The 72,089-nt window shown below is 38.9% G+C and overlaps 1 long non-coding RNA gene across 1 annotated transcript; it reads right to left on the reverse strand.

The window, feature by feature from the left end:
* Positions 1-12,180: 12,180 nt before the first annotated feature.
* Positions 12,181-37,755, reverse strand: LOC310908110. The gene is made up of 3 exons (XR_014589781.1): positions 37,686-37,755; positions 13,126-13,226; positions 12,181-12,615 (listed from the first exon to the last, which is right to left on the reverse strand). It is a non-coding gene; the product is annotated as an uncharacterized lncRNA (long non-coding RNA).
* Between the last annotated feature and the right edge of the window lie 34,334 nt (positions 37,756-72,089).

Raw genomic sequence — 72,089 nt, forward strand, 5'->3', positions numbered from 1 at the left:
GTGATGAGTTATGTCTAGATCTCATCCACACCCTTCCCATGACGCACTCACCAAAGAAGCCCAGAAACTCAGCTGATGAAGGTGTTGGTGATACATTAAGGGCTACACAACAAAGAAAACAAAGTGACTTAGTAGAAGAAGATCTAAGCCCAGAAATCGGCCTTCATCATGTAGGTTTGTCTAAATGGGACAGGTCAGTGAGGAAAAAACTTGCCAGATCAGTTCCCACCATTTCTAGCAGTGAGATTGCTGTCACAGAAATCATCAGTAGGGGCCTGTCCTTGTTTAGTCTCTACAGGGAAATGTAATAGCAGCAGTGGAAGTTTTTAGTGCAGGAAAAAAAAACAACTTGGGTTTATGTCTAGACAAATTGAAATACCTTAGAATTTTTGTTTATATTTTTTTCTGAATTGTGGAGGATTAAGAAGAACAGTTTTCATGTTATTTTGGAAACAGCAAATCTTGTCAGATCTTATCTAGGCCTGCTGACTAAATCTATAGTGCTTGCTGTGCTTAATGTGTAACTTAAGAACTTAAAAAAGGGTTTCTTGGAAAGTGCTTGAAAACTAATGCTAATCTAATACTAAAGTAAAATTGAGTTAACATTGAACAATTTTCAAGTCTCACTAACATCTCGGTCCTTAAAATGTCTTTCAACTAAAAGAACTTTAACTGCACTATGAAACAAAATGCACAGGAATTTGCTTCTACAATCAGAAAAGTAATTTTTAACTTTTAAGAGAAAATACTGAGACCTAGAAATGATACAGCAAAGAAATTATGCTATCTCTAACAGGAAGAGCAATCCAAGCAAAGACCCTCAGTACAGTTTATAACCATGAATAAAATAAGCACAAGAAATGTAACATGAGAGACATAATAGTTCTTTTTCCTGCTACACATCCTGCTCTGACACAAAACTGACATGACAGACTTAGGTACAATTCACAAGAACTTATTCCCAACTGCTGAAGAGTTGCTATCTTTACAGCAACTAATATTTATTTTTCACCTGTTTACCATGAACCATGGCCTTAGCTCTTTCATTACAAACTCTTACATATTCCCTCTCTGTACTAGTGACAATCATCACTCTTCCCATGAAAAATGGATCCTGTCTTCTTACAATCATGCAACAGATATAAGGATAGGTAGCAGTCAAAACACAAAGCAAAACCCCATATTCTTTGCCCCAGACTCAAATACACAATGCAGGGTTGTGTATTTTTTGATTCATTGTGATTTATACTGCTCAGATAGCTCATCAATTGAAAACCAAAGAAATAAACCCAAGAAAGTAGCTACAATAGGCCAAAACCAGGACTCCAAGAACTAATTCCTCCAGATTATTCAGATTCCAGTCCCTGAATCATAAACCAGATTCATGGGTTTGGCCCTGGCCCCTATGCAAACAATGTGGAGGCCCCTCTTCCAGTGAGCTTTTGCCAAAATCTTTAAGGAACAGTATGTCACTTTCTTGAGGCTGAGATGAGTGACGAAACTTCCACAAAGGAGCAGCTGACCCACGTTGCTCAAGAGGAGCACTGTCCCTGGAGAAGATGAGCAAAGGAAGGACACTGCATTTTGGTTGAGAAATTTCATCAAGAAATTTGTCAAGTTCTTTGACTCACACAAATCAGAATCTGTCCCTGGCCCTGACCTGGTCACCAAACCCACATTCTGACATATGTTTAATGCAGTGCTACCCACTGATCCTACCTTTATACAACACTTTTATTGTTGCTGGTTAAGCTATGGGAGCACAACTGTGCTGTTTCTTTCCCTCATACACAAGGTAACAAAAAAGGAGGATGGCAAAAAGAGTCAGAAATATGTTCTGGCTATAAATAGACTCCTTAATTGCCTAGCACGCTTCAATTATTTCATTGCACAATTACAGTTGTCAGTTCTTCACTCCAAAGAATCCTTCTTAACTGTTAATCCAAAACTATGATTTAAACAACGCAGCATTAGGAATTTCTGTGTGCAGCAAAACACAACCAATTATAATCAACACTAGCAAATTCTAATTTGACATTAGACATAATTAACTCCATGAGAAATTACCCTTATAATAATATTCAACAGGAAGCAAAGGCATCTTCAGTAACTCATGCTCACTATTAGGTGTAGTCACAAAGTTCCTGTTGGTTTCTTGATTAACTACCTGACACAGAGGCCCAGGATTTTTGTGTAGTCCAGGTACCTGTGGTACTAAATTCTTTCAGGTAAAAGATTTTTCTATCATCTCCTATTGCTGAAGAGCCCAAGAGGATCCAGAAGATTCCTAGAACCCTAGAGGAAGGGTGAAGAGAGCCTACTGCACAAAACAGACCTTTCATTTTGGACTCCTAAATCCTTGACGTGAAAGAGAAAAGTTAATTCAAGTATCCTCTTGGAGTTCTGGCAACCTTTGAGCTTAACATCAGGAACTGAATGTTCCCTTCAGTTTTGAAAATTCTTCTCCAATTTTAAGGCCTTGCTTTAAATCTGACAGAATGGTTTAATCTTGGCTCTCTCTGCCTGAGGATATGGTCACTCAGAGGCATCTTGTCAGAGCAGCTTAACAAATGGCAGCTTCTCAGCCTAGGTTGCTAAATGTGAAGATTGATTTTGTGGAGAAAATAGCCTCTCTTGTATCCAGGTCTTCTCTCTGTTGTAATATTAGCTATCCTTGCAACATTGGGTTAGAGGTCTTATTTTAGGTGAAAAACGTAGCATGAAATGGGAACTGTTCAATTGGCTGGTTCTGTTCAGTTCAACAATTGAACTGTTCAGCTGTTCATTCAGCTCTGAAAAGTCAGGTAACCCAAATCAAAGCCAGTGGATATTGTTGTGCTTTGTGGGTTTTCCCAGGCAAAACCAGAATAAGATGGAGAATTACATTAGACGAGGCAACAAAGAGGGAAGGAGAAGAGATGCAAGAGGCAGTGCTGAAACCTGATATGCCAGATTTCACAATTGTCCTTGCTTCAAAAACTTTACTATGACAGAGAAAATCACTCCCATGTGGCAAGTCTGGTGGCAGTGACTCTCAGTGACAAAGAGAAATATTTCTGGATTTTATTAAATACACTGTAGTTCTTGGCGTCCTCCACTTTTTTATACCACGGATAATAGTATTTCTTCACACTTACATTCTATAGCTTGAAAAATATTATCAGAAACCTTCAGGATAAAATCCTGGGCCCAATGAGGTTAATCAGAGTTTAGCCATTTGGTTTAGGAGAGCCATAGTTCATATTTATAATCTTCTCATTTTCTGTTATCGTGCATTCTTTTTCAAACTTTCCTTTTTCCATTTACAAAGTGCTCCTAGGATAACAAAGCAAACATCCCATGGACACAGAAACCTGACAAGGAATGAGCCTCTTATGCTAAAAGCAATCCAGACCACTAAATTTTTCATTAATTAGTATTTCTCAGAAAGTTTCTGATTAGCCTCCCAGCTGTTTCCAACACTTCTGTCTGAAACAGCCCAATAAATACAAAAACATGTTTTCACATTTTTAAAAGCTAATGGCTCACAGCTTCTAGCTTTTGCATAGGCCAAGATGACCAGAAATAAACTGGACAAAAAAAAAAAATGAGCAAGGAAAGCAAAGGCAAGTTCCATGAGGAACCACTTCAGAAACCACAAATGAGAAAAAACAAGATAAAAATTAAAGCACTGTAAAACCGTGCCCATCATCCTTCATAATGAAGGACTGTTTTTTACTGGCAATACTAATTTTTCTAAGGTTAAAATACTGTTAGTACCATATATATAAATGTCCATATAATATCTTCAGTCTGGCTACTAAAGGTAAAAGATAATCTACGATCCAAAAAGCATTTTGGGCTCAGATAATTCACTGGTAAGCAGACAGGCCTTTCTGTAAGAAAAAACGTAGAAAAACAAAACACTGATAGAAGCTGTAAAAAAAGGCATGTGACATCATATTGCCCCTACAAAATGAGGTCTCTATGTTAATTTTACAATATTGTTATTTATAATCAGGGCTGAGGGGAAAATGCATCACAAACACATTCATTTTTCGGTCCAAGAGTAAGACCCATTCCCTGACCTTGCTTTAATAAATATACAACAACATTCGTATTTAAAATAACAAATTAACAGGACACTTCAGTGCACACACTTCCATCCCTGGGGAGAAGAAGAGAGTACAAACAACATGTGACAGATGTTAATCACATAACTTAATGCACTATTGAAAGTGGGTCAGCAATAGCAACGAAGAGCAACCCATTGGAACCATAAAAGGATGGAATAGAAACTAGAATAAATTACAAAGACTTATAATACAATTGAAATGTGAATAATGAATTTGGTTTGTTTCTGATACATGAGAAAGTTTTTTTTGAACACGTGTTTGCAATGGAGAGTAACCTCTCTTATCTGGACAGCCAGTGTCAGAATCAATATTTAACTTTGGAGATGGCAATTAACTAGACATATCTCACACGGAGATGTGGTTAAAATCAATCAGAGAGGGAAAGCAAATAGGAAATTAATTGATTTTTTAAATTGCATTTTTTCAAACAAATGCCCTTTGTATGGTCGTTTTCCTAAAGTCATGGACCAACACCAGGCAGTACTTTCTCACAGGGTAAGGAAGACCTTAACAAACAAACATCTAACTTTTTGTTATAATTAGTTACTTGTAGTCTGCTTGTCACTGATTCAGCATTCAAGAGACAGGAGACCATAGTTACTACTAAAATCCTCAAAAGCAACATTTTTATTAAGATATTAACAACTGAGTATGGTAGGGAGGATTAGAAGAATGATGTTTTCATGTCAAGTAATTTTGGTCAAAGAAGGATTCTAGGCAGCACAGTTTATACTTAGTAATCTCATCTCCACGATTGCAGCTACGTTGAGATAACTTTGACTTTTGCTCCACTGATTCACTAGAATTTCAACTTCAGGTATCAATCTTGTTTCAGGAATGCTTCTTGTGCTGCCTTTTTGCAGTGAAGATAAAATTCAATCTGTCTGTAAAAGATTGGACAAAATATTTTCTTCTCTTTTATCTATTTGCTTTGCCTCCTAAATATAAGTTTGCTGAGCAAGAACTGTTTCTATGTATTAAACTAATGCCTAGAATAACATGACTAAGATTTTGACTGGGGCCTCAGACAACTGCAACAGAAATAAGAAACAACCATAATAAGTTCTTTGGAAGAGCCTTTCCTCTTGCAGTCTAAAGGGAAGGATTGTGCAATTAGAACGACATTTTATCCTTCATTTCTGTAGAAAGGAAAAAAAAAAAGAATATTGACAGAAGCACTGGCCTCCTAAACTAATTTTGATCTGACTGCAATTACTCAGAGTCTGTACAGCACTATTATTACAAGACAGACATAAGTGAATTCCTGTGAAATTTGACCAAAAAAAATTACAATTGTTCCAACGTTCTTCATACAAATAGGAAAAAAAAAAGGCAATAAACAGGTCTAATTGCAAGAGGACTAAGAAGGAGCAATCTAAACATATCAATTCAATAATGAAATACAAAACAACAAGTGCATAACTTAGGAAATTAGGAATTCATTCTAGAATTTTTTTTTTCATTTGGAGAATCAATCAACCAGAGACTTAATAAACCAATGTTTCTTTCCTCACACAGTGTCCCTTTAATTAATATGTATACAAACTTCTTGCTGGAGCTCAAGAAAAAGAATGTAGATGACAGTACATCTTATTATATTGCCCATTCCTGCTTTTGTGGAAAGTACAACCCTTTGCAATCATATGCCTAAACCCTTTTTCTCACAATAATTCCTGCAGGAGCTCCCCTGAGGGGATCAATGCACCATGGAATGATTTAAGGCCAAGAGACCTATGGAGGTCATCTGGTCCAATATTCTGTTTAAAGCACAATTGATGGCACAGTTTAAACTGCTCCAGTTTTAAACTGCTCCAGTTTATCTCTTTTACAAAGATGGGCTCTAAGCAGGACATGGTGCCTCAGATGGAGCTGCACAAGAGCCAAGCTGAGGGTTGTAAGTACCTCCTAAAATAATTTCCAAGCAAATTTCCTAAGACTTTAAATATGAAGGCCTTTAAACAAGGGGTTGATTTTGCAAAAGGCTAAAATGCATTGAAGCAGGGTTGTTCACAGGTGCCCATTCAGTCTTGCCTTGGATGCACTTTAATAATCTGTCCATCAGGTCTTCTGGGCACAGCTCTCTGTCTTCCCACAGGAGAAGGTCTCTGAAGGGATACAACAACCGAGGGATTTTATCCCAGAATTGTTTGCACAATCAACATTTTTAGTCTAAGTGGTGCAATGCTACAAAAGTGTGTGCAAGTCTCAGACCTTGTGGAAGGCAAACCTGGTGCTCATGGACCGGAGAGATGGAGATCCAAAAATCAGAGATCTTCCCACAGCCACTTCAGGGTGGTGCTTCCCCCTCCCAAATTTGAAGCCCTCCAAAGGCAGGGAATGTGGTAAGTCATGAACAGGAAGCAGCACTGCTTGGGTTGGCTACACAGAAGTGAAGTCTGTGTTTTGCTGGAATGGTCTGGAAGATTAAGCAACAAAAGAAGTCTGGAGGAGGGAGATGCTGGTGGGAGTGGAAGGGAAAAAATATTGGTTCATCTTGTAGAACTACGAGTTGTTTGAGACAGCTTTTCACCACCAGGGCAGCTGATGGTCTTCCCCAGAGCAAACATGATGAGACTGGTTTCAGCCTTAATCCTGAACAGAGCTGAATGTGGTGGGATCTCCCACATGGGCTGCCACGTGGAGAAGAGAGGAGCTGTGCCACAGCAGCACTTGTTCTGCTAGAAGAGTTCTTATAGGAGAGTAGCCCATCAAAAAAATCTCAAGTTTGTTTGTTATATTGTCTAAGTATCAAAATAAAGCATTTAAAGATTCCTTCTACATTCAGTATTTTATGCTTCATGGTCTAGAATCATAAATACTTTGACTAAAAGCAATGTAACAGGTAGTGAAGATGAAGGCAACTTCATTTTGCAACTGAGTCCCCAAGCTCTCCTGCTATGACATGGTTAAGTATTCACTACATAGCTGTTTATATCATTTAAATCTTTGGTGTATTTTGTTTTGTAGATTGTTTATTTTGTAGATTGAAACTACTCATATTCATCTTGGTAACTATTGAGAAAAATGTCAAAACAAAATGTGCTGGAATTCAAGAGGGATTATAAATACACAGAGGGATAAGATAGGAACTAGTTAAGCCTTAACCACCATATGTCAAAAGTTATTTTCTAGCAGGTTTGAAATATGCTATTTTTTTTTTTCTTAGTCCAGTATTGACAGAAGTGTCAGAGTGTAGGAACAGCTCAGGTTGTTTAGTGGTTCTATACAAGATTCATAAAGGAAGAGTTGATGCATTTATCAACTAATTCAGCTCATGAAACAGGCAGTTTTCTAAAAAGCCTGAACCCAAAACCTCAGATGATAACAGGCTGGATTCTGAAGAGCATTTGTATCCAAGCATAGCACTAACACTGTGAATCTTTCCTCAAAGGGAAGGATTTTTAATGTATTGTGTGCCAAATCCTTCATCTACCAGTATCAGTCGATGCAAGCTGCCAAACACCAAGCTTACAAGTTATTAAATGACTATAGTTCAAAACTTAAAATATGGTCTCTCTTGAGATTGTGTGAGAAAGTGCTTAGAGAAGTGAGAAGTGTTTGGGGTGATGCATGTTTTTTCTGCTTGTATTCACCTGCATGACTCCTAGATGAAACCCAGCTCCCATGCAAACTTCCCTGAGTAAAAAATCCCTGAAAATATCCTCTCTGCTTCCAACACTTGGGGTTATGTTATGAAAGAGGCTGGATCTCTTGAAATAACACACAATAAAGTCTTGCAATAAAGCAAATTTTCATGCCCTTAGCAGGGTAATCTCATAAATTGCTTTCTTTGAAACAACATCGAAGAGAAAATCCCTGTGGGAGACTAATTGTGGTTCTAGATGAGTAATTTGGGAGAAGGGGGTCTTAATGGTGAGCAAAACATTCTAAGAGATGATAATAGCCTCAATTGCCCCCCTAAATTAATTGCAAGAAAAGACTCACCCAAGAAGAAATAACTTCTATTGTTATTTCACTCTATGCTAAAGGAGCAATTTAGGATGAAATTATGTGGTTCTAAAAGACAATCAACATTTTTACTGATCCAGATTTTTCACTTGCAAAAGATACTATCCCTCTTTTTCTTACTCTGGCATTCTTATGAATGGTGTTGGTAGAGTCTTCAGTAAGTGATTTTCTGTCAACAATCACAAGCACTTCAAGAAAAAATGCTCAGAGAAGAAATAATGTTAGCACTTGGAGAGAGAAATATGAATGTGAGACTTCAATGTGGAAATAAGTGAGAAAAGAACCTCACAACAATATGTCTGAGGTGACAGCAGGGGATTTATTCAAAGGTCTTGACTCTCTGCATCAAGAAATCATGGTGGGAGGGATTGATAAAGTAAGGGGCAAACTGAGCTGGGAATCATGGACTTGGTTGTAAAAACATGTTGTGGGGTATGCTTGAGCACATTCAAATTTCCTCTGTTCTTGAAACAGCAAAAAATTTGTGGAAACAGTGAAAATATGTTTTTACTGAACGTTCCAATTAATAACAACCCATGTGAACCACAGTTTCTCATTTTACATATTAACAGGCAATATTTCTACCATATCTTAAGCATTTTCTTTTTGCCTCAAATATCATGTAGATTTACTGACCACCTAATAACAAATACAAATATTATATATGAAAATATTTGTTCTTAAGGATTTTTTTCCAATTCTCCCTCAAAAAAGAAAAGATCCAGAGAATTGTCTGCAGCTCAGCTAAATAAATTGCTATAACTTCAAAAAATTAGCTCCAGTACGGTAATAATAAATACTTGGCAGAAAAGAATCATCAATAGTGTCTGCACATTATTGCTTACCCAAAGCTTTCAAATGGAGGACCCATTAAATAAAAATAATGTACTTTGCACGTATGCCTTCAAGTTAAAAGGAAGAAGAAATAATCAAAATACATGGCTGTTCTATGACAACAATGAATTCAATACAAAAATCTAGATAGCCTAGATGAGAGCACTAGTCCAGGTTTATGGAAGCATCTGAATTGGAAATCTAATGCATCAGAAGGCAACAGGATTTTGAAAATAAAGATATAAACATGGGACTTCTCCACCATTCTTGCATGACATAAAAGAAACAAGAGATTAGCTGTATACTGAGGCTGTCTAGTTCCCATTCTCATGAAATGAAGTTTCTAAAAGTTTTCTTCATAGATCAAAACACCATAAAAACACAGAGCAGCATTTAGGAAAAACTGACAATTGGATCCCATCAGATCTATGATCACTACCAACCCCACCAAACTGCTTGCTTTATCTTGATCTTGTTTTCTCCAAAAAGGTCAAGTATTTTTGGTCTTTCCTCCACTATATGCTCTGAGGACAGAAGCTCCTCTACTGAGTCCAAAACACATCACAATATATCACTTAAGAGCTGTAAAATCTGATTAGGAGTCCAAATTCTCCTGATCTCACTTATGTGACAAATCCCAGTGGTTTCTGTAGGTCTGCCAATGTAACTGCAAATTCAATATGATTTGAAGTCACACCATAATCTTAGTTCTACATAAGATTATTTCTTGACCAGTTTCCTGTATCTGTAGGTACTCTTTATTTGCTCATGCTGTGTTTATACTCATCCAAAGCCCTTGAATCAAGTCACTGAGTCAAATCCTGCAGAAGAAATTAAAGGCTACCAGCCTTAGTCTGCAAAGATTCACAGTATACTCTGTCCTGAAAAGGAGACCTCAAATTTGTATGGCTTTTGTTCCATTCAAATCAAATTTGTCCTGAATTCTGACCTGCAGAGCCCTTGTTCAGTTTCCATCTCTGAGTCCAGCTTTTGCTTATCTGGAAGCTAGCCCCATTTTGCTGTTTTCTGGCAGATATTGAATCCCAACTCCTTGGAATGCAGGAGAGTTATTAGTGAAACATATACAAGGCTTATCAATTAAAATAATGCATAATTTGGCTTTACCTTTTTAATGAACTCAATAATGAAACATTATACAATATCAGTGTCAAATGTACTGTTTGGCCAACTCTGCTGCTGACCTTTTATCTTTTCTTCAGCAGGGAGACTTTACTGACCATCTCCATGGAGAAACTGAATGACAGAGATAAGAATCACATAACCGAAAGGCAAATGTCTAGACTTTGCCCCCAATTTGTTTTATTTTAATACAGTTATTGCATAATTGCTTGCAAATATCTTTTCAGTTCTCACAGCTCTAAGATTTATATCACCCTGGTTAGCTGGCATTCACGAGATACACAGTGCGCATAAAAACTGATAACAATATGAATAAAAAAAAATGCTGGGGGGAAAGAAGATTTGCAGCCACTATCTGAAACTATTGAATAATATCTCTGTATTGATACTTTAATTTCAAGAAATATGCAAATTTTACACAGCCAGGAAACGGCAGGTTTCTTTTTAAAACAACAATAGTTTCTGTAAGGGGATTCAAAGCTCTTCTCTCTCTCCTTTACATTAATCCCATGTGGGGAGTAGTACAGTCTAGTGATGCTGAACAAAGTGTACTTTCTCTCCTTTCCAGATACAAGATATTTGCTGCCCTTCATTCCTTCTACCTGCTGCTTTGAAAAGCACTAGCTGCTTCTCACTTCATGCAGGAGTTCTTACTCTTCCTTTGGAGTGTGTGCACCTTGGACTCTCCCAGAAGAACTGGATGCCTGAGGCTTTTTGAGCAAATCCGTCTGTGGGCTTGTGTTTGAATGTGCACCAAACTGTTCTGAAGATAAGACTACAAATAAACAGCTTGGATCTTTTGTCATCAGCAATGGCAAAGTGTGCTTAAAGTGCCCTTTTTGAAGGCAAGACAGTTTGGGCTTGTTTGGGCTCCATGATGGGCTTTTGATCAAATTCTGTAACCATTATGTGCAAAGTAAAACCATTAAAATTGTTGTTTTAGACTAACGCTAGAAGATTCCAGCTTTCACCTACATCCATTTATGATGTAATTTATCGAGGTGAAAGCCATCAAGGTGAAATTAATTTTAGAAAAAGTCTAATAAAGTTACCACCACATGTTTAACCGAGCTCAGACAGCCTGATGGCAATAAAATAAAATAAAAATGTGCCATGATTGAAAAGCTCTGCTATAATTTTAACAGCTCCAGAGTGGGGAAATCTGAGCTGCATCTCCCACAGCTGCAGGACCTCATCTCTGTTACACACATGACAAAGGAGCACAACTCCCACTGAATTTAACTGGGCTACAATTTCCATCTCTGTCTGTGGCAGGTCAGATTCCCAACTGGTGTAAATCAACCCATTCCATTAAAGTCCAGACATGCTGGACTGATTTACACCAGCGGAATTCTCAGTCTGACCTCTTGCCTGTCCTGCAGCATAAGTTGTATGACCAGCTCATATTGGCTCTTGGAAACCAGCTGCCTTTGTGCCTTTCAGCTTCTAGGCAATTGTGGGATCCCTCTGCCCATGGAGGCAGTGGAGCAACAGGTCTTGGAAGGGGAATAGAGAAGATTTGTGGCCCAGCTCTCTACTCAGACCCAAGAGAAGGCCCTGTTCTCCTATGGAGAGTGTAGGAGGTCCTCATCAAAGAGAAAAGACACTGCAAGACTAAACAAACAAACATATGACACCCTCCACTCTCTCTACAACTCTATTTTCTGGTATTCAGATAAACAAATGGCTGCAAGAAAAGTGAAGCCATCTTTGCCATTTACAGTTTGCAGCTCCATAAATACAGTGCAAGCCATTTGTAATGCATAAGCTGTTTTGGGTAATGAATCATTAATTGACAAAGTAAACACAGCATTATTATAAGTATGCTGGAAATGTTTTTGCTCATGTTCAGCGTCCTTTGGGAACTTCTTGTACTTTGCTCAAGATTGCATCTCAGGAGGATTTTTTCCCCCTTAAAAAATTTGGAAAAAACCAGTCATTTATTTTGAAAGCTGCACTTTATTGTGTAGCTGCTAGAAAGGAGAATGCTGTCCCTTTTCCTTCTTTCCTTTTTCTTTCATGTAAAGAGCAAACAGCAGCATTAGCATTAGAAATGCAACCACAATTAATTCCATCTCTCTGAGCATGAGTCACGGCCGTCGGCAACATTTGATGGGAGCTCACATCCCTTGACTTTCCACGGGGATGAAGGGGATGCTGAGAGGGCTGCACAGCCAATGTGAACACCCAAAGCCTGATATGTGACACTGGCTCCACTTTCAAGGCAGTCTTTTCTTGTTACTTGAAGGAGTTTTACACCTGAAAGACAGGTGTGTTCATCCCCAGCCACCTTTCGTGCTCTGTTACTGCAAAAGGAAGTTTACATGTGCAACAAATCAATTGTAAGAAAAAATATTCATGATGTGACCAATGTCTACATGGCCATACCCTACAGAGGGGGCCTTTTATTGGCCATGCTCATCCTGCTCATCCTGCTCTTCCTCCCACTGTCCCCAGTGTTTCTTTGGCTGTTACCCAAGGTGTGTGCTTGCAGACATATTGTGACACACTGAAGCATATCACGAGCTGCCTCTGCTCTTGACACAGCTTCTCTTTCCTGCCAAAAAAAAAGAAAAAAATCATCTTCTGAGCTACGACATTAAAGGTTATATAGGGAGGCAAGGAAAAACAGAAAGGAAATTAAGCCCAGCAGTCTTCCTCAGAGTGTGTCACACAATTTTAAGTGCTATTTTTTATCACAGGGGGTTGTTTAAGTGGAGGGCTGGAAGAAGAGAGAGGGGAGAGAAGGGAAGTAGGGTTTTGTTTTTTGTGAAAGTTGCCTAATCAATCTCTCTCTTTCAGCTTGCAGGACAACATTCCTCACAACAGTACTGCAGCATCCGGCTCGAAATGCAGGGGGAGTTCCCTTAAAACAAGAAGTCCTATAATTAGGTTTTAAAAATATAACACTTAGTAATATCTAAGTGCTAAAGAGGATTAGGGCTGAATTTTTTTTATGCAATGAAATAAAAAATATTTTCTGTAAAACAGATTTCCAATTTTATTCTGTTCGCTAGGATCTATCACTGCCATGAGGCCATGATATCAAAGTATCTCATCAACTTACCTTTAACAGGTATTTTCCTTGAGATTGTTGAATGGGGAATTATTTATTTCCCTTCAAAGTCAACACAAGCCAAGAAAGAGTTACTAGAATGCATTCTTTGCCTGCAAGAAAAAGAATTTATTTGAGATTACTTTTAGCACAGAATCGGTTGCAGTGGTTTGACTCCAAAAATAGGAGGTAGCTGCAGCTGACCTGCTTCTTCCCTCAGTTTGTCTCTGGACTAGAAAACCTGTAACCAGGAGCAGTAATACTTCATTCAATCCTTTTGAAGAGGTGCTGAGCACAGCACAGCTGTGCTGTGCTAAGGACTCACCCAAAAATGGCCTGAAAAGCACAGAGTGAAGGATGCACAAGCTCCATCATTCATATCCACCTGCTCAGAAGCACCTGCAGCCCTGCAGATGTTTGAGCAGAGCAGAAGTGATGGGCAAGAGGAATTCTGTGGATGTTCAGAAGCTTCTCTAAATCAGATGAAGTTGTGAAGACTGAATCTTTCTCATCCTGACTTTTAAAACAAGCCTGGGCTAAGATGCTCTACCCCTGCCTTATCACAGGAAAACTTTTAGACCTCAATCTGCAGAGTTTCTTAGAAGTTATAACATTTTATGATAGAAAGCACTCCTAGTGCACTGACCAAGGTGTACAGCAACTCACTAAAACAGAGAAGACATTATTGTGCTCCTTGTATGAAAACTGGGAGAGCCTGGAAGAGAGATGTGCAGACTCTGTTGCTTGGTCAGCTCAGAAAATAGAATTTCTACCCTGGAATCAGCATTCAGCACTTACAGGAACATAACAATGCACAACAATGACAAAGACACAAAGACATTCAAATTATTGTACAACAGTAAAAATAATTGTGGAAAGTACAAGACTGGTTAACATTTGGCAACAGTAAATTAATGTTACTGTTTTAATTATTTTCCTTTTCCGTTCATGAGTTTACTTCATAAAGCTGTTACTCTATTTTGATAGACAAAAATGTTCACAAATGCTCACGTTTGGCTAAAGCGACAGAACATTAAAAGTCTTTTCTCTTAAAAAAAGATGGGTTTATTCATCTAGCTATAAACCAGTATATTAGTTTAAAAATAACCTAGGAAACTATGTCTTTCTGAATTGTGATTTTGCCAACACAAAGAAATAGCTCATATATTTATCTATCATTACAGCCTGGTTATGGGAACTAGAAAAAGGAATGCAATGATAGGAACATTAACCTTTAATAATGGTTGAGCTATAAGCCATTCTTGTTCCAAGAGTCCAGTTGCACAATGGGCCTTTTTATGATAGTTTAAAATGTCTTTTCTGATAGCAGTGTTTATAGAATTAGCTTGAGATGACATCTTCTTTTCTATTTCTCAGGGCCCTAGCAAAGCAGGGAAAAGAATGCCTCTGCATAGGGAAAACTAGACAGAAGCAAGCTCCATGACTATCAGGGAAATGAGTTGCCCAGACATTTTGTCAAGATTTCCATTGAGCAAGTCAGAATTCCCTGTCACCTCCTGTCTAAACACAAACACTCATTGCAGAGTTTCCCCACTCCTTGGGGCAGAAAGGGGCTTATATATTTTTCTATCCCACTTCCCACTGCACTTTCTCCATTTGGTTCTTCATGAACCTTGCCCTTTACACCTTTTTTCTCACTTCCTTTCCTCACCCACTAAGAATTACATAGAAAGCTCTGATTAGCCAGCTTCATACCACATACACACTCTCTACATACTTTATACATGTTTTCACACGTGGCAATGTGAAGAACTCATTGTTGAAGTAACACTTCTTCATTTCCAAAAGGCTGAGTTGTAACCGCTTCAGGAGAAATAAAAAAACAACTTCTACTTATAGCAAAGGGAAATAAAGTAACTTGCACAAAGTTAAATAAAAAGAAAAGGTATCAGTTATGCCAATTAAAATAATCCTTTGCGTGTATGGTCATTTGCATTCAGGAAAGTAAAACAAACGAATTTGAAGACATGTAAATTTTTCACATTTAGGCAGGTTTCATGACTGTATTAACATATGAAGGCACATTTGAGATTAATTGGAAAAGTTTTCTTTTCCTTTTTTAATGTTTTTTGGTCATAGGATTTAGCTGGGAAAACCTGATGCGTTCAGAGTTAGACAGGACTCATCTATCTAGCAAATGAGTCAATACAATTAAATGATGGTTTTCAAATTAGCTATGCAATATTGCCTGCAAAAAAAAATCTTATTTTTAGTCCTGAGGACAGAGCTTCTTGAAGGTATGGATACCTACATTTGTGTTGGTTCAGAGCTGTGCTGCAGTTTTGAGTTAAATTCCCCAGTCATGGCCACTTGCTGGGTATTTGTTGGATTCACAAAGTTATTTCACCACACATGGGCTAAATTCCTTAGGAGGAAACTGAACATGGTTGCAGATGTGCACCAAATGTCCACACCAAGGATACAGGCCCTGGAGGAGGTTGGTCCTGTGAACAGCTTCAAATGGAGCTGAGTTGCTTCCTGCATAAAATTTTAAGATTTTTTTTCTTACAAATCAAAATTTTTATACAAAACAACACCAACATGCTGGAGAGTTTTTTTCCTCAGGATCAAGTCTCTAACAAAAGGGGGTTAATCATCTTGATTACAGTCATTGAGCTCTGTGGACTCGTGTTAATGACAATCATAAACTCCTACCTTACAAAATGGTGCTATACAAAATAAATTTGTTTTATATATAATACAGTAGCTAATATTCTAGGAACAATTTACTGTACTCAGGGTTGCTAATTTGGAGCATAGATAGCTGTTTGGGATAGATGTTTACAAAGCCAGAAAAAAAAACCCCACTATAACTTGGATTTTGTCATTAATTCTGTGACTTTTGTACTAGATATGTTAGCCAAGAAATGTCAAGCAGAAACGCAAATTCCTTTTAAATGTTACTGTGCTTTCACTGGTAATATCTCAAATAAATTGCATTTAGAAAAATAAATTATAAAATCATGTTCTACGTCAACACACCCCAAGGTCTCTTGTCCTCTTATTGGATTCAGCTGGCATGGCTTAGAATTTCTCACAGGAAGCCAGCTTTTGAAATAAACCACATCTCAAGTATTTTTTGATTTTTTGGCATCAAACATCATCTCTTTTGGGACTGTATCAAATTTTACCAGGGGACATTTGACTACCTACTAGTATTTTACCTAATTTGTCTACTAAGGTTCATTTGATCTGGATTGAACGTGTGTCCACACTCTTAACATGACTCTAAAAAAAATTCACATAGTTGCAAGTTTATAACCTGTCGAACAATTCACCAGAAAATCTGCCCAGCTGCCAAGAGGATTTCTGCCTGTCAACATTTTAAATTCATCCTAAGGTAAAAATACACTAAAATTATTAAGGATAGTAGCAATACACATTAACAGACAATGAAACATTACTATGATTCGAGTTTTTCCTTACTATGATTCGAGTTTTTCCTCCATGCAAATTTGTTTCAACAAATTTGAAAAAGAAAAACCTATCCACTTTAATATCATTCATGTTTCTTCTTGGGGGACACACTGATACAGAGCAGTCACCTAAGACTGTTTATATTTTGGTTTACGTTCGTTGCATTAAGAAAGCATCAAACTACACAAAATAAGCAAACTATACATCAGAATCTTTCTGCTGGTGGGTTGTTTTTGGCCACAGCTATGCTTAAATTATTCTGAAAGAGAAGAAAATCTGCTGTGTTTTTCAGCTGGGGGTTATTTGCTGTGGCAGCAATACTTTTTGAGCATAGCCATGATCTATTTTGTGTGATTTATATTTGTATTTCTCAGTGGTTTCATAACTCATTAATGGAACAATATGGGATCTCTCTAGAGTACAAAATTATAGCTATAATTCATATGTGTAGACATTAAATCCAAATGATTAGCTATTTGAAGTGTTTAAGAAAATGGTAGGTCTCAGGATCAAGGTCTTTGGGTTTATTATTGTATTTAACCTTAACAAACTCAGTCCTTCCAGGATGCTTCATGGTCCTGACCAGAACAGTTGTGGTGGTCATCAGCACCATGAAGTCTTAGACAAGCTGAAGATCTTGCATCATTTATTCCCCCCTATCTGTACCATTCCAGTCCATATTTTCAAGTATAAATTTTGGCCCCTGCTGACTCAACTCACAAGGAATAATACATCTCTTAAGTACAAAATGAGACATTAAATAGCTCAAGAACCCTCTTTTTGTTGGCTCCTATATTCATCTTTTTGTGATGGCAGGACTTTTTCAGTGGAATATGTCCTGCTGTGGAATATATTACCTAATGATCTTTTTCTCCCTGCGTTCATCATAGGGTGCAGAGATTGATGACATTCATAATCATGTTGAGGTCTGTTAGTAGTAGCAAATCTGGAAATTAATTTGGAGGTATGTGATTCTTTTCTAACTAGATGAGACAAAAAAAATTCAGCTGCTGGAAATCTGCATTTAAATATTTCAGACAAAGTACAGTGTTGATTTTAAGGGTTGAAAGAACAGTTGCAATCAGCAAAAAATGTTCATAATAGGTCACAAGGTATGTTTTGCTAAACCATAATATGGGTTTGACAAAGTGTTTAACAGTGTCTTGTATTTAATCACACTTTTTATCATTATGCAGAACAGTTGTATTCAAAGACATTGGAAATCACACTGCAACTTGAATGCTAGATCAAGTTATCATTTAAGGTATTCTGACTGTGAAATCAGACTTGCTCTTAGCTTTGAGAACATTTAATTGGACTAATTTTGAAATACATCAGTCTCTTTTCACTGCTATGGCAAGGAAAAGCTGTGCTGAGAGAAAGTAACCCACTCCCAAGCACAAATAAACAACCAAACTGAGCTCCTCCTCACATGGATGTAAATAAATGATGTTATGGTATTACAAGGTGCTCTTGTGTGAGCCAGGAAAAGCCTGAAATAGTAAAGAGAGCCATACCATCCATTACACCAGCAGCCAGGCAAATGGAAACTTCCTGGTGCTAAATCTTCCTGCAGTGAAACTCTAAAAGCCAGCCCAGTCTCACAACCAGTGCCAGTCCTGGTGACAGCTGCTTGGACAAGGCTCCTGTTGTCCTGCTCAAGTCAAAGTCAGCTTTGTAAATTTGATGTATAATGTATTGAGCTGGACTGCTGGTTCCCATCCCCTCAGAGCACTACCTCATCCCATATCCTGTGACACAGACTCACCTTTCCTAGAGGGCTGTTTCCAAAGTTAATTGTTGAGGTTTTTTTCGTGGGAAGAACAGACATATTATCCGTCTGATGACCTGAGGTGAAGCAGGCAGAAAACGTGGTTTTAATCAGCTAAAATATATTTCTGTTTTGTTTGCAGTAAATTTGCTTCTCCCAATTTGATCTCAAAGCTTCAGGCAAATAAAATAATTAGATTATTTTATATATAAAATTATATATTTTTCTCATTTAAACAGCATCAGAAAAGATTTTTGACTGCCTTTGAGATCTTGTTCCTCACAGGTCCAAGGATGATTATATTGGTTTATGCCTTACATTATGGGAGATAAAAATAGAGACAGAAAAGGAGCAATGGCCAAGCAAACCCAAACTTGTAAATCTATGTCCACAGACTTTAAAAGTGCAAGGGGAAAAAATGGTCTTTGGCTCTGAGCCAAGTTAAAACACTGTAATACAACTTTTTGTGAAGCTTTCTGATGTGTCCAAAATAAAATTTTAAAAAGCAGGGCATATTTTAAAGCTTCATGAGGCAAAATGATAGCTGTGTCTTAGGTGATACCAAAAGGCTTTGATGTGCGGTTTCAATGTATTGGTCACTACAACTACAGACTGAGTAAGATAGAAAGCTTAGCAGGATTGCATCACCACAGACAGGATAAATTTAGGTACCATATGCACCTGCCAGATTAATCCAAGATCTCTGAAATCCATGAGTTTGGCATGATTCCATCTTGATATTTGCATCATGATGCTCATCCAGAAAACCAGTTGAAAGAATGTTGCCCTGGACAGTGCAGGTTGCACAATGCTTGTGGCAGGAGGATGGATGGCTGTTTCCACACCAGGTAAAAAACCCCTTGATCTCTTCCAGGCTCTTCTATGTGGCTCCACTGATATTATAATATGTGCCAAGAGAATGCTTGAAACTGAAGTTTCTGCACTTGCTGTCTGCAGGCTCCCACAATAATAACACCCAGGACGCCCTCAGATATTTGCTCACTTGATCACCTGCTGCTAAGGAAGCAGCAAGCACTCTTCCTCATCAGTCCTTCTCCAGAACACTCCTAAGTTTAATGGAAAAAACCCCAAAACTGTTTGGGTTTTACAGCTGCCCATAAAAATTTCAGATGCAGAGCATCAAGCTTTTGTATCCCCTCATCCAATGTATAGAGCAAAGTCACTTGCAGAACTGAAGTCTAGGTCCACGTGTATCTCACCTACCAACCAAACAACACAAAGTTCAAGAATGTTTGGACTCTGGGTCTTTGCATGGTACATTCTCGGAAAAAGCAGCCATTGCTCACCATTACGGAAATGTAAATTTCATCAGATAAAATGGTTTTCCCATTCAACACACAGAAAAGGCCTGAAGGAACAAAACAAAAGCTTAATAAAGAGCATAAAGAAAACTAACAGGAATTCCTCTAGGCTGAATGTTAGAATACAGCCAAAACTATTGAAATGCCCGGAACCCAGGCAGCGCCCAACTAGTTCACAAGTTCATTCAGGGTAGGGAAAGGGGGAAATGTGCTCAGATGCTTCTGTCGGTTTGAAGAATATCTGTGGGGTTTTGACAAACAAGATGAATGTTCTCATTCAAATCCACCACCAGTTACTTAACTTACTTCCCCCAAATGTCTGGACTTCAGCTGCCTGAAAGACTGAAATATTTTGTCCCACAAGCATTTCTGGTTTACTGATTTACTTGTATTGTGTCCTGACCCCTTCTCAAAGAACAATTCCTGTTTTGAGCATCCACATCTATATGCAAATCAGGCTGTCAAAACATGTTTTCTTCAGAGCCCTTTCCATCAGGTACTTCTCCATGTCACTAGGCTGATTTATTTTATTTTTAGGGTTGTTGGTCCTCTTTGGGGAAGTTCTGAGCTGTGGGCTTTGCTGAATAGCAATACTCAATACTCAATAGCAATATCAAATTTCACTAAACAATCTCTCCTCTTTGATTTTAGCTGTTAAATGTATAAGACATCTAAAAAGAACCTTAATGTTTTCCATTAACGTGTGATTCACTGTCTTTTACTGATGCAAAGACAATTGAATATAGAAAAGAACAGAAAGAATTATAGAGAAAGTTTCAGAAAGAAACAATAAATGACGTCTCATTGTAAGATCAAACTCCTAACTTTTTAGGGATATAAAATACCAACATTCTAACCTAGCAGCACTAACACATGATTCTGAAAAATGGCAATTCATGTTCATTTTGCAATGCATCCTTCTCTTAGCAAGGACTGCTCTGCATGGCTCTCGATTCAAGGCTCATCTTCAAGTAGCAGTCACATCCCAGACCAGTGAATTCACTTAGGAAGACAGACTGACAGAACAAGTTATACCATTAATCCACAACACACTTTTGCAGACAGCATTACCAAGCCAAGGATGGGACAGAAAACAGGCTCCCTGGCTTAACTTAGCCATGAAGTTGGGCTTGGCACAGAAAATCCTCTGTTTTTAATCTCCACAGAGGAAAGCCGACACCATCTTTCACATGGGCTCAGTGTTGTGAGAGTTCTCTTTTTATAAAATGCCCAGAGTCACTTCAGGGTTGGTGCTAAATAAAGCAGGCAGCAAAAATGTAAACTACTGGCTGATGTTTTGTTTTGCTCCATATAGCCACCAGGAAAAGTGAAATGTTTCAGGATCCCCAGAGTACAAGTGGAAAATAGTCGGCACTATAGCTCTGTCTTATTTTGGCTGTGCAATAAAATGAAACATTAACCATTCTCAGAGTGCACATCATCACTCCTCAGCCAGTAGCTGTGTGACCTAGCATCAATGTCATCTCTGAACTCATTACGATGTTCTGAATTTTCCAGGGAACTGAGAGAGCAGGAAAAGCTCGGCTGACGTACCACTCTGTTCACTGAGAAAAGCCACTAGCTGAACTCATTTGCTGCAATTCCTGTCTACACTTTAGAAATATTACATTCTAGCTTTGATTGTAAAGAGAAAGTGTGTGAGAGATAAGAAATTCCCTCCCTTTCCCTATCACGTATTAACTGCAGCAAACCAGAAGCTCCAGTGGCTGTTATGAATGCCATGCAGCTTCCAAATCTTCCAGTTCCAGTGGTCTCCTTGCACTCTGGGTTCATTACTTCAAGTTTCCTCTCCGACAAACAGAGTCAAAATCTCCTCTCATTCCCAGTGACATTACTCTGCAGCTACTTCATAGATCTCTGTGACATTCTGACAAGCTCCTACCGTGTTGACCAAGAAGAGAAAGCTCCCTCCTGTAAATGATGTGAAACCATAATTCACAGAGAAACAGAGCATTAATTCCAGGTTCTGCTGAGGTCAATGGGAGTTCTGTCACTGGTTTCAACAAAAACAGGATTTGGTCCCCATGTAGTGAGTAAGCCCAGTGAAGTCAGTATATATCCATTTGGCAGGAGAACAAACCAGCCTCTGCTTTCAGCTACTGCTACACAAATCCTTTTATTTCAATGTTATCACACACTCCCTAATTCATTCTCAGGAGGTCTCCTACACAATATTTTTAGAAGGCAATGCTTAGTGGTACCTTATGCTCATGACTGGGACACATTAATACTTTCATCCATTTCAACATTGGATTCACCTACTGTATTTTATATGAGGAAGGAAAAATAATTTTTACTACCCATCCTCTCCTTTCCTCTTTTCAGATGAAAGCGCTTGCAAACCAAAATGGAAACAGTAATGTATTTAACATACTTCTGTGCTGTATCAGTCAAGGCAATGCTGTCAGCAGAGCAATGTGAGATCTTTATGCTGACTGATATGTGAAAACTAAGAGAGCTTTAATGGTATTATGCTAATAATTAAGCAGGTTTTAGGTAGAAAAATATATTATCCACAAAGAGTCATTTATTGGAGAAATTGACTCTCTTGATCAAAACTCCCAAAATTGCTAGTTTTATGTTCCCTTCAATGAACCCAGAAATTCATCTGGGCTCTGAAGTTTAACATAATTAACTATTCTGATAAAGCAGCATTATGCAACTGTGCTGAGAAAAAATATATTAATGGGTAAAATCATTTGGCTAAAAGTGCTCAATTAGTCACTAATTGATTATATTGTTTCTCTAGAACAACTCTTGTTTTATTTGACAGCTGATCTTCTCCTGAAAGGAAATGAACCTTGAAGGAACACTGCAAATTTAATTGTTCCATTTAGTGACTCCTGGCAAAATCCTAGTGGCAAATTGTTAATATCACTGAGTTCTCAGTCTTAAGAGGTACCCACAGCACAGCTTTAAATCTGTTAGCTACACAAATATTTATTTGAACATGTTGCAAACTTAAGGGTAGTAGATAAACAAAACACTTTTTTTCCTTTGTGTTCTATTGGTGCCAGCAATTACACTGTGATCTGCATCATGGCCCTGAGACCAGGATCAGCATGATGAGTGCCCCCTCCTTAACATCATGTGCAACACTTGATGTATTTATTTTAAAGAAAGAGACTGATTTCTATAGTGAGGGCAAAATGGGTAGAATGTGAAGTGGAAAACTGAGTCATCTAGTGCATTCAAGAACTGGTTCAATCTACTCTGTGAAAAAATTTGAGTAAGATTATGTAAAAAACTGTCTTGATTCTCTATTCCATTTTTTTTTCTTAACCTTTTTTTTTGAATTTCAGAATTTAAATACACTAATGTCTCTAAGGGAAATGCAGAGAGACTGTTTTACAAAGAGTTTAAAGTTATTCTTGTAGAACCTCAGTTTACTAATATCCATCATTATATGTTCTGAATCTCACCAGGCTCAAGACACAAGTCCTGATTTATGTTCAAGTACTTCATACAAGCATATTGACTTCTATTCTCTGTATGCCATAGTGGACATAGAATGCAAAGATGTAATGCTAAGTAAGCTCAATTCCAGGTATAAGAAGGTATTCACATATTGAAAATGTCTAGAAGGTTTTGGTCTTTTCAATAATGGTAAATATTCTCCCACTGTTAATATTTATATATTAATTATATTAATATTTCAACTTTGTAAATATTCATTAATATATATTATTATATAAATAATAATTTAATGGCATCTGTTAAATTATTAATATTAATAAGTTTATTGATATTGATAAGATTTTTTTATGAAATAGGATTTAAACTTTATTTGAAGTCCCTTAATGAAGGTAACATAAGTTGCATATGCATTCAGTCCAAGTTTATCAGAGTCCATGTCTTTATGTGTTGAAGGGGAATTCTGAGGAGAAAAAACATTGGAATGCTAGAAAGCAACTGAAATTATTAGATCAATATGCTGTCAAAGCTGAATCTGTCAAAACAACCCCAGTTCACTGCATGCTACAGTAACTCTGTGGACAAAGGGACAAACTTTGTCGTTTAGTGCTTTTCTGAGAAAAAAAATGCTGTGTTTGATGATGATTAATACCTACCATATATTTGGCAGACTAATCTTGATCGTTTTTCCTCCAGCAGCTCACAATCATCTCCCTCAGGGGTGTGTATGTCAGCACATTACCTAATGATAATCTGATAGCTGAATCTGCTGTTAAATAAAATCTGTAACATGACAAAGTGCCCACTTTTTGTATGTTTATGCATCTGTAAGTGTTACAGGGGGCAGATCTCCAAGTAAGTTCAGAAAAAAAGAAGAGTAAAAGAATAAAATGGACACAGAGCAGTGAATAATGGAATTAAACAACGTGGGAGATTTGTCCTCATAAGCTGGTCCTTCCAAGAAACAGAGGGGGAAAGGGTTGGAGATCAGTGAGGACATCGGAAAATTCAACTTCTAAATGGTCTTGGATGCTTCTCAAGGGAAATAAGGAGCTGCAGATAGATGTGAGGACAAATGGCCACAAATCTACAGGACTTTTTTCCCCCATCAGGAAATGATGGAATATTATTTTTGGGCACCAGGCCAGAACAGCTCTTACCCCAGCTAGTTCTAATCAGCTGAGGTGCAGGGTTGGGAATGTAAACACAGAGATGTCAGAAAAATTAAAGAAAATCAGTACAATAGGCAACTGCAAGTCAGTCCTTTTCCTGAATATCCAGGAATCAACAAGGGAAGATGGTCTACTGGACCCCACACTTACCAAAAAGGAAGAGCTTGGTCAGGAGTGGGAAGATTTGGATCAACCTTGTTGCAGTGACCATAGGATGGTGGAGTTCAAGATCCTGTAAGAAGGAAACAAGTTACAGTGCAAAAAGCAGGACTTCAGATGAGCACACAATTTTCCTCCAGGATCTGCCTGAGAGAATCCCATGGCAGACAGTCCTGGGGAGAAGGAAGACCTGGGACTAGCACCTCCAAGCCTTGGTCTGTCCTGACAAGAGAACAACCAAACATGAGCCTGCATGGATGAACATGATTCTGATGATTTCAACATGAAAATAAAGCATGCAAGATGTAGAAGCAGTGATTCAGATGGAATAAAGAAACTGTTTGAGTGTGATATATACCAAAATACCAAGCTGAACAAGAGACAGCAATGTGCCCTTTCAGCAAAAAAAGCCAACAATACCCTAATTACATCAGCTAGAGTGTTGCCAACAAGATGGAGAGAAGTGGTCCTTCCCCTCCATTGAGGAGTGGTGAGGCCACTGTACCCAGTTCTGGCCTTATTGGCACAAGAGAGACACACTGAGTTCATCAAACTCCATGAAAAAATTGGAGCATCTGTCATGCAAAAAGGATGAGATAACTGGAACTGTTCAGTCTGGAAAAAAAATAATGTCTCGGGAGAAGACTGCAAATATGGGAACATCTTACCCCATGGAAGACAACAAAGAAGACTGGTCTGACTCTCTCACACACAAAATTCCATTTAAATATAAGTTTAAAAGATTTTTGCTGTAAGATCAATCATTCACTCGTTGCCCAGAGAGGTTGTTGAGTCTCATTCCTTGAAGACACTAAACTCTACTGGAGACAGTCCTGAGCAACATCCTGTAGCTGACCTTATCTTGAACAGAGAGGGTGGACTGGATGATCTCCAGAAGTGCCTTCCAACCTGAACTGTTCTGTGATTCTGTGAATGTTTTTCTGTTCTGTGATTCTGCTGCAGCAAACATTTAAATTTTTTTTTCAAGTTTTGAATCCCTATTTACACAGGGTACTGCAAAAGAAATAGAAGTACAGAGAAAATAAGCAGCAAATTATGCAGTAACCTATTTATCTTTAAATAAAAACCAGAATGGATTTATATTTAATAATGAAATTAAGCAGCACCACTCTCTGAAGCAAATTTGGGTGACACAATAAAAACGAAGAACAACAATCTAGGGTATTCAAAATCTGTCAAATCAAGAAATTTTAAATGCAATTTCTGGAGACTGATCTAGAAGATTCTGAAGATGAACCATGTCTTGTACAAACAGCTCAAAGGGGGAGAGATTAGAAGAGAATGAGGCATCTCCAGTTGCACAGAGAGTTCATGCTCAGGGGACAGCTTGCAGATCCAAATGAATCTCAGTATGAAGGAGAGAAGCCAAGCTGTTGGAAGAGTGATGCACATCCTCTGGCACAAGAAACACTCCACGGAAAGCACTTGCTTCTCATGTTGCCTGATGAGAATGGACAATCAGAGCATCACTCAGCGCTCTGGAAACAGCCCCACAGCACTAATCATCACCAGGAAAATCCAAGCTCTTGTCACCATCCACAAAGGCAGTGGGGAGAGCTTGCAGAAAGATTTTTTATGTAGCTAAACAAAACGTGGCCTGACGCAGCATTAATCAACCACTGAATGTCATCACCAAGGGAAAGAATAAAACCCAAAAAGAAAGTGAGTTTCTTTGATTGTTTGGTTTGAGGGTATTTCTTTCTTCTTCCTTTTCAGTAGTTGTGGAGTAATTTTTCATACAACATCAGTTTGTCTGACATTTTGCTTTCAAAGCATTGGGAAAAGACTTTTTTTTTTTCTATTCAGCTGCAATAATCCAGATCCTCCTGACAAAAACATTGAACCAAAACAAAATTGCAACTAGAAGAGAAACTCTTTTTGATCTCCTTCCAAAGCACAACTCTTCAGATAAAATCTTAGTTCTCTATACCATATTCACCAGAATTATATGAAGTGCAGCTAGATACTGTTTGCTTATAGCTTGTTATTTGTTATAAGCAATAGAATTTGGCAATTTTAAGTTTTATGCTACATAATGTTCATATAATTTGGCAATTATAAGTTTAATATTTGGAAAAGTATTTTTAAAATGCATTTTAGAAGATATTGCTTTCAGAAACAAAAAGGTACTGATCCACCTACCTATAAAATCTAATATTAGAAAAGGCTTGGACAGTTTGAAGTTGTTTCTTTGTCCTGAAATGGCTTGGGAAGCTAAAAAGCACAAAAGCATTTCTTTAAAACAAACCCAAATATGTTAAAGCTTCTAACAGAAACGTAGAGTGCCTCATACTGGGGTAGGTCCAAGTGGACAGGATATTTGTCCAGATGGGAAATTCTCCCATTTGAGGTTAAAGCACAAATGTCATTAAAAAAATTGACTATGCCACAGTACTTTGGTGTTTCTTCCTCTTTCCAAAACTGAGAGATAGGAATAAAAACAAATGGGTTACTGTCAAATAAATTATTTGAACTTTTTGGTATCTCCTGGATGGTTTTTCCCTGGAGTCTTCTTAAAAAAAGAATTGCTTTGACTATTGGTTATCTATTTGTAAGAGCAGGTAAACTACAGAGGGGGGGAAAAGAGTGAAAAACTATGTATGTTCTATTATTTTAGAAGCTATTCTAACATATTCATCACTGTGGTATTTGTCTGGACTAGGAAAAGGAAAAAAAGAAAAATACAAATACCAGCAGAGACCTCAATGATGGGAAAGAAGGCAGTGGTAGAACTCCTAATGAAAATAAGTGTTGCAGAATGGGTGGTTTAACCCATCTTCCATTACAATTCATGGAAAATTCTATGGCAAAATCTTTTAGTTTCTACTTAAAACCTTAAGTACTGAACAATGCCTTTCACACAGTTATTCTTGTTTGCTTATTTATGCTTTTCAAAGCACCTAGCCCTAAGAATTTGCAAAGGTAGGCATGAGAACAGATTTGGTTGTTAAACCATTACTGGATTTAGACACCGAGAAAAATGTTTGGAATTTATTTTTCTTAAAATATCAAGTTCTGTGTTTCAGTGTGCAACAGACATTTATTCTTTCTCAGCTGCTGTAAATTCTCTGAATGAAACATGCAGTTTATTCAGACAACCTTATACAACAATGTCTTTCTTCAGAGAATCTCAGACTCCCTTAAAAACCTGACTTCTCTGTGAGTTAAACATTGGATTCATTTACCAAGCAGTGAATACATGAACAATAAGGTGTGACAAGCCATTTTTCAGCATCCTGGTAAGTTTTGCAAATGAAGAATAATCTTGTCCAGAACATGACAAGAGAATCAGATAAAATATCATTATTTTTGTGAAACACCTTGACGTTTTCCTGGCGTTCAAGGTGGGGGTTTTGCTGCAGAATAAGACTCAACTCTGATTACAGCCTAGTGCAGAGCCAGGGAAATCATCCAACTGAGCTTTGAGAGCTCTCATTAATCTCACCTGATCCCAAAAAGCTCAAACTGGACACTCATGCAAAAGTTTCAGAACAGTGGTTTTCTCTCTGCCTCACTGTGCAGAGATTTAAACATTTCCATATCGAATTATACCAGCTTTACAGGTCTCCCAATGTAACTTGGAGCAGTGTTTGTGCCGGCAAAAATCAAGTAATATTTTCTAAAGTGCAATATCAAAAAAACCTCCAGTGAGCCTCCACTGACACTGTGAATGAGTACTTTTGAGGACAGAAAACCATTAGACTGGAAATAAACATCAAAATCAAATTTAAGAAGCAATTATTTGTATTTTGATATGAAATCAAGTGCAGGAGAATTTGTGTAAATACAAACCCCAAACAAATCCCTCAGCTCCATCTAGAGAGCTTTTTCCAGGTGATTAACCCAGCAATACTCTTTCCACTTCCATAAAAAGGCTTAAACTGATGAATACATGGGACTGATTCAGGAACTAGAGGACCTGGACAGGCCATAGGACACAAAAGCTTCCTGAGATTTCCACACTGGAAAGAGAAGGGACTGATAATACAACACATTAACAGCTGCTGCCCTGGAGGAGGGAGGTCCTGGCTCCTGGATCTCAGAACCAGCATGCAAAGAAAAGGAAGATTGTTGCTTCCTCTCCAGATAGCATCTGCTCTTCCCCAAGAGATGGAGGCAGTGAAGTTTTGCTGCCCAACAGCCTCTCCCTCAGATAAGCTTTCTTAAAGAAAATGGCAATTTGTCTTCAAAAGCAGAGGGCTTAGACTGCAACAATTTCTTCTCATGCCTTCCTGAATCAGCTCTTGGGCTGAACTATTTCATGGCACGTTGCTGTGAGATTTGTGGAAAGCAAAGAGAGCCTTGCTGAATGTCTCCTTCCCCTGCAACTTAAGCCAAAAGGGAGTACAGAGCTAATTATTAATTGTGTGATGTGTTGAAAACACATTTTTAAACCTCTTCCACAAGTACCATTTGGGAACTTACAAGAACAAAAAAAAAAAAACCACCAAAATCCTCTGCTTTCCCACAGCAGGTCATACTTTAGGTGAAGGGGAGTTTCCAAGGCTCTGAGTGAGTCAGACAAACAGTGAGGGACTTTGAGACTCTGCATGTGCCTCATACCCGCTGTGTTTCTTTTCCCTACAGAAAAGGATGCCTGTATTTTCACAGGCTGACAGATTCTAAGGAGTACGAGGGAAGGGAAAGGCACAGCAGTTTATCTCCCAAAATCTTGTGCTTTCCCAGTATTCAGGAGAGAGTTACGAGCACTGCGCTGATTCACTGTAGTTTTTTATGCGCAGTCTTGATTAGAGGCATCAACACTGAGCAAAATGAATATGTTATTTATCAGAAAACCTTATTCTTCCTGTTACATGCACTCAGAGAACAGCAGCACGACCATTAAACCTTCCCCTGAACACATGCACTGGATCCACAGCAGGAGATGGATTTGTGCCCTTAAAAAACAAGTTACCTTCGTTATCTTAGCTTGACTACCCCACAGCATTATGAATGACCTTAATTACACAGCTCTCTTTACACAGGGGCTCATGAATATGAAACACTCTGATTAAAGTAGCTCTGAAGTTCCATGCACATTCATCTCTGCAGGTAAAGCTCCATCTGAGTTAATGGACTTGCAACAGGGCTCGGCTCTGCCTGCTGTGCCAGAGCACTGCCTCACATAATGCACACAGCCAACAATTAGATGATGAAGTGATGAGGTAAAGAGCAGATTTATCTTTCTGGGGTGAAGCAGGGTCATGTTATAGCTACAAAGAGGTAGCTGGAGGGACAGCAGTGACACTGGAACAAAATAACCCTGCTTGCACTGAGACTGGAGTCCCAGCTACTCTTTTATTCTGTGTTTTCTTCTTAAGCAGCTCCGTGATTATTCTGCACATCTTGCACAGACCAGCCCTGACATTCCCTGTCTCAGAGTGGAGCATGCCAGGATCCCATCCAGCATATTGGGGGGGGAATGGATGGGATGGGGAAATTTGGGGGGAAACTGTGAACTTTTTTGGGGAAAAAAGGAATTTTTAAGGGGAAAAGAGGAAACTGGAGGGGAACTGGAATTTTTGGGGAAAGAACCGGGAATTTTTTTGAGGGAAAAGGGAACTTTTGGTGAAAAAACTGGGAATCTGTGGGGGGGAAGAGAAATTTTGGGGGGGGAAACTGGAAATTTTTGGGGAAACCAGGAACTTTTGGGGGGAAAAGAGGGAATTTTGGGGGAAAAAAACTGGGAACATTGTGGGGAAAATCTGGGGATTTTTTTGGGCTAAAGGGAAACTTTGAGGAAAAAAAACTGGGAATTTTGTGGGAGAAAAGAGAGAGATTTGGGGGCAAAACTGGGAAATTTTGGGGGTAGAAAAGAGAGAATTTGGGGGTGGGAAAGAGGGAATTTTTGAGGAGGAGCACTGGGAATTTTAGGGAAAAAACTGTGAATTTTGGGGGAAAAACCTGGGCATTTTGGGGCGGAAACCAAGAATATGATGGATGTGCATGAGGACTCCTCCAGGCTGTGAGTCACAGGCTGCTCCTGGCAACATCTGCTGCCTCCACTGTCCCAGAACAACCCCTCTGGCTGATGGTATTGTGCCTGCCCTGCCCAATGCTGCAGCAAGTGAGAAAGGGCAGAGAGGATGTGGCAGATCACCACCTGTGGCTGAAAGGTAATGTTTTTAACATGGAAATAATTAATCTCTTAAGAGGTGACAAGTATAAGAGCTGTCCTTCTGTCAGCAAAGTTCCAGGGAGCAGCTGTGGTGGGACAATCCAGGATTTGATGTGAGCTACAGACAACTAAGGAGCAATAAAGGAAGGCAGAAGTTCAGGCTGTCATTTTTGGTGGCAGCAGCTTCGCAGTGAGCAAGAGTCAGAATGATCTTGGTCACAGCAACCAAGCCAGGGCCATAAACTCTCCCACAGAACAACAGAAATGGCCTTGCTGGGTATGGGAAGAAGCAAACCTAACAAGGAACACAATATTCTGTTACTGAGTGACAGAGAGAGCAAAGGCAGATGTCTGAGGATCAAGTGTTAGATCTTCCAGCAAATCTGGCAAGTTTGTTAAATGGATTGTTATGACTCTTGATTTTGGCAGCCAATTTTATCTGATTTTTATAGTAAGCCAGAGACCTCCCAAGCACAAAAAGCTGAGCAAGAGATCAAATATGAAATTATTTTTTCCCCCAAACTAAGCTTCAACACCAATCAGTTTTATATGTCCTACTTTCAAGTGGCAAAAAAATTTTAACGCACCAGAAATAAGGGATCCAACAGCAAGCTCAGCTCTGGGTACTGAAATGGGGAGTTTCTTATGTGAAAAAGAAACCCCTGGGCACTGTGAATTGGGAAGCCTTCTCATCTAAAAGAAACTTCTTCAATTGTCATTTCTATGGAAGAATTATATTACAGTACTCTTCATTTATGTTATTGATAACAGCTACTTAACACTCTCAAAATGGAAAATGAATTGAGTTATGATTCTCTATGTCCTAATGAGGAAATACAGAGATATATATTTGTCATGTACTCGAAAAGCAGATGACCTGAAAGAGAAGAATTCTCATCTTTCTCTTCATGGTATGTGCATGGCTTTTAAACTCTGGGAAAGTGATGAACCATATCTAAAAAAAAATAAATGTTATTAAAGTGGACACCAAATCTTTGGTAATAAAATCTGTCTCTGGGAAGAGCAGAGAAACTTGTTATGAATTATTGTGTCCCTGCTTCTTTAGCATTATGCATCATGTGATTTGTGTTCTAATTCCACCAAAAGTTTTATCTGTTTGTATAAAAGGGATGGGGAGAAAAGAGTATTAACACATGCCTCAAAAATCTGAAAGTGCCATGCCCAATAAATCCCAGCATTTCTGAAATTGATTACCATTGTTCCAAACATGTCCCCATTCTCCTTTCTGTAATGAGAAATTTACTTTGACTTGGTATGTCCAGAGCTGAGCAAGTGCCCTGGGGACACGTACAACTTTCCTACTTATTTATTTATATTTTAACACCAAGAAAAAGTTAATAATCTTTTGACAGAACAATGACCTGTCATAACATTGCTGGGAAGGGCTCAGCTTCAGGCCTCATGACAGGATTATATTTTTACTGGCCCTGGAATCAATTGTTTACTTTTGAAGGGAAGAAAGTAAAACCTGTTTCCAAAGGTTAAAAAACAACAAAATAAAACTGAATAAAACCTAATATGATATGAACAGGCTTAGAGCACCCAAAACTCCCTGACACTGTCCTGCTGTTCTGAACAGTGCCAAAGAGGGGATGGAGAAAGGTGCATTTCTATTTTACTACCAGCTCATAGGGCTGGGCACTGTGCCACATTCATCACAGGTGCTGATCCAAGGAGCAACCCCCCATCATCCTGGAAAAGTCTAGAAACATTTCCCATGGGGAAATCCTCAAATACTACACTCTCAAGGAGAATACAGCTGCCACCAGAGCAAGAGGAGACATGTAAGAGAGACAAAGAGAAGGGCAAGAGACTGTGAGAAGAGAAAGGGAACACAGAGTTTGGATGCTAGCTCACAATCTGTCCAGATGCTCAGAACTGACAGTCAACTGGGAGCTGCAGCAAGTTTCCCACAGAAAGTGAATAAATCAGCTCCAGCACTCAAACAACTCATCCTTCCTCCTCCCAGAACTCCTTCACAGTTGTCATGTTTCCATGTTCCCTTTGCTTCACCAGCCTGACTTTCCTCTTCCATCTAATCTGGTGCCAGACTCTTCCCCATGTCTCCCTATCTGCTGGTGTGAGTGAGTATCTTGTATCCATCTCCTGACTTATCCTTCAGCCTCTCTCTGTCTCACTGCTGTGCTCAGAGCTCGAGACATCTCTCACAAATGCAGAACACGAAACAGAAACTTGAGCTCTGTGGAGGCCTGTTTGTTTTGGCTGTCGCTGTAGTTTTTATTAATAAATGCCTCCTGGTAGACTAGACTCCATTTATCATGACATATGTTATCTAGCTTATGTTCTTATACAGTATTTATTACAAAATTTAAGTTGAGCACGAAACTATTCCTCTCTCTTCCCAGGCAGTGAGAAGGTTGGTTATGTTATTTTAATGAATTTGCTTGTCTTATGTTATTATTGAGAAGACTTGGTTAAGGAAGTGATCCTTGTGGTTCATTTTGAAAATGTGAATTTTGTGGTTGCTGTGGTCCTTTCCCATAGGAGAAGGATTTCTAATCCATCTGCACATTAATAATTCCCCAACTTCTTTTTTGCTGAGATCTCCCTGTTGTGAATTTTTCCCAGACCTCCTAAGCTACTTCCCTTTCCAGCCTTGCCTATCTGATTGGTTGCATGCTTGTTTTCACACACCATATGCTGTAATCAAGAGAGTTTTTAGATTACCCCAGCCAAAAAAGAGGAAGCATCCATTTCCATAGCTTGCCAGCACCTCCTTCAATATTGCAACTGACCCCTAACTCTTGAGAAATCCTGTTTAGGATTACAGTGAAGCCTTGGGAGAAAACACTCATCTAATCTAATTTGAGGGCACAAAAAACTCAGACTAGCTTCAGAAAGAGGAGCCAAATATTGTGGTAGGTTTCCAAATGCAGCTTCTGCTTCTAAATAAAACAGAAGTGCATTTCTTAGATGCAGTCTGACATCTCACACGGGTTGTATCAAGCAGATTTGTGAATTGGTCAGTACAAAGCCCAAATTTCTGCACAGTTTTACCTCTACTGGCTAATACTCATCAGAAGTACAAACACACCTTATGATTACCTAAGGATAAAAAGAAGTGAAGCGGGAATGCAAATTTTATAGTCTCAGAAAGTCCTGAATTTATAGAATGGCAAGGCCTAGATTAATTAGAGTGGGCAAAATTTATAGATTTTACATATAGAGTGTAAGGCAACTTTTCTTAACATGAAGCTTTGCTTTTTTCCCATCTAAAGAGTGCTTTAGCAAAAGTATTGTGCAAAATATTGTCTTGAGTAAGTTCTATTGTGCTGAGCCAGCTTGATAATTTTAATGTTTACTGTCTCGCTCCACAGGTCCTTACATTCACAGTGATTTATACAAAGTGTTCTGGTTTGTATCTCTCACAAACTGTTTCAATACTGCGCTAGGCAAACAGAATGTCATCAGATTTCCAGTCCTTCCTGGGTAATTTTCCCCAGTTATGTAAATGTTTATCTTAATTCGACTTCTTCCTTTGCACTTTTAAAAATGTTTTTGCTCCTTCCCCGTGCTGAGGCAGTGTGATAACCACGATGCAGAATTGAGACAAAAGAATACCAGGGCTGGATGCCAAGGAGCAAGGCTGCAAGTACCCAGCCAACTGCACAGTCTTGGATTGCCAGTTCTCCAAGAAAGCATAAAAGCAGGGTAGGGAATCCTGTTTGAGCATTATTACCCAAAAACTTCCATATGCACCTATTAGAAAGTGTCAGTGAGGTATTTCAGCAGCCCTGGTGTTTATGTAGTAAAACTGCTTGCTCCTGTAAACGTGGTCACAGGTGTGCCAGTGCCAAAAATGTACATGGCAGCAGAAGTTTTGATCAAGACTTGACTCCCCTGGTTGTTTTTCCCACCATGTAACCTGTGTTGTATTTGGCAAACCATCTTCTGGGGAAAGGGAGCTGCATGTAAAGTGCTGGCATAAGTTAATTAATAGAAAACAGCTCATGTCAACAATGTTTACATTTCTCATGCTTTCTCTATTTAACCACTTGAACTGAACTATACAAAAAGCACTTTAGAATCTACTGCATGTATAAAAAAAATCAGTACTCTTTGAAAAAGTTTAAGTTTGTCAGTGTCGTTGATAGGTTGAGGATCCTTTCCGCAGCCAAAAAGTGAATCTAAATCAGTAGAGGACATTGAAACTTGAGTACAAGCTTCCTTCCAGACAAGCCCTGCTTTCTTTCCAGCTCCTAAAAAAATATAAGATGGGACCAGATAAGTACAGGAATCCACAGATTTCAGTGGGCGGAATTCTAGAGATAACCATCTCGTTTCAGCAAACTTTGAAAATAAACACGAAATAAACAATTCATCTTGTTAGAGGTTGACACATTCGTTTTTCTGCTTGGAAAATCAAAATTCTACTTGCTCCTACTCCAAGTGATCCTTGAATTCATCCCTGTGTTTGGGTACCCATCTGCTGCCAGCTTCAAACTCGATCAGCGAAATGCACTTAGCTAAATGGGCTTTAGTAGCACAGATAAATTCCTCCTTAATTGTTCACACTTTCTATTCTAAGTCTCTAAATATGGATATGTAAGCCAGAAGCCTTCTCTGATTTGGTAGGATTTGATGTTTGATTTTTTTTCTTCAAAGAGGCAAAACATGAACTTACCTCTTCTATGACTTTATAAGGAACATAAAGAAAAAGGACCAATTCCTAAGCTGAGCTTCTACACAGTTCAGATGTTTTAATTTAATTTTGTGAATACCCAAACCTTCTTAATCATCCCAGCTTTAGAGCAGGTACCATAGCACTTAGTGGTGTCTCATCAAGCAGTGCTGTATTTACTGTGGGGTCTGGAATCAGGGACTCTCTGTGCACGACTTGTGCTGATGCAAAGCAAATGAACTGCTCAGCCTGGATGAACCTGACATCCCCATGGTTTAGTTCACACAGAGGTAAACCAGAAATAACAACAGCCAAGCAGAGCCAAATTAGACAGCAAAGCTTTCTAGACCAGAACAACACACACATCCCAAGGTGGAAGGCAGCACAAGGTGCCACATCCCTTACTGAGCTACACCCAGACCAGTGGGTGCTTCTCCAAGACCAGTGCCCTCAGAAATGAAGTCATGCACAGAAAAAAGCAACCATAAACCATATTTAGAGAGGGCACTTCCCTCTGCAGTTTTCCTGCACACCCTGCCACTCTCAAGCAGTCCTGTAGTCCCAGTGGATTCACTGTTTACTTTGTCTCCTACTCGTAACATAGAAAATGGGAAATGAGCTATGGAGTTGACCTTCCCAGGTAAAATGGTGGCTGAAGCAGAAGCCAAAGGTTGTTTATTACCTCCTCCACGAGGTCAAGAAAACATTTTCTGAAAATGCAGGGCTGAAGTAAACCTGTATTTTGTTCCCCCCAGCTGCAAGCTGACTGCCATCCTTCTGTCATAAAACAGGCTTTGGCCAAGAGAGGAATGGCAAGAAGAGCTGGCAAGGTCAAGGACAGAGAGACAGAAGGAAACAGACTTAATTTCACACCAGGTCATTTCCAAAAATTGTATAAACAGTAAAGAAAATATAAATAATATTCTCACTAAGTATGATATGGAACTCTTTTGGACCATCTCTTAGAAGGGAAAATATCCAAGACATCTTTAGGTCTGAGCTGAGCAAATCCATTGAAAGTTAATGGGACTCATTTTCCTACAGACCTTGGGCAGTTAAGAAAAGAAAAAAAAAAAAAAAAAAAAAAAAAAAAAAAAAAAAAAAAGGATGTTTTCTACCTGTTGCCAAAAGGAATCAGCTGCTGCTAAAAGACTAAAAATACAGAAAAAATTAACATAGTTTACAATCTCAGCCTGACTGCTTCTTCTCCTGCACCTGGCTCAGTCCCTTCTAGGGACAGTAGATTTTAATTCTTCCTGTTTCACCCAGAACCATGTTGATCTCTGGTGTTCCATGGGATGAAGGTGGGTTAGCAGTGCTTGAAATGAGCAGAGCCAACATCTGGGACTGCCAGCTGAACTTGCTTTTCCTTTCTTCCCACAGAAGCATTTTCAATATTTCTGGCACATGCAAGGAAGTTTCTAAGCAAGGGGATCAAGCCTTCTGATTCAGGTTAAACCTCCTGGTTCAGGTTAAAAGGTTACTGTCTCCTCAAAGGCAAGGTGCATTTGCAATGGTTTACACACGAAAGAAAAATTGCTGTGTTTTGCCTGGGTTTACATCCGCAAAAAGTATAGGTGGAACATCATCCTGAGAATGCATTTTTTTGCCCAGGATACCAATTTCTAGATCAAGCATACCTTGGATTATTCTCTGTAGGAGTGGACCAAACAGAATTTTTCCCTCAAATATTCCAGCAGTGCAGAATAGAAAGGATGCTTGAGGAAACACTCATTCATTGATGCAGTTAGTTGAAAATAGATGAAAAAAACAGGTAGAACACCACCTCTAGTTTTTCACTATTGATTTCACAAAACAAAAGCAAAACCAGCACCAGCATCTCTCTTTCACAAAAGCAAAATTGAGTTATTCATAACAACTCCTTAAGCTCAAATGCAGTGTGACATTCCAAAAAGTCCAACTTTGTTTAGGGTTCAACGGGATGAGATAGAAAGCAGAAATGCTTATTTAGACCCTACTACCTCTTCTTCCACCCTTGATCAAGTGGCTTGACTTCAGGGAATGTTTTAAGGACAAGGACTTTATGTCTTGAATTGAGCGACTTGATTCTTTCTGTGTTCTTTCATTGAAACTGCTTCTAAGTGGCTTATCTGAAACTGTTGTTCTTTCATGCATTAAAAGGGAAGGCAGTACAAATAAACTAAAACCAAAATGAAATAGCTTATTACAAGTTTGAACTTAACTTGATTTCCAAACATCAGGTTTTAGAAGTGAAATGCAATAATTTTTTGCTCACGGTTTGTTTTTAAAAAGAGCCTTGTGCTTTCCTTCATTAAAAAAAAAAAGTCCTAATCACTTCATATGCAAAATGCTTTTGACTGGGTAGTTCTTTTTACCTCCAGTTTTAGAAAAAATAGTGATCTCAAATGGATTTTAGCCTAACAGTGGGGAGCACAAAACTCTGGCTAGATAAATGATAGGAAAAGGTATCAAACTTACAAAATTCTTTTACCTCTGCCCAGCTTAAAATAAATCCTTCGCCTCTGGACTCCCCACGGTTCTCAGTCCTATTTAAAAACAGCTCCTGAGGATGTCACACACTGGCCCTTCCTGCTGGTTTAAATCATCTGTGTCAGCTGGGAGGAGGAGGAGGAAGGCAGGGAGGGCACTCCTGGTGCCAGTGGCTTCCCTGGCAGTGTGGGACCTCTCCAGCAGCTCGGTGCCTCTCCTGCTCTGGTTCCCAGTGTGAGAGAGGCTGAGGAAACATGGCCAGAGCCTTCCTCTGTTGCAGCTATTCTTGGCCACTGTATCAGCCTCTCAGGGCCATAGGAAGTGTAATGTAGTGTTGGTCTAAATTTATGTCCCAGGCTGGACTGAGGTTAGGTGAAGATTTTAGGTCTCCCACTGTGTTTTCAGCTTTGTTTCCTGGGGTAGGGGAAAGAAGAAATACTGACTAGAGGGTTAAATTAGTTTAACTTGAAAAAAGCAGTAAGTTTTGATCTCTTAGACTGATTCTTAACAGGATGTCTTTCCTTTCAATGAGAGCTTCAGCATTGTCACTTCATTCCCTATCTACAAGACACTTCTCTCCCACCTTGCTCCTTCTGCTGCTGAATAAATCCAAGCCAAAGAACCCAGAGGACATGCAACTCTGTGAACTGGCAGAGGATGAGTTACAGTGACACCAACCAAATGAAATTATGTGTGTTCAACAAGATCAGCTCAAATATGGATATCAATTAAATGAGTCTTTATCTCCCCACAGTTCTAAGTAAGAAAACATTATACATTATATATATTATATATTATATATATACATTATATATTCTATATACATATATATATACATATTATATATTATATATTATATATATACATTAAGGTGAAGCAACTCTCTGCCAATGGCATGCTGCTTGGAAAGCTTAATTGTGAGAAAATATTATTTATGACCCACAGTCACTTATCGTCTCAGCATTTATGCTGTTTAAGTCAAAAGGAATTGGTTCAAGCTGTGATCTCAAGAATCCTTATAAAAAAAGTGCTTGCACATTGTGGATTTCCCATAATAATGTCCCTGATCAGGCTCTGGAACCTGAATATACACAGCATACATGGAGAAGGTAATATGTGCCAGGCCTTATACAGCCCTAGAGAGAATCTAGACATGTATGTTTAATAATATAATGAAGTTTGAAATTTACTGTAACTTTAATATCAGAGGATTTTAAAAGCCATTAAACTGCTTTAAAATAGCATAGAGCTTATGGGAATGCAATATGGATTGGAACAAACAGGCCTAAATCAACACTGGTTTGGAAGTCTAGTAAGGACTAAAACTATGGGAGGTAATTCAGGAACAGATGCATCAAATTAATTCCAGTAATACTGGAGTGTTAAAAATGGCAACAGAAGCCAGCTTTGTTCAACAGAATGGAAAAATAATCATCCTTTCTCTCCCTTTCCACCCCCAAGGAGTTGGATTTTCCCGGCACAGCCATTCATTGGTGGCAGCAGTTGCACCAAAATGTTTGACACCAGCAAACTGAAGGCAAATAGAAAACAAAACATGGGGGAAACAGAGGAAAAAGTGTAAAAAACCCACAAGTGCACATAATGCAGAGAAGTGAAGCTGCAAACACACAGCAAAGCTGTGAAGCTGCTTGGGAGGAGATGAAAGAGAACCATATCTCAGAGCCTTCTGTGGAAAGTGCTCCAGTTACTCACAGCCATTTCTAGTCACAACTGGAAGTGGATGGGCAAGTCACAGCTTTTTCAGGAAATTCATCACTTTTCTCAAGAATTGTCTGCGAACAGACTGTGACTTTTATTAATTTGTCTCCAGCTGGCAGGGGCACACCAAATATTTTCTGTGAATGAATCGTGGCCAATGGATTGCTCACAGACTCACGGCTGTCCTAATTGCTTCAATATTCCTGCTCTGACGTTCAAGATGAGGAGGCTCTGATCGAGTCCCAGTTACAACAGTTTCATTCCTAAAGTAATGAGAAATTTACCTTTCAGACAGAAGATAGCCATAGAAACCTTCCTCATATATAAAACAAAGCAAAGCAAATCAGAAACAGATCTCTGGCACTGACAGAAAGGCAGGGAGGAAATAGAGAAACTATTGATTAATGAGATTTATTTGTGCTGCGGATGGTGATCAAAGGGGAGTGAATGCAATGTGCAGCACTCACCATTGCTTTTAAAACCAAAATTCCTTTGATGTGCAACTCAGTATCCGGCCATTATGGGAATTAAAAGAAAAATCCATGAGAACATTATTAATAAAGGTTTAAACTGAACAGCTTCAGGCACCAGGCTCATACTACCAAGGTTTTTGCTTTTTAAATGACCAGTTGGTGAATAATTACGATAAAGATCATTTTACAATTATTTGGTTTCATAAACAAAGTCACTGGATGCATACGTACTGTAGTACCATTTGCATACAAAGCAGCCCACATTTTTTGGAGTGGACAAGCCTTGAAGTACAGAGAAAAGGACCTCCAGAACAAGGAAAAGGGTCCCTAACAGTGAGTGGCTGTGGGGACTGTCCCCAGCAGTCCCAGGCAAGTTCCAGCACACTCAGCAAGGGAGCAGAAGTGTCACAACACTATGAGTTTGGGAAGGATTCACAGCTTTGCACCCTATTCTGAATTCCTCCTTGCATATCTCTGCAGGCCTGTCCTCTCAGTCTTTGTGTGAAGATCTGACTGGAGGCTGGGCTCCCCCTTAAAGGCTTCTTAGCCCACCAAACCCAGCCCCAGTCCCCACCGGTGTCACCTAACCTCTCCCTCTGCAGGCAGTGCTGACAAGATGGATTTTTGAAGAATATGAAAGGTTAAGAGGAAATTTTAGAACTTCCATATGAAACCATCTTTGTATTTTTAACTGACTTATCTAAGAAACAGGAGCTTCACATGTAAAGAGAACGATGTAATAAAAGTTTGAGAGTGATGGGCATTTTCCCACCATTAAAATTACTGGATACCACCTTAAGTCTTGCCTCCTTGACTGTTATTCAGAGATAATTCTTTGCCTACAGAAAAACAAGCTTCTTTTATGCTACATCTCTTGCAAAACATCCATCTTACAAAAAAAAAAGTGGAAGGTTTTGAAGAGGACCCATCCCACTTGTCTGGCAATATCACACCTTTGCTATATATAATACTTTAGTCACAAAAAATAGAATTTAAAAAGCAAGTAAATAGTCGGAACTCTTGTAAACCAAACCCACTCTTAGTTTTTGGGGGTTTTTTTTTTGTTGTTTTTTCTTTACAAAGACAATCTCATAGCTCATTTGACAGATTGATTTGGTCAACATTGTCACAATGGCAGTGCATTATGTTAGGACTAATGCTAATTGCAGCACTGAGACTAAGATGATCATAAGTGGAAGGGGACAAATAATGAACTAAATACAATGCATTACAACTCATTTTACCACATAGTAAAATGTAGGGAGAGCATCCAAAAGCTACAAAATCAGTTGACTAAAAAACAAACAAAAAAACCCTATTAAACTACCCGTTTAAGCCAAAGTAATATTTTGCATGGTGACACAAATCCTTTTTTGTTCAACTTTTGAATCAAAAATGCTTTTTGAAGAACATAGTCATGATGAAACTGTAGAAAACACTTGAAGTATCTGTAGAGATTGGGTGGGGGAGGGCTGGTGGAGATCTGGTTTGTGTCAAATGAAACATTCCGTGCAGTTGAATAAGAAACTTCTTTGAGGACCTAGAAAATCAAAGCAAATAAAGAGTTATATTTGAAGTTCTCATGATTACTTTGCTGTCACACAGGAACAGAGGTTCTGGAGGACTCTGAAGACTGAGATTTTTGCCTGTTTTCCTAATCAGGTGTGATGTGAATACCATCTCCTCACTCTCTTATCTAAGCATAGAATACCACTGCTACTAAAATATGGACTTCTGCTTCTGCCAGGAATATAATTTTGTTTTGCCTAATTAATTAAATGTTTAGTGTGGAAAGAGAATATATCATGAATGGAATACACTTGGCTGCCTCTTGCAGGGAAGCTCTGCCATTGACTCACTCAGTGAGTACATGCTATTGAAGAGAGATGTCTCTAGCAGGGTGACCCACCACAAAAAGTCAGACACCCTTATTAGTTGAAGCTATAACTGAGGAGAGTCCTTCTTATACTCTGTTCTTCTGTCTCCAAGTTAGTGGTAAAACTCTTGCCACTCTAGGTTTCTTTCCCTGCCAAGATTAATTTCAAAGAGGTAGAAAAGGTGCATAATTTTCCTTCATGATTTAATTATTTCTCATCCTTTCCCTCAGAAAACAGATCCTGACATCAATAATTCTAATGTAAACTCATTAGTTACTTCAGAGAAGCCAGTGCTAATTTTCCACAGAGCCATCAGGGGCAGATAAGTGACACACTGAGGGAGTGTTTTCTCCTCAAGAAGTGTTGGTCCATGCATTAGCAGCATACCCTGGGTCCCCACAGCAAAGGACTTTATTTCCTTTGGAAAAGCATCCTGCAGCCTTTCCCTCATACAAGGTTGAGGAACAAGACTCTGCTCCCTTGGCCATGGCTTTTATAACACACGAGATCCCTCAGCAACCTGGGCAACCAGAAAAGGCCCTAGATCATGTCACTGTTTGAAAGAGCCCGGGGAGGCAGCAGGAAATTACACACACATTAGCTGGAGTTGATTTTATAACAAAACAAGCTGTTTGAACAGCTTGATTAATGATGGCCAACCAGGCTCAGGAAAAGGAGTTCACGTCTCGCTCACTGGCCGGAGTTCTCACGGGGGATGCTGGCCAGGGTACACACACAGGGGGAGAGCATTTCCTGAGAGACTCACAAAACATTTACCAAACCTCACTGGAGATTAATGTCTCAGAGGCAATGAATGGCTCCAGCAGTGGGGACAAGAGAAAGAAGATATTTCTCCATCAGCCGAGAACTGGCTGCGGCACAGAGAAGGGAGTTACGCTAAGGCAGATAATCACTGGCATCAATAAAAGGGCAAAGTAGCTGGTTGCAGTGGGGCTGCCATTTCATTAGTCTCACTGGAATGCCCTTCAAAGCAGCTGATAGCTGTTACTGCCAGACAGAGCTGTGGAAAAGGTCAATGTGTCAGCCCTTGATTATTTTAGTTCAGGAACACTCTATTATTTGCAAAGTATCTGTGACATATTCTTCCTTCTCACCCTCCCTCATGGACAGAAACAAATGAGAAAACCACTTCAGTGCAAGGCATAGGTGGTAGTGCAGAAAGGACAAAAGCACAAGCCTGCAAAGAGGATGGACTGGGGAGGGAAAAAACACAGGCAAAAGAGGCACCAGTCTAACTAGCCTGCTTAGAATTATCAGTCAGAGGATCAGTGGTAGATGGGAATAGTTGAAGAAAGTGGGAAAAACTTGCTTTCATATGATGGGTTAACTCGTGCTGCTCCTCACACACAAAACACTTTTTTCTGCTCTCCCCCGTTTTGTCATCTGCTTCTGGTCTGAGTCTCAGAGGGTGATGGAAACTCCCTAACTCTGGGGAATCCACAAATGTGGTATGGAGAGGTGGTAACCTGTCTGCTTAAAACCCTCTCCAGCAGCAAATTGGTGCTCCTCTGGAGCAGCACAGCTGAGCACTGGTGTGTGATCCCCAGGTATCTGCTACCACCCAGCTGGAATGAGAACAAGGGTCACAATCAGCTTTACATTATTACTTTCTTGGTACCTGCCATCCAGCTGCATATCCCAGTTATGGCTGTGTGGAAAGACATTTTTTAAACACTAAATGAGCATGCTCTTCCTCCAGTTCTTTGCTGATACTGTACATTCCCTCCATTTCACATTGAAATCACTAATAATGTATTTTAGCTCTCTAGCAGAAACCTGATTCAGCAGACACAGATGATTTTTTCTTCTCTCCTTCTTATTTCATCTTATTTCAGGCCTCATTAAGTGGGATTTCTCCTTTTATTTCAGAACCTCAGCCCAGTCTTCATACTTCACTAGCTACCCCTGTCTCTCTAGCCTAAACCAATTCCTTGTCTATTAAGATATTTTTCAGCTTTTGCACCATTTCATCCAAACAAGTACCTGAATAATTTGACAATTCCATCTCTGGCATTCCCAGAGATCAAACTTACCTATCATAGGCTGTTGTAATCTGAGAGAGAGGATGACTTGACTGAATCCAACACAATCATTTCTCTTTAATACTTGCATTTTTTAATGACATCCAAGCTCACCACTGCTTCACTCAACAGCTTCCTTGGGCTTGGAATCAGCTCCTCCTGGAATGAAAGAAGTAACAACATGATCATTACAACTACAAACACCAAACAAAGAATATAAACTGCAGCTCCTTTGAAGCACTGTGAAGTTTTGGGTTGCATGTGTATTTGTACAATATAATTAGTAGCCTGTACGCCCCTCATAATGTGTTACTGTCAGGAAAAAGGTCAAGAGTTACAAAAGAGCTGCACCACAGAAATAAATAAAGCAAAGGTTCACATTACTCCAGTGATCACTGCATGTTAAACAGATTTTTTCAGTTTACCAGACACATTTGGTCTGTCTTATAAATAAATCACTGAAATAATAAACAAGTGGCTTTTCTATTCCTAATAGGCTTTAAAAACCCACCCCTACTTTCTAAAACAAAGCAATCCCTAAATGATGCTAATGACAGCCTTTTATTGATCTCCTGTATTTATTTACCCTGCAATTTTTTTCTTCACATTTCTTATTGCAGAGAAATAATTGCCATCTTACCCAGCATGAGAATTGCTATTTTGTTTAAGTTCTTTAAAACAACTGCAGCCCTTGCACAGCTTCTCACATTTCTAAAACTATTTGTCTTAACCCAGTGCCAGCCACCCTTGAAATGGTTCATTTTGCCACATAAGATACACAAAAGAATTTTAAGAAACATACACAGGCATGTAAGACTTGTTTTAAAATCAGTTGAAACTGAGAGGGTGACTTTGTCATCTATCAAGTCAGTATTCTACACATGATACCATTAAATTTGAATATATGCAAACATTATGGTTATCAGAGCTCAGTGAAGACTCCTTCACTCAAATATTTTCTACCTAAAATGTTCAAATGTGACTATCTCTAAGCATTTTTCAACTTTTTAATTTCAAAACTACTTTTCATTACAATTTTTTCTTATTCTAGTATTTTTAATGTTTTGGTTTTGGTTTGGGTTTGGTTTTTTTTTTTCATTTTGGATGTATAGCTTTATATTTGCTCAAGCTGCCAAATTATTCAATTAATTGCCAGTAATGATTATAAAAAATGGCTGGCCTAAACATGAAGTGAGCACAGGAACTATTTATTTACCAATTACAGGACTGCATTTCCTGGCTGACAAGACCAGTGCAACAGACCTTCTGTAAGGGAAGCTCATTTTCACTGCCAAACCAGGGAAAAAAAACAATTATGAAAAATATTTTTATTTTCCAAATAATGTAAAATTAAAGAAGCTTCAAGTACGTAGAAAGTATTCTGTTTCAGAACATTTTGAGGGCGAACACTGAGTTCTTTCTCACTTCATTCAAATCCGTTTCCTTCATTCCTACCACAGAGAAAAACAGACCAAAATCTCAGATTCAAATGATTGTTAACTTACGCCAGAAATCTGATCCAGGCTTTACCAAAGATCTCTCTGCCATTCAGGGAGAGTCCTAGTCCTAAATTCTGACACCCTCAGGTCAGTGGTATCTGCCAAAAGCCAGGAAAGTCTCTGTAGGGATGTGAATCTTGTCTTTTCTGGCGTCTCCATCACCTTTCTCTGCTGGTGGCTCACATCTACTGGGTTTGACCCAAAGAAAGAGTGTCAGCCAAAAAGCTGGTGTGGGCACACAAGGTGGAGGTGGAAAAAGACAAAATTAATCCCATGGGCAATCCATTGGTACTATTTAAAGATTTATCCCATCTTGGCATAAAACATCAAGGGAAGGTGACAACTCAGGCTGTACTTACCAACTTCAACTGTTCCAGGAAAACACAGCTGAAGGAGCAAATTAGGCCCAATATGACCACACTGAGGTGAGCTTCCCTTTGTAAGCTTTGTAATCTAAGAGGGAAGACAAAACAATTTTCATTGTTTTTGTTTGGGATCGGGCCAGTTTATAAAGCAGAATTGAAGGCACGTGTAATTTCCTGCCTTCCTTTCCCTTTCTCTCCACCCCCTGCCTCCCTCTCCCCTGATCGTAAGAGTTTTCATGTGTTTTCAGGCTCTCCTTTTGTTCTGCTGCAATAAAGTCTCCCAAAAATTACCAGGTCAAATGTGTTCTGTCTTTCTTCCATTAGTGTAGCAGCTGGTGCTCACCTCTTAAAATTCCTTTACTGTCAGCTCACAAGTGCCGTCCCATCTGAAGAATTTCTAATGTGACTTTAAGTTCCAGCCCTTTGCTGCTCTCAATCTCACTTTAAAAGCTTGATGGGTCCATGAAAACAATATAGATTCAAATGTTCTCAGATGGTGTTCAGATCTGGAAACAAGCATCATTAGACTTCCTCTCCTGATGGGAGAAATGAAAACATGAATTTGAGAAAGAAAAAAAACAACCAAACAACAGATAAAACCAACAAAATAGATGCCTGCTGTTTCTCACAGAAATTTAGATGCTGACCCATATCTCTTTTCTAGTAGAAACTCCATGTTGTTTCAAAAAAACCTGCAAGCAAACAAGCCCCACAACATCTGTATATTTATTTGGTATTTTTCAGGTCCAGCAAAGGACTCGAATCCATGGACACTTCTCAGCAGGCAAATAATAATATCTGACAACTTTTTCATACCTCTTGGAAGGCAGAGCCACTATGATCTCCTTGTCAAAAGTGGCATTAGTTTAAGTATTTTCCAAACAGTTTATAGTTTGCTAGAAGGACTGATTGTTCAACATAAGCCACACTTCTTAACGGAATGTTAACGGGATGTCCAAAAGGAACATGGAATAAAGGCAAAAAAAACCCACTTAAAAGGTTATAAAACTATTTTTAAAAAGTTATAAGTCTCTCAAATTGAGACAAAGAAACTACAACTGTTGTCAGTTATTATAGGTATGGCTGAGGTAGATCATACAAAAGAGTAAAGGGCACATCTTCAACTGTAACTTCATTTTTAAGGTTAGAACTGAAGTCCTTTGTCACTCTGATACAATTACAGAGCAAATTTGAACTTGCCAGGTGCCAAGAAACCAAAAGGAACATTCCATCACTGGGAGGTGGAGCAGAGCACCCAGGATGGAGACCAAAGGAAACTTCCAAACATCCCAACTCTCGCTCATTGGATTTCTGTCCAAAACCTAAGCTGGAACTTTTCTCATCTCTGTCCTGTTGCAGGCTACAATGCTGCTGGAGCCAGGCTGCACTGATACATCCCTGTTTTGCCTTCCTAAGGACAGAAATTCTGGCTCTTCCTGAGTTTCTCTGCAGAATGTCTTTGTCCTGTCCAGGAGCAGGCTTTTGGTAGCCACTTTATATTACTTCAGCCTTTTCACACAGTGTAAAGGGACAAAACATGTCTCAGTTGGTCTTTAAAAGCTGCTTCAGAGTATATTCAGATGGGATAAAAAGTCAGAGGATCCAAAATCATTATTGACCATGGGTTAACCCCAAACCCACTGAGACACGTGGATTAGTAGAATTCACTGACTTTGGTGAGCTTTGGTTCAGGTTCCACACACCCCTTTAATGATATTTTCTATTTCAAAGTATTACAGCTATTTCAGCAGATGCCCAGCATCTGTGGGTTTGATGGGGTGCTAATCCTATTACAAGGTGATGATTGGAAGCCTATAGCTGATACTTCCAGATGGTTTCAGGATTCTGAGACCACATATGCTCGAAGAGAGGAGAAGGAATGTTTGGAGAGCAGTCTGGGTGTGAGAGTTCCAGAAGGTATTTGCAGAGTTTTGAGAGTTTCCGGATAGCTGGGGACCACAAACCCTACATACATTAAACAGCAGATATTCACAAGCCCTCTTGGAAGCTTGGAAGGCTTTACCCAGACCTGTTAATATTCCCACTGGAATGTGTCAGAGATCCCAACAACTCTTGGCATGGTACATTTGGCAATCAGCCACTCAGACTTCTTTGCTTCTAGGGAAGTATGGGGGCCTTGTGCTCATTTTCACAGCCTTTCATCAGCGTGAAAGGTTCAGGTGACTTCATTCCTTCCACTCTGGCACTGTGGATGTGGAGATCCATGGGGGCCACAGTAAGGATGTTGCTAATTTCCTGGTCCTGGTTAACTAGAATATGCTAATCATAATCCATGCTGACTTCCAAAAATTGCACAATTTCATAGCTCAAAGCCCTCACAAAATATTCCTAATAAAAGAAAGGAACGACTGTTAATCACTGTTCCTGCAAATTGTTGTGAAATTTCACAAGATTTGATAACTGTCAAGGCTCCAGCTGTTGAAGTTTGTGCAAGAATCTCGGCTTCAGGCTGGACTCAGTGCCTGCCTCCAGCAGCAAGGGAAAGGTGTGAACTAGAGGATCAGGATGCATTCCAATGTCAGCAAACCAGAATGCAAACATTTACAAACAGTGGCTCATCGCTGTGTAGATCACAGCAAGGATTTTGTTTGCTCACACGTGCTCAGTCTTTTGCAATGCTCAAACACACCAGCTAACAGAGGCAGAGTAAAACAAACACAATATTTGAGCAAGTTATCAGTAGTGTTACTCTGTGTCTATCAGTCTCACGCCTCTTTCAACTTACCTGTATCAACAGTGTTTCATAATTAGATGGTCAGTCAAATATATCCTTATCCAAATACCCACACTGGAAACATGGAAAAAGAGACTGAAAACCTTTTAAAATCAAGGAACTCCTACAATAACTCAGTAGGGTTCAGCTCAGGCTTGCCAGGAACAGATGTAAAGGCTTTGAAATTGGACATGTGAAAGTAGTGAAATGCTTGAATAAGTGAGAGTCATTTTCCACCACAGATGTCCTTTACTGAAAGGGAAATTTTACTGCTGTCCTGTCACAGAAGTATCACACATCAGGGTGGATGAACTAATATCATTTTTCTAAGGATATCTCTGAAATATTTCTCCATTCCACATTTTTAGGTAACCAAGATTCAGAAAGAATATGTAAAATAAACAACAAAGCCTAGAAAAATAGTTTAAAACATCCTTTTAGTGCTGTCTCCTCCATTGCTCTTAGAGATGTTGCCATATATATCAACTGGGAGAAATACCAGAAGAACCTTCCTCTCTAGTGAGGGTGCTTAGTGTGTTACAGAACAACACTGGGTACAAAATTATGGTCACCAAAACCACATGAGAAACCATCTCTGATAACATTATCGTATAGATGTTCTATGGGAGCTGATATTTTCAAAGAGAAGTGAGTAGTGGATTCCTGGCAGGTGCTATTGACCTTTGAGTCTTAGTAAACAGTCTTATAAAGTTTTTCCCTGCTCAAAGTCCAGTGACATGTTTTGTTCTGTGTCTATCAGGGTTATCACACTGATGCTTGTTCCCTCAGATGAGAGCTCAGTTTTAGAAGAATAGGTCTCAGCCTTGAGACTAAATGCATTCATTTAGGCCCCTGAAAATATTTAATTTTGAGAAACACTATGAAATTATAAAGGTATCTGTGCCACTGTTGCAGAATCAGTCCCATGGGGAATAGGCCAAAAGGAACAGCAAACTTTATCCTGCTGCATTTTGCCAAGAATCCCACTTTTTATAAGCCTTAAAATTTTGTGGTCTATAAAGCAGCTCTTCATTGCTGGTGCATTGTAAAACGTTTTGAGTTCTACTTTTGCCAATAGGAGCCTTTTCAAGCTTCCATTACTTCTCACTGCTCACCAATTGTTCCAAGATGGGTCAGGACATGGATTTTTCTGTCACCACTGTGTTTTTTCTCCTCTGTCATGCCACATCTCAAAACGCCCTCCAGAATCATCAATATTTTAAGTATTGAAGTACCTGGTAAAAATAGTTTCTGATTTAGTTGAGGGAGAAATTAATGGAAAGTTTCCTGGCAGTTTCAACAGGAGTGAGATCAGACTTCTCTGATGCATGAGAAACTGTCAACCTTTCAGGTGACATGTGGGCTCCATTTCTAACCAGATTTGTAGAGCACAAAGAAGGGCAAAACATTTCTTTACAGAACTTGACTACTGATTTGGACATTAGGAGAGCTGGCTGGAGGAGGACTGTACACCATTCTTCCAATAATGCTGTAAAGGAAATGAAGTTTTATCCCTCGTTTCCATCTCACCCCATCTCCTGAGGCTGAAATCTCCCCTAGAAGTACATAGTTAAGAGGTACAAGACTGAAAGGGGATTTACACTCAGCTTTTGCATTGCTGCTCCTCTGAGCAGTTTTAAAAGTCTCTCAGGACAGGATTGGAAATGCCAGTGATGTTATCAACAGAAAATATGTTAAAACTAATGAAAAAAGCCTGCTGACAGAGAGTCTAACAGGAAAACAGATGGACAAACCAATGAAAGCCTCATACTTCTCTCCCCAGAGTGGTCTGAATCTGAATATATAGATTTTAGTTGCAAACTGCTGTCTGCTCTTTGCTGGAGATACACACCCGTAGTGAGGGACTGAAAGGGTGTTGGTACTCACCTGCCACACAGCACAGCAGGCTAAATGCTTGATTTTCTCAGTGTGTGAGAGGGGGAAACTGAGGCAAAATACATTCCTAGACCCTCTGCCTCCCAGAATTAGATGGTCATGTTAGCCAGCATACACTGAGAGAGCATTGCAAGGATCCTTCAGGCAAAGCAACAACTTTTTCACTGCAGGAAAACTCTCTCTGCCGGCCTCAGGCAACATTGTCCTGGTTTGAAAGGAATGACTTTGAGATTCATGGCCAGAACAAATACACAGGGGGAAAATTTGCTCTGTTTTTAAGGCATAACTATGTAGCTGCAAGTTTATAAAGACTATATATAGTATGTGGACAGATAGATGGATGCATTTCTTGTGGTAAGTTATACCACTGGAGTATTCTCTATGGAGCAAAGAACAGCCTTTCAAACTTTTAACTATTATTAAAGCAAGGCCACACAATTATCCATTTGCATTCCTTTTTGTCATATAGCAATAAAATGTACCTCTTTGAAAGAAGTGAGGTATTCAAAAAGGTGTGCTCCTTTCAAAGGATTCCTCAAAATTTTGTGTCCATGGTGAAGTAACATTCCTCTAGTATTTGCCTTTTTCTACCAAGTTCTTGATATAAAGGAACAGCACCTATCAGCCTAACTTTGTAACCACAGTGAGAGGTTGCCATACCTATTTACAGCATTGGAGAGTAAAGTGAGCCTTTGTTTGCACACAGGAATTTTATCTCCCTGTCCCTAGAGCTCAAGAGCTCCAGGAGATTTGCCAATTACAGTACAGGATTCTACTCCTGGGGAAAAAAAAAAAATCTCTGCTCTTTCACAGTATAGGTTGTGCTCCTGTAAACATGAGACCAAGCAGAGCCTTTATTATGCTGGTGCAGTCCCTGAAGCAGTGAGGTTCTGCAAACAGCTCACACAAAACATCCCTGAGATGGTCTCAGACAGAGCAAACCCCACTGCTGTATAATTGAACAGTTGGTCTGAATCTTTCCCAGTAGACCAAATAATTTCAAATGTTCAAATAACTCTGCAAATACAAGTTTTGCAGAAATGCTACTTTAATTTCCCATAGGTACTTAAAATTAATTTGCATGTACTTCTGGAAAACAAAATCCAATTGCTGTTTGGAAATCACAGGAAGCATTGAGAGCTGGAACAGAACAGTGCAAGCAGTGACTGAATTTGCAATATCTTTTCCAGAACTGTGTGTTCTTGCAAACCAGTGAGAGACAAACATGAAGCTTAGGTATCAGTTAGGCTTCTTCAAATTCTGAAAGCAGAACTTAGTGAAAAGATACAGAGACTCCCGTAGCAGGGAGTACATTTGTACAAAAGACAAAGCTCTAGGTTGGAAGCTAAGTTTGTAAAATACTTTTGGCAGGAATCTTGAAGCTGTAGTTTGTGACAGCACCCAGTTCAGGAAAATCACATTCCTAACTGGGAGCATCTAGTTGTTATGATATGACATTTATTACAGTAAGATGGAATCTAATGACATTTTTATCAGACAGTACTTAGATTGAAAATATAGATCTTACTATATATGCTGTCATAATTTCTAGAATAACTGGTGGTCTACTGAACTTCTACTCACTAATTTAGAGTTTCTGGGACTAATCTCCTAAGAAAGTAATTCCCAAGGATCAGATGTGGTGGCTACAGAGTGTAAGTGACTTCAGTGAGCGTGGGATGCATAACTATGGTAACAGTTTTCCAGTCAGCCTCTTCATAAGCAGTCTTAATACAGCCTTATACTCTGATTCAAACAAAGCCTCAAAAAACACCTCTTAAGCACAAAGAAAAAAAAGATATGTTTCACCTAAACTAGAGGTACTTCCATGACTTTCAGCACAAAATTCTGCTTTAAGTCTATTGTAGTATTCTGTTTTTCATAACCACCCTCAGTGCACTAACATATAGGTCCTACACTCCATTTTTTTCAGATGAGCAGGATTGAATCAGTTTTCCAGAATCAGTTTTCCAGACTAAATAGTGAGCTTAAAATTTCCTTCCCACAAATATTCTCTTCAGTTGCTTTCAGCAACCTTTGCGGTCAATCCCTATAATTCCACTTACAATGTAAGTAAGGGAAATTTAATGAATATATGGCTTTATTCACTCCACACAAACCTCAGATAGAGCTGGAGTTAATTTTTAGCTGTAGAAGTCTAGTCTAGTAACCTTCTTTGCCAGCTATGAGAACATGAACTTCATAAAATCAGGCATACAACAGTTGTTACTCAAAAGTCAATTTTAACAACAGTTACCACAACACAGGACCCATGAAAAATGGGGCTTTTGGATTTCTAACTGTGACATGGAGAAATGTATGTAAGGACAGGATTTTATAGTTCAAACTTCAAACAATGTCTTTGTCCGAACCTGTGTTCCTGGAAAAATACATTCAGGTTCTTTCTTCAAAGTATAAAACTCGTTTTTGCATAAAATAGCTAAATTTCACAAATAACATTTCTCCAAAATGTCATTTCAGATGTTTTAACAGTTCCTCCATGAAATCAGATGTGAATTCTGTGACACCTAATAAATTGAAGCTACAGCCAACTATTCTCTTTTGCACTGAAGTAAGTGAAGTACCAACACCTTGAAAATAGAAAGACTTGTTACAAAGAAGTTTCCTATAACCCACAAATCTAAACGTTGTAGGTAAAGTCTACATGGAATTTACTGTGGTGCATCAGTCAGATGTTTTATGGCAAAACAAGCTCAAAGGTTGTCATTTGGTAGAGCTCTATAGAAGAAATTAATGGGATTTTTGAACAGCAAACCATAAGAGTTACATCTTGCAAAGAGATGATGAAACCTCACCTGGTTTATATAAAACCTTAGGTGTCCAGAGTGCTGCTGGAACTGGGACAAAGAGGAGGTTCTCATCACAAATGCTCTTTCACTACACCTCATGGCTTCTAAACTGTACTGTCCACTAGGGATAAAAGCTATCCAAATTGGATTTGAGGAGTAATTTGATAGTTGCTCTGAAATATTAAAGAAAACGCTGAATAAATACTTGGCATCAAATCTGCTCCAGAAGTACAGCCTTTTTTTTTTTTTTTTTTTCCATTTGTGTATTCTCCTAATCCTGGTAAATTTTCTTCTTTTCCCAGACAAATTGGCTGCTGCTTTCTGGCCAATACAAATTCCTCTGAGGTTGGATCAATATATTATGTCACACAACCTCAAAAGATTCTGTTTCCTGACCTAATTTGTCACTTCAAAGTACAAAACTGAGATTTTTTTCCTAAATTGTTGTAAGAATTATTGATTTTTAGAGGTGGATTCAACGGTTTCCTTGAAGACAGATCTCTCCCTCTCAGTCCACTATGGAACACTTGGAGATTATGGAAATTATTATTATTATTATTAATTAAATATTAGTATCAATTATTAAAGAATTCACTTTAACCTAAGCTGGAGTCTCAGCTGAGAAAATCCATATCTCCTTTTGCCCTCCTCCTAAACCTGTTCCCTATAAACAAGCCATTCAGCAAGCAAACACTGCAATTAGAGCTGGGAAACATTGTCAGGAGGGTTTGGGAGCATCTGGAAGACTCTACACCACTTACCTGACACTTTTCAGAAATACTAAATACACCAGAAGAACAGGTGGGGCCAAATGAAAAGGTTTTGACAGCATTTGTACCTCACCTGTGTCCTTAATCAATTCAAAAATTAACAGTATGCAGTATAAATATTTAAACAGTATAAATTATCACGATGTGTGTGCTGAGATGGAGAGGTAACACAGGTTGAAAACCAGCACCTGTTTTGAGCCAAAACATCACGATGAATTTTGTGTCTGGGTCCTAAACAGGCCAGTTGTTTTAATGGAAAGGTCTTCTGTAATATCAGAAATGTGAATTGAAAGGGAAGGTTATTCTAGAGAGCAAAGAGGTAGGCACTGATGCAGTTATAAACACTGTTAACCACAAAAACTAACATAAAATGATGACAATAAATCCTCATTATATAACATGGACATGGAGGAGTTCTCATAACTGAAGGAAAGCCTGTCTTAAGGGACAAGTTTTGGGATGCCAAGCAGTACACATAAAAAGAGTAGTTGTCTTGATCTTCCAGGTAAATTCCTGAACACTTCCAGAGACAAACTAGTCCATGTAGGCTGAGAAATCCCAGCTGGGGAAAAGAAAAAATCCTCTTGAAAATCCTCATAAATTGTCTTTTATTGTATTTAATGGTCAAAAAAACACCTGTGCAATTAGACTTTGCACAGAAGGAAAAATATTTATACTGCCTTCATTTAATTATCAAAGAAAAAATTGAACTGTGACAGAAGCAAATTATATCAACATATATATCTGTGGGTTTTATACCACTGGTACAAAGTGATAAGATCCAATTACATGCTTCAGTTCTGATGGTTCTGATTCTACAGATAACCATTCTCTTTTTTCATTTTGAACACTCAACAGCTGATAAAAATTACAGCAGCTTCTGTAGTTTAGATGTTTCATTCTCCACAGTTAACTTCACTGAATCTTCTCTTTTTATCCCATTCTGTATCAATAGAATGATATATCAATATAGATAGATTCTATATCAATAGAATTGATATCTATCCAGATATCAATTTAAAAAAGCACTGCCCTCTGTTCCAGGATTTTTACCCAGGCCAAAACATTGCTTGTTTGACCACAGACATCAGACTTTGTATTACTTAAGCCTGGATACTGTAAAAGTAGCTTAATCACAGGGCTGAGAAGCAGATAAAAATGGTCAAGAAGGAGTGAATTCACTCATAAGATGGTAAGGAGGTAACAAGAGATGGGCAGAAAAAGTTCCAAAACAAAAGTTCAAGAACAAAAAGCTGAAATCACACTGTGCAAGTTAAGAACTACAGCAAAAATCTACAGAACTTGGCTTCCTTAAAAAAAAAAATGCCACTTTCCCAGTTGGGACAATAACGCTGGTGATCTTCACAAACTGCTCTGAGGTCAGTAGATAAAGAGTAGACACAGTAACTACTACTGACAATTAATTACAGCTGTTATTATTGCAGCATGACAGCTGGCATTTCTAGTATCCAATATCAGATGCATTTTTAACAATCTGACTGTGCAATAACATGCAAAATAATTACTGAGTTACATCTCAGGAATTTGTCAGCCTCCTAAATATAGGTCTTGAGTTGCTATTCTCAGCATGTAAGATACCCTCCCTAGGACATTCCTGAGCTCCCTTATCAAAACCCATCTTTCCATAGAGCCAGAAACTTCACCTCTTCTCTCTCATGCTGTGGTATCAAGGGTTCTAATTATACTTGTTATGACTTTATTCCCATCCTCAATCTCTCTGCCATATGCATGTCAACTTATAAAGAGGATCTCAAGGTATCTCAGACTGAACCAGAGACTGATATGTAGAATTTGTCTGAATTCCAGTCTCTAAAGACCAAGTTATGCAAAGGTTTCTGGACAACTAAATCCTATTTGAGTATCTAAAGCATTTTGTCCTCGCAGCCAAAAGTAGATGTATCTACCACAGAAAAAATTCTTCTTGGTATTAAATTTGCCTTGATGCAACCTCAGACTTCAAGGTTCAGCAAATAATAATCAAAAAACCTTCCTGAAACTGGCTCACTTTTGTGGAGCCTCTGCTCATAAGATGTCTGCCAGTAATGTTGTTACCCTTAAAGAAAAAAAGGTGAGTATCACAGGAAATAATAGATAATTACTCCATTGCCATTTTCCAGGACTCACAGGTAAATAATTCCTGTACATTGGAGCAGCTCAGGGTATTTTCAGTGCTACAAGCAAGAAGAAATTCATTTTGAGATCCAAATTTGATGCTTTTATAACTGTACAAAGGCATACAAAAAGCCACATATCTGAGCAATCAGTTAGGAAATTTTGTATGTACACAAAGCCTCTCATAGCAAGCTACTAGAACTGAAAAATTAACAGGATGAAATGTGTGACTTCCACATGCTGCATGAGGAAAAGCTATTTTGATTAATTCTTCCAGTTTCTGAGCAAAAAATTCAACATTTTAACATCAGTTGAAAGGACAGGTCAAAAGAAAATGATACCACTGCATTTCCTCTGAGTATGTTTCTCAAACACATTTTGCAGAATTGCAAATCTTACGATTTTTTTACATGGTATTTATGATATTTTATTCCTTTCCACTTATTTGTCCTTCTTTCTTAAAGGAAAGGCTGAAGAAAGCAAAAGTCTGAAATAGAAATTAGTGGTGAAGGAAAAAAAAAACCAACTTTTTTCTTCAGGCATTTTATTCCTTGAAAAAAAAAAGAATAGAGAAAAAGATTTCCCCTCTCCCATCTCACTCTTCAAAACAATTTCTGAAAGGTGTTTAGAAGCCACAGGAAAAGTCTGTTTTGATATGTTTCAATATTTTTGATGGGAAAAAGACCACAATCTTTTCTTCTGATAGATATTCTGGGCTGCCATTTAAGAGTAAATGATTTTCCCATCAGCTACAGTTACCTGTGAGTAAATTATAAGCTTCAATTTCTCATATGTTTTAGACTTACAGTATAAACAAGTTCTTTATCTACCTAAACTTTTGATGTGCCATTTCCAGGATGATTTTTACACACAGAGGTTGCAGTAAGAGGAACTCTTCTTCCTCAGTGGGTGTTTGAGCAGCCTGAACATTCAGACCATGTGTTTCATTATGGCTTTTAGCTCATCACATTCAGTTAGTGGTCAAAAAATAAAGCATTTTTAATAACACCAGAAATGAATAGAATGAAAGGGCCTGATTGGCAGCTCTGGTGATCCTTGTGCTTTATCCTTCTCAGGAGAGGGGTTGTATAAACACTTGGAAGAGCTTGTCTAATATTAGGAAATGGCTGTAACTAATAGCTTGGCTGTAACTCACCATATGGACATTCTTATTTGCACAGCAAACCTGCCTCCACACGATTTAATTTAGTCTATATCCAAAACTAGCATGAGATAAAATGTAAGCCAAGCATCTATGTGAAATTTATTACAAAATGATGGTTCTGAACCGTGGTCATACCTTGACTTATTTTTAAAATCATTTCCTCCAAGGACAATAACATGAGATCCATCCCTATATTTTCCAGCTGAGACTAAGCCAAGCCAGCTGCAGACCCAAAAAAGGAACTGTGCCTCAAAAACCCTTTAGGCTCCATTGCTAAAAATGCCAGTGATTGAGCTGATTGATTCTGTTGCCCCTCTCTCCCCAGATCCTGGTGAATTGCACATCCCTCCTTCAGCTCTCCTGCTGGTTTCAAAGGATTACCTGTATTCCCCATTCAGTCCAAGGGGAGGTACAAAGAGCAGCTTATCTGCACTTGAGCCCTATGCAGGGTAAAAAGGGTCCCTATTTCTCTATTTCACTCAAACCTCGCTGTCAGGTGGTGGGAAACAGAAAAACCCTGCCTGTGCTTCCTGTCATGCATCAATCTGCAGATTTGAGCCCACAGAAATATCTTTGCAACACAAATTACTCCACAGGAACCACAGTTTTTCCACTGCAGTTTTTAGGGTTGGCATGGCAAGGTTATGCTCAAGGAGAAGCTTTGCAGTGCAGCTTGTGCAAGCTATTAAATCCTAATCAGAATTAAGGGAAACTCAGGGCAGCATTCTGGGATTTGGGTAAAACAGACAAGTGGGACCACAGCATTTTTCTTGAGTACAACTCAATGGGTGTGTGGGAAAAGGTGGTGTTTTAAAAATCAAGTGTTCCAGATAACTCACCACTCTTTGGCAATATTCATTGTAACTACTTATACTTAAGAACTAATTTTGATGCAATGCCTGTATGCAATCCATGTACCAGAACATCTCTTTTCCTGGCAGCATTTTGGGGAAAAAAAAAGAAACATAAACAAAAAAAAGAAAAACAAACCAAACCCAACTCTTAACAAAGACCTCTGATAACTTCAGTGACACAGCATGTTCTCATAAATCATTCTCTCTTCATACAACAGTCAAATGACTGTGCACAAAGACTTGGCATCTCTGTTTTCTCCTTTTTAAGTCACACTGACCACAAGGCACCAATGTGTTCAGCTGTAATTAGAAGAAATGCTGTGGTCCAATAGCCATGACACCTCCTAAGACTACAGGAAACTCATCTGTTCTCTGCTTCACAACTTGCCAGAACATTTCACAACATAAGATCAATGAGCAGCACAAAAAAAGTTCATCCAAGAACATGTCCTTGATGTGTATTTGATGTTCTTTGCTGGGTGTTATTTTTGCATGGCCTACTGGAATTTATTTTTTTTCCCACAAATCCAATTTTTACACTAGAAATAACATCTTAACTTCTAAATGCTCATAAACACACACTGTTGTTATTTTATATATATATATACATATATACATAAAGTTAAAAAATAAAAACATATTGATCATAAAGAAGAAAGTTTTCTCTAAAGGTGCAGTGAGGTGGTTCTTGTAAATTAAAACAAGTATCTTGACAGCATTAAAGAAAATATTTAGTTCTTATGCTGCCTTAAAATGAACCCTATCCAGGTCATGACAGCTCCTGAGCCAACTTCATTCTTCCAAATATTATTTAAACCAAGTAACATTCATACCTTATTCACAATAGCTCATTAGTCTTCATTATGTGATATTTCATAGTTTTGCAAACACAATAATAATAATAATAATAATAACAACAACAACAGTAAAAACCAACTAAGTTATGATTAATTAACCAAATAGTGACCCAGGAGGCAGCCAAAGCCATTGTAAAGAGGTATATCATAACAACAAAGCTTAAGAAGGGCATTCAAATCATTACTTGAGCTTATTTCTTTTTCACAAAACACAATTATCTTAATTCTTTCACTGTACTACAAAGTATGAATCTGAGATCTTCTCATCTCCAAACTTTTTACCCCAGTGTCTTGTCCAGGCAGTGGTATCTTGCATGTGATGGGAATATATCAGAAGAAACATAACATACTTTATCTTCATTTAACTTAAATGATAGTTTTTATCATTCAAGTCCATCTTTTCCTTCAATTCACACACTTAAAGTGCTGCTACACCTAATTATGAGATTTCTGTTTCTGTGTTCCAGCATTCAAACTCAGCTGAGAGAAAAGTGCACTTCCTGTATTCCTCACTCTTAGCAGAATTTAGGAGTGTCAGGGTTTTGGCTTCTCTCTTGAGCTTGGATGGTATATTCACATTCTTAGTGTCAAATACTAATTAGTCAGTCCAAAGAATTCCCCTTTCTCCTCCAGTATTTTTTCCCTTCTCTTCCTCCATTTTCCACAAAGACGCATAAACAAATACTCAGAGAAGCTATCCACTCAGATCTGTGGGTATTTTTCACTGGCTTCATGAAGATAAGAGCTAATGTAATTTTTCACTTTGCCCCACTGGTCATCACAGGTTTCTTAAATTTTTTGATCATCAGTAAAATAGTTAATGTTGGCATCTAAAACAGATATTTGCATTTACTCCAGATGAGATGTTTTGTTCCTTTGCAGACCACCTGACTCTCACTACCTTCATTTGGATGCAGATGTGAGCATTTCTGTCATTTTTTTCAAAGTTTTTCTTGTAACAAAATTGCTAGAGACTTTCAGCTAGGGAAGGAGGAAGAGAAAAGGAGATTACAGAAAGCAAAATGGCAATTCATGTAAGAAATCAAATCCCAGAAATCTCAAATATTTTTCATTTACGAAGGAAAATATCAGATATCACTTATATCTGTTTCACTTCCTTTTCTCCCTGTAAATAAACTTGAAGACAATAGATGACTGTGGCATGGCCTGCCATATCCATCATCCTCAGGACTGTGTCAGACCTGGAGACCATATCCTGAGTTCCTGCCTTCCCAGCTCTGGGAAAATTCCCACCACAAATTAGATTCTGCATCCTCAGTTCACGTTTCACTCATCTGTTTCCAACACAAAAGGTTCTGTTTGCTTGGCAGTCTATTTCCTCTTAATCTGAAACCATAACTTTCAGATATATGAAATCATAATAATTTCCAAAGTGACAGCATGCCATGGCAAAAACATGGGCTTATAAATTTCACTGAAGAAACAAACAGAAGAAAAGAACATGGCCAGAGGAAATTTTTCCATATTCTTAAAACATTTGAGTCATTCAATTGTTGTTTTAAACAGCATCTGATAGGGTGCCACCAGCAACACCAATGTCATCTTTGAGTTCTCACTAATGAAACACACAGGAGAAAAAAGCAGAGATATTTGCAGCAGAACATTTTATATTTCTTGACATCTCACTACTTACATGGCCTTCACAACCTTCATATAAAGGCTCCAAAATCCTTAATGGATAATTGGATTTTACCCCAACATTGCCCCTCCTAACAGGGTTATCTACATTTTGCAAATGAAGAAACCAAACTAATAAGTAAAACAAAAAAAAAGCTTCCTGAAAGCTACAGAAAGGTTATGATGAATTAAAATCTAATTACAAATCTCTGGAGTGTTAAGTTTAAAAGCTCTATGAAGACACTTTAAAAAGGCTAGATAATGGGTTTTTTTCAGAAATATCAAACTTCCAGAATAATAAAAAAAAAAGGCTTTTTTATGTCTGCACCTTGGAAGACCTTTTTTTCATGTAAAGCTCCATATATTAACCAAAATTATTCTGTTCCTCACCCAGGACAAGATAACCATGATGCTGTGGAATTGGAGAGCACACTCAATATCTACTGTGCTTATCACAAGATCACAAACAGCCCCAGCCCTGTTGGGTTTCATTGCCCAAATCACTACAGAACACAAAGAAACACAAGCTTTGCCCAGGGAACTCACAGGCAAAGATTGTGTGTCAATCCTGCCTTCAGGCCATGGAATATATTCACTATCTTAAACCCTCTGCTGTGTTTCTGCAGCCTTATCATAGCCTCAAAGTTTACCTTCCTGTTTCTGAAGGTACAAAGTCTCCCATAGCTTTCAAATTGCTGTCAGTTGTTTTTTTTTTTCAAGAACTTCTAGCAAAAGGAAAAAGAAAAGGTCAGAGAAAGCAGCAGCAGGTGTCTTATTCATGATGTACGACTTATTCCTTTGTTGAGACAAAAAGTATCCTGGATTCTCATCACCTACCTATTGTTAATGCATTACAGCCCTCAGGTTTGACATTCATCTTGGCCAGGTAAGCCATCTAAAAAACATTCCCTGTGGGGAGAAAGAAAAAAAAATAAAACCCAAGCTCAAAACCAACTGCACAACAAGAACAACAAAATCACACAAAAATTCTCAAAAAAACCCAGTAAGAATATTAAAGAAGCAATTATTTGTGTTGTAAAATACTATTTCAAGACAGAAAGAAATGATCAGAGGGCTGGGGCACCAGTCCTGTTCAGCCTGGAGAAGAGAAGGCTCTGGGGAGCACCTTTTCAGTACCCAAAGGAGGCCTGCAGGAGAGCTGGAGAGGGACTCTTCTAAAGGGAATGGAGCAATAGGATATGGAGGAACGGCTTTAAATTGAAAAGGCATAAGTTTAGATCAGATATTAGGAAGAAATTCTGTTCTGTGAGGGTGGTGAGGCCCTGGCACAGGTTTCCCAGAGAAGCTGTGGCTGTCCCATCCCTGGAAGTGTCCCAGGCCAGTTTGGATGGGGCTCTGAGCAGCCCGGGACAGTGGAAGGTGTCCCTGCCCATGGCAGAGGGTATGGCACTGGATGATATTTAAGATCCCTTTCAACTCAAACTGTTCTGGGACTCTTCACCCAGGCATCTGTTTCTGTGACAGTTTGACAGTAGATTGATGATTAATTGAGACTGCAGCCTTTGGGCAGCTAATCTGAGGTTTCATCAGTCCCTTCCCAAGAAATTAGAGGGAGCTTGCAGATGCATATTCTAATCTGGTGAATCTTTCTGACTGCTTTCTGGTTCCTTCCAGCAGCTGTGCTTTTCAACCACGGATAGAGGAGGAGAAGAAGAAAAAAAAAAAAAAAAAAAAAAAAAAAACAAAACACCACCAAAACCAGAGGACTGGAATCACTTGATATACAGCTCCTTGAGATAGATGTCTGGATCTACAATTTGTATTTATTTTTTGAAAATGTATTACCCAAAGATGAAGTCACAGAGCGATTGCCATAACCAATGAAATATATGACAAAACCACCGGGCAAATCTTTAAACTTCAACTGATAAAACGAGAAAAAAAAAGTCATTTAGGCTTAGAAATCCAAAGTGACTCAGTCTTGTTCTTTTTTTTGGCCTTAGCAAGCTTAAATATTCCTCCAAGCTTCCTGACTTTAGTGCAGAACTGTTGTTCTCAGGCTCTGAGAGCAAGGACAAGCACTAGAACAGCCTTTTGGCTGCCTACCGAGGAACCGCGGATTTCAGCAGGCAGAGCTGCGGATGGTGAGCACGCAAAGGGCGCATCCTCACCTGGGGAAGGATGTGATGAAGCAGCTGGAGCTGCTCAGCCCCTGGGAGCCGAAGTGACCCGGGACAAAGCACCGGGGGCTGCCCGGGCTGGGGAGCGGCGTGTCCCTGGTGCCCTCTCGTGGGGCCACCTGGAACAGGGTGAGGATGAAAAAAATCCACTTAAACCTGCAAACAAAATACAAGGAATTATGAAGTGTTTGTCCTGAAGGTGTGTAAAAACAGCTCCCAAAAAAAGCGCTTTGTTTATCCCGCCTGCCTCATAGCGAGGGATGTTAATGGACCAGAGTGGCTTCCACTAAAAATTAAATGCAAAACTCGGTTTGATAGTAGTCTGAGTAGGTTAAAGCCTCTTATGTCTTCCCAATACTACAATGCAAAGTGTGTGTATGTAGTTTATAATAAAATAAATCAGCTAGAAAAAATTCAGGGGTTTATTTGTTAGCTCACCAAGCACACTCATGTGCCATCAGAAATAATTGAGTTTATTTCCCCCAGCAACAGTAAGGACAGATGTGCTGCAAGGATGCAGTGTCCCTGTACTGATGTGCCTCAGCAAAAAAACCCTAACCCTGGACAGGCTAAATCCCAGAGACCATACCTGCAAATTTCCCTTGGAGTCAAAAGGGACGTTCCAGCCACTCAGCGCTGACGTTCTGGAGGGAAAACTGAGTTTTCCAAAATAAGAAATGAGGACACGGTGACTATTGGTCATGACTGCCAAACAAAGAGCTTGAAGCCCAGTGTTTCAGTGGACAGGATCAGAATAATTCTATCTCAACTAATCTACTGTTTCTCAAAAACTCAGTGTCTTAACTCACGTGTGATCCAAGGCCATCCTGTCTGTGTCCATAGGAACATTGGTTAAGTCACAGAATTGCTTGACTCACCAAAGCAAATCAGATGAATTAGAGCAGAAAAGCCCTCCTGAGCAACTGGAGGTTCAGCAAGAGTATACGGTTTGTGAATACTGTGCTGGCTTTCTGCTATTCCTTCAGAGAATGTGATGCTTTCACCTGATTTAATTACTTCCTCACAAAATCACTTGCACTGAACCCAGCAAGAAGGGGAGCAGGATTTGTATGGCCAGCAAACCCCAAGCCCCTCCCATCACATCTCATAGTGCTGCAAAAGGCACCCTGAAAAAAAATTACTCCCTTTTTCAGGGCATTAGGGAAGCAGTTTGACCCTGGCTTGCTCATAAAAGGTGGATCTGGATTTTATGACTTCCCATATCCATGTAATCGTGTGAAGAGATTGGGAATGATGGTTGCTTTTTTTTTTGAATCTCTCACACTATAACATCTCTCAATTAAAAGCTGCCAAAACTGTCATATGATATTTGGTGGTAATTTTCCTGTACACTTTCTGCTGTGAAGCCATGAGGTATGGGAAAAAATAGAGATATCCTTCTGCAGCAGCATTCTAGGGGTGTTGAGGATGCTGAAGAAGCACTGCAGGGCTGATTTTCCACCAGGTTATCTCAGATACCCTCCCAGCTACCAACCTACCCTTTACACATTTTTAGTGATGTGCAGCCAACAGTGCATCCTTAAATTATACACAACATTTTAACCTTTCCAACTCTATCTTGCTCATTAATCAAATACACAAAAGCCACAGGATGGTTCCCAGCACCAAAGCAGCAGCAATGTCTGCCCTGGAACCTGTAGATTGTTCCCCCCTGTATGCCCTAGCCATCATATTTTCACTTTTCTCTTTGGAATCACAGTAAAATATATCTGTTCAAACCCTTCACCCTTCCTGTACAAACCCTCATAGTTCAGTTTTCTGGCATCACAGTTGTAGGAACAAGACTCCCCATCCACAACTCTGCCTTAAATTCACCTAGTGCTTACGAAAAATTATATTCTCCTGAGATATAAACAACATCTTGCCCCAGTGAAATGATGTTTGACAAGAGAAAATTATGTAATTAGGATTAGGTCTGTATGTGACCACTCCAAGAGTGGCCTCAGGAGAATTAACTTTGATTCTCTGTTTGACACATCCCTGGAGGGGAATGACTGCAACGAACAGGGTCTGCCCAGGGCTTCTGGCAGACTGAGGAAAGGGGATGGAAGGGGTTAGGACCTGGATGGGGGTGCCTTCTGTCACCACTGCAATCTGCCTCTGGCTGGACAAACACCAGGATAAGGTTTTTAAGGAGCAGCCTGACTTCAGGAAGGTTGAGTTGGCTGTCAGAAAGCATGAGACAGCATTGCACAGTACACCCCTGATATTTTGTGTTGCTCATTTCAACAGCAAATGACATCTGCTCCTGTCATTATGGTGCTAATTCACGGATTCATTGTGTTCTCTAATTGTAAAATTAGCTTTAATAAGTTAGAGCCCCTATGCATGCACACTATTGGGTACAAAGGAGAGGTTTTCCTAATCCCTCCACAAGTGAGTGATATTGTAGATATTAAGTGGGGTTATTAGTGCCTGCATAAGCATGGACTATGGATTCAGATAACATTAAACCCTTGATGTGCTCAGTTACCAATCTGATCTCCTGATTTCCCTGTTTTACAAGGATTACATTTGGTTAGTGCATCCCTTCTGTTTCCTCCATGCTCCAATTGCATGATGCTGGGACAGATGTTTAAGAAGCTGGGAGGATGTTTATTATGGGATTTTTAATTTTTTTATTTTTTTTAGATAAAGTCTCAAATCATGGGGGAATACGACGTTAAGCAGCTTATTCACTTTTGTGAACACGTAATGACTTAAATGTCATTAAATGGTCATAGAGATGGCAGCCACAGCAATAATCAGAGTTCCACTATTGTTATCCCTTATTTACCCAGTTCTCAATATACCAGTCAGTCTTGTAATGGTATTTTTTTTTTCCTTAGAATCACAGTTCCTGAAAACAAGCAATTACTTAATGATGTTGTATTTGCTCAGTGCAAGGTTAGGTTTCAAGCCTTTGTACTAGCAGACAAGGGATTGAAAAATGAGACTTGAGGGGATTTTAAAGGCTGTATAAAAATACCCTCAAAATTCAAATTAAAATAAGTAAAAGTGTTTATTATTATTATTATTGTGGTTTTGGTTTTCTAAGCCTTAAAACCAAGCACAAAAGCACCTCTGGCCAAAAAGAAATAAAGTGCTAAAAATTACAGATGATAACAAGAGGCTCATGAATAAGATATTAATTCTACATAACATCAAATTATTAACAGTTATCGATTATGGGCTGGATGGAAATGCTTTCCAAAGGAAATTATGTTTCTTACAACTTTTTTTTGCACACAAAGCACCCCAACCCCTCCCAAGCTATAACTGCAAACTTGGTGCTCGTGCACTTCCCCACAGGAGTTGTGCTCTTATCCATAACTTTTCTGTGGGATATTTTCTCTCTCTGAAGGCATCACGGTTACTACAGCTCCCAGATTGTTATCCTGCCATCTCCAACAAGAGATACTGATGGATGAAGCACACTGATTGATGGAGCCTGGAGCAACAAATACAAGAGGTCATAAAAAACAAGTCTTAAGTAGTGCCCTGCAACAGCTATTTAACCAACTGACCTAAAATAAACCATGGATTTCAGGATGACTTGACAAAAAAAAAAAAAATTTTTGGTTTTTATTTTTCCCCTTGGCAGAAGTGATGCATTTCCACAGAAAATACCAATTTTGCTACGACCACAAATGTCTGTCAATTCATTGCAATGGAAAAGTTTCCAACCAGCGCTAATCATTAGTCACTTGAAAATGTACACTAAAACAAAGGACATTTTGGTGTACATCTGCAGCCAATCAAGAGATTAATTTGAAACAAAAGAAGTCCATATACAGTTGGAAAAACAAAAAATACAGCCAAAGAGTGCAGCTGCCAAGAATGCAACCTCGAGAGAGCATCTGAATGACACCAAGATCTGTTGTTCCACACCGATCTCGGGAAAACCTCGTTTGATTGCAATGAATTTCTGCATCTTTTACACTCCATCACAGTTCTGCAATGTTTAGGGCTACATAAACCTGTGACCATCCAGCTCCATCTACCTTATTCCTCAGTGGTTTTGACAAAGCAAGATTCTACTCCTCGTGTGAATCCTGAAAAAAAAAATAAATAAAAGAAAAGAAAAAGGAAATGGGGGAAAAAAAGGAAAGTAAATAAAAGAAAAGAAAAAATGTACCACTTAAATAGAGCCATTTTTATGGTTCTCAAGAATAAACCAGGTGCACACTAAGTGGCACCACCTCATGGTCCTTTTAATGATAGCTGTCTACTAGAAAAGCTATATTCAGCATCCTAAAATGCTAGTTATGAAAATATAAATGGCTCCCAAGAAAAGAATCCATTGTTTGAAAAAAAAAAAAACAACAACCAAACAACATGAAACATCCCTCCTAGGAGTTCAAAATTTCTTCCTTATGCCTGTCATTCTAGTAAAACAGATCTGCTTAACCAATAACCAAAACAATTGGCAGCCTCTCTGTTTCTCAAATTTACCAGTGATACAAAAATCAATGTGAAAATATCAACCAACTCAGTTAGGAAGAAGACAAATGAGAACATGTGAAATATTCACCTAAAAGCTGCAGCAGCACCTCAGATTGTATTTTTTTCAAAACTCAGCACGCTGCACACAGGGAGGTCTGTAACAATCTGAGGTGTGGATATGCAGTGCACATCCATTGACAAGAGCCCAGCAATATTTTATTTATACACTGAGAAAACTATTGGATATGTAGGTATGGTCAGAAATGGAGACTGAACATCAGAATAGCTGTTATTTTCCAAAGACAACTATCATCCTAGCAGGCAAAAAAAAAGCCTCAAAGATAATGGAGTTTCTAAAACAGGTCCCATGAACTGAGAGTTGATACTGAAAAATGTGGCTCTTATTGAAATGGGAATTATCCATACCAGGCTTTCTATGGGATGTTTGTTAGTGCAACAAAATTTCCCTTCCTGGAACGAGGACAATCCATCACAGGAACATTATAAATTTCAGTTTCCTGACCTGATTGTTGACATGTTAATTTTGAGAGTTAATTCAAATGTGTCCTTCATTTGACAGCTTTAGAGAGCCAGTCATGGGGATCAGTTTGTCGAGATCTCATAGTTTAAGCCGCTCTCCAGTGCTGTGTGAGGAGTCGGTAAAATAAAAAAACACTGTGCCACGAAACATGGCAGGCTTGGTTTTTAACTCCTCTTCCAACATGTGCCTTCTCATCTCTTCCCTTCCTTTCTCTCCCTCCCAAAATTCTGAGATTCCCACCTCCCAAGTGGGGCAGTTATCCCATACTGAAAGTCTCCTTTTCTCTGTTGGGACCAGTGGTTGCCCAGGGAAGAGGTCTGATGGTCTTCTGTCCATCAGCAATATCTGAATCACAAAGCAGCTCTGGGATCAAATCAGCCAGGCTTTGCCACTTACCCAGGTCTGTAGCAGTTTGGAAAGGAAGAGGAGGGTTTGGAAATAGAACACATTTACAAGAACACCTTCCAAGTGAGCGGCTCCAAAATAGCATTCTCCTTTATAACCTGATTGAAATAATCATCACACAGTCAAGCACAGTTTGTTGGTTGCACTCAAAGCAAAACATGCTTCCAGCTGTGAGAGATAATTACTATTTATTGACTGGCTTTTGAGGACTTTCATGCTATATTTAGTTTTAGGGCTGTTTGGGGTTTTTATTTGCATCAGAGGCATTGATGAAAAAGGCTGTTGCTTAGAGCAGTCAGCTGCCTTCTCATGATTAACCTCTTATTTCACTTCAGAATATGTTTCACCTGCAAATGTGCTGGGAAATCAAAATTAATCCTGGGCAAATTCCCATAAGTGCTCCGTTGAACCAGTAACTGCATTCATCAGCATTACCCATTGATAGCCCTTTGTTCTTGTGTAGTGGTGGGGGTTTTATTTGAGTATCTTCACAAACACCAGAAAGGACAGTTAATTATAACCAACTTGCCGCAGAGGAGTGGTTTTAGAAGGGGCTGTACCAGCTGGAACCTGTGTTCTATCCAGTGAAGTGTTCCTACTGCCTTCAGTGACCAGCACAGTTGCTCCAGAGGCAGAATCAGAAACCAAAAAATAAGGACAGAAGAGTTTTAACCCCTTCATCTCTACTAGTTACAGTAGGGCTACATTCTTAAGCCAAGAATTTCTCAATCTCTTCCAGGACAATTTTCTAGAATGTAATTACTGTTAGCTTTTATCTTTATTTCATTTGGCTTCAAATGGGACTCCAGGTCTGCAAAGGCACTGAGGGAAACTGGCAGTCATGCTCTGCCTTCAGTGTTGTCTTCCACTTTGGTGTGATGTGAGGACAGTGCAACTGGAACTATGCAAAAAATGCAGTGGCAAACAGCAAAGGTCATCCTGTAGCTCTAGTGCCACAGCTTTGGCACTGGCATCTGCAGGCACACAAAGGGAAAAGGCACAAAGAAGGAAGAGTGGATCACAGTAATTGAAAGGTTTTACTAAAATATTCTTTCTTAAATCAAGATGTTTTTCTTTGGAACTGGGCCTGAAGTTTAAGTCACCTAAAACTGAAGCATTTCATTTTGAAGCAAACGATGTCGCAACTGAAGTGCTGAAAACAAAATTTTTTTTCCCTATTTTGTTTTGTTTCACTGAATGGCTCCAAAGATGTCTTCAGACAAATCCAAAACAGTTCTCATCTCCCCCAGCCTGTTTAATAAATTCATTAGGGTCCCAAATGGTCTCATCACAACATGCCAATTGCAAAACTCATCCCCTGTCTTTACAGGGAAGTTGTGGAGCACACATGACTAATCTCAGAATTAAAACAGCCAGAAAGAAGCAGCAAGATCAAGCAATAATAATGTTAAGTGTTTGTTAAAGGTAAAGGACCACTGGGTACCAAAAAGGTATGAAAAGCTAAGATTGCCCATGATTTTAAGGATTATTGGAATCTACAAGAAAAGTCAGTTTGTGAATTTGGGGTTTGGATTCAGCCAATATATTGTAAAAATACATCTTTAGAGTAATACTGCTATCAATGGGGTAACCTCACAACAGGTTCTATGTGTTCTACATTCCCATCCCTGTGTGCAGCCAGGAAAACACAGAGAAATAATAGAGAGTCAATTTAGGACGACTGTGAGAAGACTGGAGATAGGACAGGAGCTTTTTTCTGCACTGAATGCAAAATGGGAGCAAAAAAGAGAAGAAAAAGTTACAAAACAGCATTCTTGCTTTTAAAAATGACAAATAAGTTAATTTCACAGAAGTTTCAGACATCAGACAAGTAGGGACCTGAACCCCCCTTACCATTAAGACAGATCCAGACTGTCATCTGGGTTACTGCAGGCAGAGAGGTTTATTATCAAACTAAAATCTCAATTGTAATTTCCCATCTGAGAGTCCAGGCAGCACACCTGTCTACAAATCAGGTATTGCTTTGAAAAGGATTAAATTATGTTTCCTTCTTGAATATAATGGCAGCCTTTTCTTTAACTTCAGTGGGAGAAAGACTAGACCAATGATGAAAATTATATCCTAAGGCAGAGTGAGATCAAAAGATCCTTAACACTATGAAAATTAACATATTATTAAAATTACTGGAGAGTTCAAAATCAGATTCAGGTTGATTTGCAGGGTAAGGGAAGTCACAGAGTAATGCATCCTAATGTTTGTAATTAAGGAGAATAAGCAGACAACGATTTTAAGGCAGAACATGCCATTTAAAAAACCACCTTGTTTGAATTTAACCATACTTGCACAAGACACTGCCTCCAAAGTGAATAAGATGAAACTTGAAGTCACTGGGAAATTAGGAATGTTCTAGTGTCACACACACACAATATGTGTCCCCTCCAAACAGCATTTGCCACAGCAGAAAGAGGCAAAAACTTTGAGGCATATTCTTGAAGATACTCCATAAAACTGACTCCAATTTTTTTTATCCCTCTTTAGCAAAACTTAAAAGAATAAGAGCAAAAGAAATAGTCAGGAGGTTGGGTTTTCTCCCCTCTAGTGTCACAGCATTGCTCACTACTGGATTTCTAACCACAGCTGGTGGCATCAAAAGAAATCAAGTCTTATTAGCTGTGGCCCAAAGGAGGATGTCAGGTAGAGTCTGCCTTCTCCACTCAGACAAAATGCTCTTGCTGATGGAGGGGCAAGATGCACTGCAGGACTGAGAATATAACGCTGTAGTATAACAAATTCGTGCCTCTGGTTGTCCATTTTCAATCACAGCCTCTGTTTTGCTTCCCACCTCTAAAATCTGCCTGGCAGGAATGCCCCAAAGAAAGTAATTTGAACTTTGTTAGAGCAGTGGGCTTGGTAGTGCTGGGAGGACTCAAAGATCTTTGGGTTCTTTTCCAACCTAAATGATTCCGTTTCCTGTGACTATGAACATTACATCATATAACTGCTTCAAACTAGAAAAAAAAATCTATTCAAATATTCCATTATATGCTCTGGTTTTCATTTGATAAAACTCGTAGAGAAGAATTCATGATATTAATCCAGTTTTCAGTAGGAAGGTGTGCATATCATCTCCAGCAACCTCTTCTCAGATCACCACAAAATGAAAAGGTCTGGAGAACAATCTATTTTCATGATTAGAGGTCAAAGCTGAACTTACAAGTGAGAGTGCCTGTGTGTCTCTTAGGAGGAAAAAGGGAATGGAAAGTTGACTTTATTTCTTGTTCGTGCTGTATCTTGCCTTTAAATAAATTACTTGTTCTAATTCACAGTGAAGTCAGCTAAACAACTCCCATTGTCTTAAATAATTAATCTAGTCCAGGAAATCATTTCAGAACTTTTCAGCACCACTAAATTAATTCAAGAAGATGAAGAAAGAAGATAGATTACCCAAGAAAAATATTAGAACTAAATTCCATCTTCTGGTTTCAATATGAATGCATGAGATGCAGCCCTGTGACTTTGAAACACTGGCTGCAGCTCCCTGGGCTCTTTCACTTAACAGAACTTAACTTTTAAAGGAGGAATAGAAATTTCCAATACATCAGCTTTGAGCTGGGGCAGCTTTTTTTCAAGAAAAGCACATCTACAGCACATGGATTATAGTCCCATGGGGAAGAGGCTGCATCACATCCCCATCAAAGGCTCTTTACCACGGGACTGTTGTGCAAATGGAGCCGTGTCACCATCCACTCCTTCTCCACACATTTTTCTCATGAATGCTGAGGCTGTCACTGCACTCCACACGGAGCTGGTTCCAACAGATAAACCCTGACTGAATCCTGGTAGGAGCCAGGCCACAGAGGGAATGCACAACAGCAAACTGGCCTTAGTAACATAGCAGAAGTCACTCAGGACATGCATTACTCCACACAAACAAAAAATCTCCACTTGCAATTGTGTCTATGGGATTAGAAGTGCAGGTAAGAGCTCAGTCTTGAGTTTGGGAACCTAAATCTCCCCTCTGCCTTTTGAATTTATCAGGCCAGAGCTCAGTTTTTCCCCATGAGGAATGGAGATACTAC

This window comes from Zosterops lateralis (assembly GCF_965231275.1).
Source record: "Zosterops lateralis genome assembly, chromosome: 4".
Classification (NCBI taxonomy): domain Eukaryota; kingdom Metazoa; phylum Chordata; class Aves; order Passeriformes; family Zosteropidae; genus Zosterops; species Zosterops lateralis.